The sequence below is a fragment of the Schistocerca americana genome, chromosome X (assembly GCF_021461395.2).
Source record: "Schistocerca americana isolate TAMUIC-IGC-003095 chromosome X, iqSchAmer2.1, whole genome shotgun sequence".
NCBI lineage: Eukaryota > Metazoa > Arthropoda > Insecta > Orthoptera > Acrididae > Schistocerca > Schistocerca americana.
In genome coordinates this window covers 583,964,451-584,036,539 of record NC_060130.1, presented here as the reverse complement: position 1 = coordinate 584,036,539, position 72,089 = coordinate 583,964,451, and the positions used below count along the sequence as shown (strand labels likewise).

At 41.4% G+C, this 72,089-nt stretch overlaps 1 protein-coding gene across 1 annotated transcript; it reads left to right on the top strand.

The window, feature by feature from the left end:
* The first annotated feature begins 15,440 nt into the window (after positions 1-15,440).
* LOC124555247 (putative glutathione-specific gamma-glutamylcyclotransferase 2) lies at positions 15,441-40,924 on the top strand. Its single transcript, XM_047129110.1, has 3 exons — positions 15,441-15,747; positions 15,830-15,871; positions 38,923-40,924. Exons 1-3 carry the CDS (start codon positions 15,583-15,585, stop codon positions 39,325-39,327), a joined length of 612 nt encoding a protein of 203 aa, XP_046985066.1. The 5' UTR covers positions 15,441-15,582; the 3' UTR covers positions 39,328-40,924.
* Positions 40,925-72,089: the final 31,165 nt, after the last annotated feature.

Below are 72,089 nucleotides of genomic sequence, written 5' to 3'. Positions count from 1 at the left end.
AAGGAAATCGCAAGAAAATACTTTTGGCTCATAGTGCAATGGTGAAAAACTTCCAATGCTGCACAACAGGTAACGCCTCTTTCCGCTGCTGACAAGATAATTTTAGGTTTCTAGGAATACATAACTTTGTTTATGAAATGCCACATTTGCATACCTCTTGAGTACGACACAGCAGGCCAATTAAACACAGACGCAGTCGAAATCTAAGTGAGTAGTATTTTACTAATTCGTGCCGATAGAGGCAACCTTGTGTACAGATACTGAGTTTTATTAAATTTAATTTTCGTCGTAAGGTTATCTTGTGTAGTTTTATTTCATTTCTTATAATACACTGCACAATTTTTGTAAGGTTTCTTTCAGTGTTGTTAAAACAATAGGAAACATGAGAGAGAAATTAATCATCAACGATATATGTGAATTCCCTGTTGTTATCTGTAACAGTCTGACAATGCACATGCAGTTTATTGATTACATGGAGGTAGAAAACGTGTTATGAGTTAAAGCTGAAACGTCCCCTTTTCTTTCACTGCACACGTTTCTGTTGGTCATAGTATATGGACAATATGTGAGAAGTAGGGATTGTTAGTGTTTGCACGTGTGTTAATAATTCTGCAAGGGATTGGATAACAGCATTGTTGGTTCTAAGGACAATTTCAAAAACTTTGTGAGTGCACAAGTGGTGGTTTATGGACTTGCTATATTCTCCGCAAGACTCTTCGATGGTGAATGTGCACCTGCACAATCGCAACAGATGGCTGCTGGCCATCTCTACAAGGACTACAGTGGGTCTGCACCTCTGGTGGCCCACCAATACCATACTCTCTACCAGGACTACAGTGGGTCTGCTCTGTGATGACCTACCCACCAATATTCTTCAAAACTTCGACTGACTCTGCTGTGGGTTTGCTCTGTTGTGGCGCATTACCTGTCTGCATGTCGAGAGTCAGCACTGTCTTTCCGTTGGAAGGACAACACTACTTCTTCAAGACTGCATGGAAATCCACTACTTCTGTGTGCATTTTCTTTTACTGCTCAGACTTTGAGAAAAACACTGCAATTTTACTGTGACGAATGATGATGAAACGTCCCCTTTGAACAATTATACATGACTGTGCTTAAACTGACGCACAATATTTTGTTAGCGCAACGCAATCTGACTTTCAAAATTCCCTACAAAAGAATGGCCCTGACTAACATTAAACTATACCTTTCACAAATCATTTACCTCACAAAAATCTTCGCTGCTCAAGCTACTGCAATACAGCGAGCGCCACTACTGCCAGCTAAATAAAAGATTCAAACTATGGAAGGTACTAACTACTGATAGGGATAGTTAGCAAATCAAAGATATTAATAGAGAACAAACAATGTATTTACCTTGATATCATCATATATAAATATAGCAGTTCATGACAAATTTCAAAACTCCGCCATCTCTCTCCCCACATCCACCACTGCTGGCGGCTCACCTTCAACTGCGCAACGCTACGCGCTGTTCACAGCCAGCTGCCTAACACTACAATGGCGAGTATTACAACAATGCAAAGCAGCCACAGACTGCACACAGCACAGTCAGTGATTTTCATACAGAGGTGGCGTTACCAATAAAAAAACCTAAACAGCCTACTTACATAGATAAAAAAACCTAAACAGCCTACTTACAAAGCTGTCAAACAAGGTTTGGAGAAGAATGAAATGCCACTACCACACTACAGCTAATGGAGAAAATACTCTTCTGACGTATTTTGGCACGATGCGATCTCCCCATACACAATACAAAAGTTTCGAGATGCATCTGTTGCCTGGCCGTCTATTAAACCTGAAAAGAACAAAATGTCGCAGAAGTTAGCCCTTCTCCACATGCTACTATTCTGGGTTGAGAAGTGAAGGGAATTACATTCAAAGTTCCATTAGATTGATATCTTCTGCAGACACTAGAATTGCTTTTTAAAAAAATGTAGCTGTGAATGTACTGGAACACACGACGTCTTATCTACAGTCCGCGTCGCTTACCATTACACTACTAGATAACATGTAACTACAGAAGCTCCAGAAGTCAACTACAATTCCTCCAGAAGTTCCGCAGTCCACAGTGCTGTGAGATAATGCATATCGCTCGATCTAGTCTTCTGAGAGACAGACAGTTACAGCTTTTCTTTTGCACTGCACGACGTTTTCAACATCCAGATAGCACAATAAAGTAGCTCAAGTGGAAAGGAACACTTCCTTTTTAAATTTCTGCATCCTACACTGTTGGCAGTTCTGTGTAGGTGGCAGTTACGTGATTTTATTTCGGTGACTACAAAATAGTATCAAATGTATGCACTGGGTAGCCGAGGCAGCTAGTTCATGACGATTCGGTCAACCAAGTAAATGAATGCACTGAACATGCTGCAAACCACTACAGGGATCCTGTGTTTCAGAAGTCTCATCCAGTGTGGCGCATCGGTCTTATGATAGAAAAATGAGTCAAAGAGAAAGTGCTTTGGTGGTCTGTTGGATTAATAACATTTTCATATAATTATGGTCTTGGTTCGATTCCAACTTCTGCCTATGATTTTTAATAGGTAGAGATAGACTCTATTCTCTTCTGTTACGCCAAGTGAAGAAGGTATAATGGCATTGTGGTCTGAAATTCACATAAACATGATATACCTTCTCTACCAAGTAGACGCCTACGTTGAACCACAATAAAGTCAGGAGTGGCGACATGTAGAAACTCTCTCACCAGTAACCTTTATTAAACTAGTTATTTATTTCTAGTGACGAAACAAACCCTACGTACTGTCACATTACGCTTATTCCATCTTTTATTTGAGCTTCTGTATGTCGATAAAATTGGTTCTGAACTGCAAATGGAACTCAGACCGCCCTTAACGCGGAATTTGATCCCTTCGTGAAAATACAGCTCGACTACAATTTGTCGTTTGTTCAAAACTCCAGATTCCTCAACATCTCCACATATTGCGCGTGAATGGGTTCGAATCCAGACCCTGCACTAGAGTTTTCGTTATGTATTATCAAGCTCTAGCATGAGAACACCTATCTGCTGGTGGATAACAATTTTGATTTTTAATGTATTTTCATTCTTTGTCAACACTAACGATATCTGACGTTTTTGACTCCCAGTGAGACACAGAACTATTTGCGAGATCACTGTAAGTTCAAGGATGTTATTCCGAGTTGCTGGTGGAGAAAAATTCGGTAGCTGACGTCTCTTTGTTTGTAGTCAACAACGATATGTGCGGGGTTCGATTACCAGTCAGCACTGAACTCTTCGTCGTATTATTTCTAGTTCAAACATGCTCACATATCGCTTCTGGTGTATTAAACCCATATTTAAAGTTCGATTTCTCTATAATATATCAGCGATAGGTGCCGGGTTGGAGTCCGGGGAAGGAAAATATTAATGTTTCGTCTCGTCATTTCAGTTAAAACATCTAGCTACTGCCGAGAAAATCCGATATGTCACAGTTGATTGTGCTTCGATAACAATCCGATTAGTTCTGGGTTCGAGTCCCTGTCCAACACAAAGCTTTAACTCACGGCATTTCAAGTCAGTTAGTCTGCATGACCTAGGTTTGAATCCATATGCAGCACTAGACGGTTTGTCGTGTCATTTGAAGTTCATACATATTCTCAACTAGCTGCTCGCGAATAATTTAAATTTTTAATGTCATTTTGTGTTAAATAATAAGTACGGTATGTTACTTTGGAGAGGAAATCATGAATACGACGAACTTACTACGTTTATTACCTATCTGACGTAATAATGAGAGTATTCATGTATGTCATTTATTGTAATAAATGTGAGCTTACAAGCCTTAAGGACAGTCTTATCTGTGACAAGGTGTTCCCTGATATTTGTAGTATCGTAGTATTAGTTTACATCTTGAGTTATTGCGATACAGAGCAGTGTTTTCTAGTGGTGACTTGTTGGAACCACTTTCAATAGTCAAATGACTGTACCGAGGAGCGATTAGAGGACCTGCTAGACAGCTGCGTTATGCGGGTTGCCTGCGAATCAGACCGAATGCAATTCTACATCTACATCTACATCTAGATTTATACTCCGCAAGCCACCCAAAGGTGTGTGGCGGAGGGCATTTTACGTGCCACTGTCATTACCTCCCTTTCTTGTTCGAGTCGCGTATGGTTCGCGGGAAGAACGACTGTCTGAAAGCCTCCGTGCGCGCTCTAATCTCTCTAATTTTACATTCGTGATCTCCTCGGGAGGTATAAGTAGGGGGAAGCAATATATTCGATACCTCATCCAGAAACGCACCCTCCCGAAACCTGGCGAGCAATCTACACCGCGATGCAGAGCGCCTCTCTTGCAGAGTCTGCCACTTGAGTTTATTAAACATCTCCGTAACGCTATCACGGTTCCCAAATAACCCTGTGACGAAACGCGCCGCTCTTCTTTGGATCTTCTCTATCTCCTCCGTCAAACCGATCTGGTACGGATCCCACACTGATGAGCAATACTCAAGTACAGGTCGAACGAGTGTTTTGTAAGCCACCTCCTTTGTTGATGGACTACATTTTCTAAGGACTCTCCCAATGAATCTCAACCTGGTACCCGCCTTACCAACAATTAATTTTATATGATCATTCCACTTCAAATCGTTCCGCACGCATACTCCCAGATATTTTACAGAAGTAACTGCTACCAGTGTTTGTTCCGCTATCATATAATCATACAATAAAGGATCCTTCTTTCTATGTATTCGCAATACATTACATTTGTCTATGTTAAGGGACAGTTGCCACTCCCTGCACCAAGTGCCTATCCGCTGCAGATCTTCCTGCATTTCGCTACAATTTTCTAATGCTGCAACTTCTCCGTATACTACAGCATCATCCGCGAAAAGCCGCATGGAAATTCTGACACTATCTACTAGGTCATTTATATATATTGTGAAAAGCAATGGTCCCATAACACTCCCCTGTGGCACGCCAGAGGTTACTTTAACGTCTGTAGATGTCTCTCCATTAATAACAACATGCTGTGTTCTGTTTGCTAAAAACTCTTCAATCCAGCCACACAGCTGGTCTGATATTCCGTAGGCTCTTACTTTGTTTATCAGGCGACAGTGCGGAACTGTATCGAACGCCTTCCGGAAGTCAAGAAAAATAGCATCTACCTGGGAGCCTGTATCTAATATTTTCTGGGTCTCATTAACAAATAAAGCGAGTTGGGTCTCACACGATCGCTGTTTCCGGAATCCATGTTGATTCCTACATAGTAGATTCTGGGTTTCCAAAAACGACATGATACTCGAGCAAAAAACATGTTCTAAAATTCTACAACAGATCGACGTCAGAGATATAGGTCTATAGTTTTGCGCAACTGCTCGACGACCCTTCTTGAAGACTGGGACTACCTGTGCTCTTTTCCAATCATTTGGAACCCTCCGTTCCTCTAGAGACTTGCCGTACACGGCTGTTAGAAGGGGGGCAAGTTCTTTCGCGTACTCTGTGTAGAATCGAATTGGTATCCCGTCAGGTCCAGTGGACTTTCCTCTATTGAGTGATTCCAGTTGCTTTTCTATTCCTTGGACACTTATTTCGATGTCAGCCATTTTTTCGTTTGTGCGAGGATTTAGAGAAGGAATTGCAGTGCGGTCTTCCTCTGTGAAACAGCTTTGGAAAAAGGTGTTTAGTATTTCAGCTTTCCGCGTGTCATCCTCTGTTTCAATGCCATCATCATCCCGGAGTGTCTGGATATGCTGTTTCGAGCCACTTACTGATTTAACGTAAGACCAGAACTTCCTAGGATTTTCTGTCAAGTCGGTACATAGAATTTTACTTTCGAATTCAATGAACGCTTCACGCATAGCCCTCCTTACGCTAACTTTGACATCGTTTAGCTTCTGTTTGTCTGAGAGGTTTTGGCTGCGTTTAAACTTGGAGTGAAGCTCTCTTTGCTTTCGCAGTAGTTTCCTAACTTTGTTGTTGTACCACGGTGGGTTTTTCCCGTCCCTCACAATTTTACTCGGCACGTACCTGTCTGAAACGCATTTTACGATTGCCTTGAACTTTTTCCATAAACACTCAACATTGTCATTGTCGGAACAGAAATTTTCGTTTTGATCTGTTAGGTAGTCTGAAATCTGCCTTCTATTACTCTTGCTAAACAGAAAAACCTTCCTCCCTTTTTTCATATTCCTATTAACTTCCATATTCAGGGATGCTGCAACGGCCTTATGATCACTGATTCCCTGTTCTGTACATACAGAGTCAAAAAGTTCGGGTCTGTTTGTTATCAGTAGGTCCAAGATGTTATCTCCACGAGTCGGTTCTCTGTTTAATTGCTCGAGGTAATTTTCGGATAGTGCACTCAGTATAATGTCACTCGATGCTCTGTCCCTACCACCCGTCCTAAACATCTGAGTGTCCCAGTCTATATCTGGTAAATTGAAATCTCCACCTAAGACTATAACATGCTGAGAAAATTTATGTGAAATGTATTCCAAATTTTCTCTCAGTTGTTCTGCCACTAATGCTGCTGAGTCGGGAGGTCGGTAAAAGGAGCCAATTATTAACCTAGCTCGGTTGTTGAGTGTAGCCTCCACCCATAATAATTCACAGGAACTATCCACTTCTACTTCACTACAGGATAAACTACTACTAACAGCGACGAACACTCCACCACCGGTTGCATGCAATCTATCCTTTCTAAACACCGTCTGTACCTTTGTAAAAATTTCGGCAGAATTTATCTCTGGCTTAAGCCAGCTTTCTGTACCTATAACGATTTCAGCTTCGGTGCTTTCTATCAGCGCTTGAAGTTCTGGTACTTTACCAACGCAGCTTCGACAGTTGACAATTACAATTCCGATTGCTGCGTGGTCCCCGCATGTCCTGACTTTGTCCCGCACCCGTTGAGGCTGTTGCCCTTTCTGTACTTGCCCAAGGCCATCAAACCTAAAAAAAGCCCAGCCCACCCCACACAACCCCTGCTACCCGTGTAGCCGCTTGTTGCGTGTAGTGGACTCCTGACCTATCCAGCGGAACCCGAAACCCCACCACCCTATGGCGCAAGTCGAGGAATATGCAGCCCACACGGTCGCAGAACCGTCTCAGCCTCTGATTCAGACCCTCCACTCGGCTCTGTACCAAAGATCCGCAGTCAGTCTTGTCGACGATGCTGCAGATGGTGAGCTCTGCTTTCATCCCGCTAGCGAGACTGGCAGTCTTCACCAAATCAGATAGCCGCCGGAAACCAGAGAGGATTTCCTCCGATCCATAGCGATACACATCATTGGTGCCGACATGAGCGACCACCAGGTCGTTCGGATAATTTTGAATGTAACTGTACATCTCACTGTGCCTGTTAGTAAGGCTTTTTACTGTTCCATTCTCGTACTGAGCGCAGGTAACATAATTGCTTAAATACGTCTGTGCTTGCTGTGTTTAGTCAAATCTTATCCTCGCGATCCCTGTGGGGGCGACTGAAACTGGTTCGTGAAATTTTGTTTGTAGACTTTGTAACTTTACACGTATTTAAGTGATCTAATCGGCCGCCCAGTATTGGCGCGATGTAAGACGAATTTGTTGCACTGCTGAACCAACAAGACCCATAGAAAAATAAAGTTAGCGCTGTAAGCGTTCAGTGTTGCCATTAGCTGACCGAGGCCCAGAGTGCCAGCAGCCGTCTCCAGCGGGTAGCAAGTAACTATAATTCTGGACTGCGTGTTTAAATGCATGCACGACAAAATTAAAGACCTTTAGTGGGTACCTTCTCAATTAAATATTGACTTCTCGTGGGGTCCTACACGGTGCCGAGCGTTCGAGAACTGTCGTGGGCAATCTCACTAGTGTGACGTCACAAGTTCGTTGCAGGGCCCTTATATCTCGTTCGCCACGTTGGCTGACGCTGTGACGTCACTAAGGAATAGTCTCCGCCTCTGGAATACGCTATAACTTCTCCATATTTTAATCCCACTGCTCTCTTAAAGAAAAATTCAAACCTCTGCAGAATCGAAACATCGACAAAAAGAGCTTAACAAAGTTTTCTGTCGAAGTAAATGCAATTTCTACGTTGTCACAGAGAAAAATTGTAACAAAAAAAACAAGATCTACATAACTAACGCTCGTTTTCATTTTGTATGCACCGCAAGTTTTAAAACAACTTCAACTAATAGGTAGACACTATGGTTTTCACTCAAAAAATTATGTAAGTGCCTGATTTGTAGAAAGCATTCAAATTAGCTAATCTAACTGCTGCAAACACGGTTATAATTTTAGTCACACCACTACCCTCAGCATTTGTTAACCAAGTGGGAAGAGAACGTTGATCCCAGTGGTTCAAATTAACCCATATAAAGGTACATTAATCGAGAACTTTTTAACAGCGCTGCAAAATGCGATTTGCAGGAAACGTAAGCGAGTCAACTCACTATTCCTCCTATTCAGCAAAGCTGGGATGTAGTGTAGCAGGCAAGAAGTCAAACTTAGGCGCCAGCTGTCTTGGGAATTTTGCTAGGTAGACATCAAACACTGTCAGATGACCTTCACTTCTGTCGCTACTTTGGGTTCCTACGTAATTTAATTTCCGCAAATACTGTTCATTTGGCCGTCCGGAGTGGCCGTGCGGTTCTGGGCGCTACAGTCTGGAGCCTAGCGACCGCTACGGTCGCAGGTTCGAATCCTGCCTCGGGCATGGATGTGTGTGATGTCCTTAGGTTAGTTAGGTTTAATTAGTTCTAAGTTCTAGGCGACTGATGACCTCAGAAGTTAAGTCGCATAGTGCTCAGAGCCATTTGAACTGTTCATTTGTACTAAAAAGCGATAAGAAGTGCCACTTCCTTGCTTTGTGATGGTCAGCTGTCTATGCCTTCTTTGCCTTATCTTTTGATGACAGCCAGCGTAATCGAATAAATGTTCTCGTTCTGACATAAGTTTTCATTATTTCTGAGTGAACAGTGATAAAATGCTCGGTATGATGCCAGTTTCCCTGGATGAATTGTCTTCTCAATAGATCTTGGCAAAAATTAATTCAAATTTGCTAGCTGTTTCAAGCCACTTTTCTGCGAGAAATCATGCCCAGCCATCCACTTGATGTAGGGGAAGTTGGTGTTAACTTGACCTATTTTGTTTTTCTTTCCTTGAAATCTTACGTAAAGAATGTGTCTTTTAAAAATTTTTAGTCATAAATCTATAGGTAAACATGTACAAAATCTACAGGCGCTTTCGTTTGCGAATTATCTTACACAGATTTTAGAGGACTGGAAAGGAATTTTGACCGCAGTGGCTGGGTTAATTGAACCTCTAAATTAAATAAATGAATTACAGGACCATAAATACAAAAAAATTATTGCAACAATATTAGTAACAATGCTAAACACACCTTTAGAAGTACATTAATGAAAAAATCTTGGAAATAACAAAAATAGCGCACAATGAATTTAACAACATCAGTCGAGAACCAAATCCTGTTTTCATAGTCAGCACTAATGCCGTGTAGTGGATTGGGCAGTTTGGCCTCTTCGGCTTGTAGAACAGGCGTACGGTCGATAAGGCCCTTGCCACTTCTACAAAAAATTAAAAAAAAACAGTGGATTGCAAACATGTTCTACCAAAGCAATTTGAAGCAACAAAGTTTTCTTCTTCTGCAGCTTCAAATTTAAAGCAACACTAGTTAAACATTTTACTTCTCAGCCATCATCGTACATTTTAAAGACTTGAGCAACATAATAGTGAGCACTCCTCGCAGTTTTCCCTTCTACTTTGACTACAATGAAGTCCTCTTATTCACTGTTTTAACATTTTCATTACCACTTGTGTACAAGTCAGTATCAGCGGAATCAATGGAGTGGACATAAACAGAATCTTCCGAGTTTCTGCTGCTGTCTTCCAATATTTGGCGTTTTACTAAAGGCTTCACGTCGTTGAATGTATGCTTTTTTGGCAACTGCTTTGATCTTCTTTTCTTTTGCTGCTGCATCTATTGTTTAACAGGTTTGCTGGTGAGGACAGTTGATTTTCTTTTCTTCCCACCTGTTGTTGTTTTCCTAGCACCAATCTTAGAATATCCCCAAACTTGCACAGGATGCGTAATTTCTGTTTTGTGGTCTTGTCTGATGTCCAATATTCTCCACGTTATCATCTGCAAATTTGCTAGCATCTTCTGTCAGTGAGTCATCAGCTGTTTGTTGCTGAATTGGTAGAGATCTGTCCGTTGCATGTGATGAGCAAAAAATCTTGGTCGGTAAATGTTTGAATTTAAAGGTTCAGTACCACCGGTAATTCTGGGGGCACCAGCAGGTGTTCCTGTGAAGTTACTCATTATTTTCATGCATAGCCGGCCGGAGTGGCCGTGCGGTTCTAGGCGTTACAGTCTGGAGCCGAGCGACCGCTACGGTCGCAGGTTCGAATCCTGCCTCGGGCATGGATGTGTGTGATGTCCTTAGGTTAGTTAGGTTTAAATAGTTCTCAGTTCTAGGGGACTGATGACCTCAGAAGTTAAGTCCCATAGTGCTCAGAGCCATTTGAACCATTTTTGAACCCATCCATAGGAAACTTTCTGTGGTTAAATGAACCGGTCCAACTAACTTCAAACTTTAATGATCCAGCTAATCGCACCTTTACTTTATCAAAAATCTTCAAAGTTGTGGAAAAATGGCTCCATGCGCAGCTTATATTTCATGGAACGTCATAAAGCAATAAACATAGAATTTAACTCAAAGAAACAAAATTGTGTGCAATTGGTAACTAAAATTTTAGGAGCATTTGTTAGATCCACGAAAAAATTACTCTTACCGCTCGATTTCACATTAAACACTGATCAGCTAGAGCATTATACCAGCGACGTAATATTGATATAAACCCGTCCAGGATATAGCAGTGTCACCGGGCGAGGAATGACTGCTAGTCAGACACACGCACAGTGCATGTAGTATTAGTGAGTGTGCTGTCCCTGTGTAGAATGGCGAAGACGCACGATCTGTCTGAGACTGACCGAGGGCAGATTGCGATGACCCAGTCTCGGCACGAGCATTTCGGAAACTGCAAGACTAGTCGGAGTTCGAGGAGTGCTATGGTGAGTGTCTTCAACATCTGGCGAAACCAAGATGAAACCACATGCACACGTTGTGGGGTTGGGCGGCCACCCCTCATTACAGATGACGGACGTCGTAGGCTGGGCAGACTGGTAAAACAAGACAGGCGGCGAGCTGTAGCGGAACTAACAACAGGCTGTAATGCTGGACAGAGTGTAAATGTGCCTGAACACACAGAGCACTGAACACTCCGCATGAAGGGCCTCTGCAGCTGCCGATCCATGCATAAGCCAATGTTAACACCACGACATTGGCAACTAAGACTGAAATGAGCGTGTGGCCATGGGCACTGGACGTAGGCGCAGTGGCAGAGCATTGCGTGGTCTAATGAATTCCGATACCTTCATGCCGATCATGCCGATGGGTGGGCGCGAACCTGTCTTCCTCCAGGCCAACTGCTCCTTGACACCTTCTACTGTGGGATGGAGACACGCTGGTGGCGGCTCCATTACGATCTGGTGAACATTCAAGTGGGCTTCCATGGGCCAAGTGCAGCTCATGCAGGGCACTATGACGGCGAAGGAGTATCGTACACTGCTTGCACACCACGTACACTCCTTCATGACGATCATGTTTCCTGATGGCACTGGCATTTATCAGCAAGATAATGCGCCATATCACAAGACCAGGAGTGTGATGGAGTGGTTCGAGGAACACACTGGCGAGTTCCAGTTGATGTGCTGGCCCTCCAACTCGACAGATCTGTATCCGATCGAACAAATCTCGGATGTGACTGAATGTGGCGTCGGAGGTCATCACCCATCTCCCCGGAATTTCTGGGGATTAGGTGACTTGGGTGTGCAGATGTGGTGCCGACTCGCTCCAGCGACCTATCAAGGCCTCATTGCTTCCAGGCCATGATGCGTCTCTGCTGTTAGCCGTGCCAGAGGTGGACATACTGGTTATCATGCAGGTGGACATAATGTTGTGGGTGGTCAGTGTATATCTGCGAAATTAGGAAATATACAGCAGCCATATAATTTCAAATGGTACTTACAACAACTACTTCATGGTACGAAAAAATAATTTTCCTTCTTGAATTGTTAATTAATGTGATGGTCCGATCAACGCTAAGGTTCAGTTAACCCCAGCCTCCCTATCTTCTGACACTGTCAGTAAATCACCAGTGGTTGTGGTCAGTGATCTTACAGACTGTCTGCACCGGTATGCTACATATCCAGCAAGATATCTGAATTCTTCAACGCTGCAGTCAGTATCCAATGACACTGATGAAATATCGGAATGTGATATTGTGAGATCTAAGTCTTCGATCTTCTCCTCTTCTTCAACCATTGCCAACGGCTCAGACTTATGCTGCCAAACAATCTTGCTGTTACAAATCTTCCTTATATATCTGGCTCAATAACCGAAGCATTTTAAAGAGGAATATTTGGGGACGTTTGCTCTCAACAAGAGTCTTATCCAGATCTTTACCTCAACTGGCAATGGATGATCAGAAAAATGTACAAGACCTCTTGCAAGAGAAAAAAAGTTCTCTAAACTGCCTTGATTTAGCTTTACACTGAGAATGTATTCAATATTAGAAGCTGCTAAGTCACTGAACAGGCTGAAAAGTGACTGAATAGATTTCAAAAATCCTTTTTGAAATGGCAGAAGATGCCTTAAGGAGCCAATGCGCATGTTCTTGCAGCATTTACAAAATTTACGTAGGCATTGCTCTTGGGCTTGGAAATGAATACCGAATGCACAGGTTAATGGTTTATTACTTTAACAAGTCTTTGAATTGAGCACATGGAAGGTATCCCACCCTCCATATGAAATCACTGGCGTGCACTTTTTCAGACATAAATCGCGAATCGCCTTCGCAGTTGCGTGAGATAGTAATTGAACTGCTGGGTGTACTTGCTCTCCTTCTCTGCCCTTCATTGTAATGTGTTGCTGAGATACCTTAGGGCATATTTTCATGTGTTACTGGCCAAAATTAATAGTTTCTCGAACACGCCTTTTGTAACAGCCTTGTTTTTCCAGCTTATGCGTTCATAGAGTAAATGGTTCCTGAAAAGTTTTAGCAAATGTGGGACGTCAACGAGCACCCACACACGTTCTGAGGATGATTTGGATGTGGAAAGCAAGTGTTTTTGTGAGTACCGCCAAGATCTTTCCAGACAGAAGTGTTCTTTGCAACCATGTATGCTACTGCAGCCATGACAAGCAAATACTGGCCAAGGAAACAACTATTTTGGTCAACCGTGCCGCTGTCATTTGAATATAAAAAAAGGTAGGAGTCTGCTTCCAAGTTGCAAGCAACCCTCGTACCATAACAGTAATAGGGAGATGGTGTTGCGAGGACACTTTTGATATCAAATTGATATGCAAATTAATTAAACTGATCAATTCATCACCCCCACCCACGGCCTCCCCCATCCAATCCGCCCCCGACCACGCCCACATCCACCCGCGAACGATGTCACGTGTTTTTCTCAGCTGCACGTGTGCCCCAACCCCTCCTCTTCCCCTCTTTCATCCTCCTCCAACCTACCCTATTGGCGGAAAATTCGATTGTTTGTGGGAATTTCGAATTTTGGCGGGAATTTCTTTGACCCAGGGCTGTGCTGACACCCCACCTCCGGGTTGGAGTCCTGGGAACGAAAAAATTTATGTTTCGTCTCGTCATTTCAGTTAAAACATCCAGCTACTTCCGAGAAAATCCTATATGTCACAGTTGATTTTGCTTCGAAAACAATCCGATTAGCTTCTGGGTTCGAGTCCCAGTCCAACACAAAGCTTTACCTCACGGCATTTCAAGTAAGTTACTTGTGAAGAAGCAGTATTTAACATCTCTCACAGTTCGTTAACAGGGACAATAGATGCTGGGTAGGAATTCGCGTCCGTTAAAAATGTTTACGTTATGTAATTGAAAGTTTATATTTGCTAACTGATACTGTCTAAAATCGAGGTATATCCCTCTCTGTATGCCTAGTCAGGAATGACTGTTAGTTTCTGTCAGTGACTAAATCTTTGCTTAGTCTGCGTGACCTAGGTTTGAATCCATATCCAGACCAAGACTGTTCGTCGTGTCATTTGAAGTTCATACATATTCTCAACTAGCTGCTCGTGAATAACTCAAATTTTTAATGTCATTTTGTGTTAAACAATAAGTACGGTATGTTACTTTGAAAAGGAAATCTTGAATACGACGAACCTACTGCGTTTATTACCCATCTGACGTAATAATGAGAGTATTGGCTCTGAGCACTATGGGACTTAACATCTTAGGTCATCAGTCCCGTAGAACTTAGAGCTACTTAAACCTAACTAACCTAAGGACATCACACACATCCATGCTTCCTGCGACCGTAGCGCTTGCCCGGTTCCAGACTGAAGCGCCTAGAACCGCTCGGCCACCACGGCCGGCAACTGAGAGTATTCATGTATGTCATTTATTGTAATAAATTTGAGCTTACAAGCCTTAAGGACAGTCTTATCTGTGATAAGGTGTTCCCTGATATTTTTAGTATCGTGGTATTAGTTTACATCACGAGTTATTGCGATACAGAGCAGTGTTTTCTAGTGGTGACTTGTTGGAACCACTTTCAATAGTCAAACGACTGTACCAAGGAGCGATTAGAAGACCTGCTAGACAGCTGCGTTATGAGAGTTGCATGCATATCAGGCGAAATGCAATTCAGATCGTTCGGATACTTTTGAGCACGCCTGTACCTTCTGCCACGCTCTTCACAGTGGTTCGCAGAGTATATATGTATCTACATGTCCTTAGAAATATTGCAAAAAAGTGGCTTCAACAAAAAAAGCCTTCTATACTGTGTAAGAATTTAAAATATGCAATAAAAATGATCTAATTTACTATACTAAAATTGTTGCATGATCTGACTAACGCACTATATTATTTGAGGTTTTTTTAAAAAAGTGTTTATTGTGTCAGACTGTTTTGCGTTATTTTCATAAGGCATTTATACTTAATGATTAACACGTATCAAGCATATCTCATTTATATTTGTTAAAATGTTTTTCTCAGCGTGTGTATTGTGTCACGCACTGTTTCTCCTTTTTTTCATTCTGCATGACACATTTATATTTAATGATTTGTACCGTACATATCTTTAGTATAAACCATATACATTCCTTTACATCTATACAATGTATGTAAAATGACGACATGAATTGCATCTAAAATGCTTAAAGATGGATCAATAAATCAACCTATTCGTTTCTTCGTGTACATCGTGGCAACACAGCATTTCTCCTCACTTTGCGAATGGTAGTTGCTACAGCAACGATAGACGTCAATTGCATCAAAAATGCCGGTAGGTGGATCAATAAATCAACGTATTCGCTTGCTCTTGCACGTTGTGGCAACACAGCATTTCGCCACACTGCGATTGGTAGTTGCCACAGCAACCAGAGCCCTGGCAGGGCGCATGCTCGTTGTCACTGTCAGTACTAAGTCACTGCCAGGTGCGAATAGAGTGTGGCGTCAGGACTCGGGAAGCGAGAGGTGTTGTTGCTACTGAGGCGTCGAATTATTGTTGATTGTATGAGTTCGCCTGAAAGTGAAACTCCAACCATGTGGGTCTTTGCATATGGAGCTATGCTTTGGAAGGAAGATTTACCTTTCCTGCAAAAAATTACCGGCTGTATAACCGGGTATGTAAGGCGTTTTTGGGTGGCAACTGACGATTATCAGTGCTTCCCCAACAAGGTATGATACGGATCGTTGTACAAAATAAATTCACAATTTTCTTGATGTATGGGAGTGATAAATTTATTCAAAAATGTTTCAGCGTGGTCGTGTGGTTGCGTTAGTTCGGACGGGGTGCCCCAGGGTAAGTGTACTCTAATAGTGGTAACAATAAACAGTAGCCAAATAAAGCGCATTGTGTTGAAACAAAATGAAAGAACTTCTAGCAATGAGAGCTCATTCCATCATTTACTACTTTGTTTGCTCGAGCAGCTGGCATTGCCTGGGACTTGTTGATAGTTTTGTTTCAATACAGACGCACGCCTAGCAACACGAAGAATTTTGCTTAAAGTGGTATGCCAATGATGTGTCAAGGAAGAAGCTGATAATGCCAAGGTCCCATAAATACAGAAATGTTCCCTTTTGTTCCCCAGATTTCTTCGAATGGCTATATTTACTTGAACCCTTAGGCTTACCTTTACATATGACATTTACACAAAACCCAAATCATGAGAAAAGCATACTTTGAACGTGTGCATGTGTGTAGGAGTTGTGGGAAACTAATTCTGTGACGAAAATTCATTTTTCCAAGTATGACTTGGATTTTCCTCTAAATTGTGATGAGTATTGCCCATAGTTTACAGTTCCTTGGAAATCAACTCAAACTTTGGTGTTATTTTTTATGTCTCACGTTATCATCATTTCAAAAATTGACCAGCAGTAGGCATACTTGAGGAAGTATTTTTTTCTGAGTAAACAGCCTATTTACAACTGCTTTCATTTCTTTTATTATAGATACACTGACATTGAGTGTGTGTCAGTATGTTAATTTTGGTGGCTTGAAATCTGTCTATGGCTTGACTTTCACCTTTATGTATTACTGTTACAATTAAAAAAAATAGTAGAATATATTTGATGCTTTATTAAGCAGTACTGGTTTGAGTGGACATACTTATCCAGTATGACCATACATTGAGCATGTGTAGTATATGAAATGTGTATGGGAAAACTTTAAATCACACCGTCTTTGTCTCGTGAGCAGTAGTGGTTCATCACCAGATGAAGTAAAACTATGACAACAGTATTGTGCACACAGTGGTGCTGCTATGTTTCTCATTTGAATGCTCAGTGCTCACCTTGTGAGTGACAAACTTAGCTACGTATTCGATAATGACAGAGAAGTATGGTCTTATGCATGAAGCATTTTTTTTTGGCCTGTTCACTATTAAATATTGTGTTGGAAGAAAAATCACTTATATGATACAAGGACTTATGTACTAGTCAGATACTGAAAAAGTTCTCTCCCAGTTAAAACAGGGAAACTTTGTTTAGGAGGAACCAGTTGCTAATTCTAGTCTTTCAATGCTGTTAGTTAGTTTGTTTACTTTTACATGGATCATTTGCACGATAAATTGTAATGCTGTGGAAGAGTTCGTTTTACATTCACATTGCAAGTTAATTTGTAAGTGTAGCCACATGCTGAAAATTTACATTTTTAAAAAAAAATTCTGCAACAGAATAGGAGTAGTTGTCAAGGAAGAACTTCCTCAGTTTGTTTTCAAATTTTACTTTGCTGCCTGTCAGACATTTTATATCACTGGGCACTGGTAAATTATCACAAATTTTAGTTCCACTGTTGTGCATCTCTTTCTGTGCTAAAGACTACATTGATATGGAGTAATGAATGTTTTTTTCCTTCTGGTATTGTAATTATGTACATTGTTGTTCCTTTTGCACTGCAGTGTATTATTTTTTAAAAAACCTAACTCATTAAACAGATGTTTGCAAGACGATTGCGGGTGAGCACCACATATTATTCTTTCAGCAAATTTTTGAGTAATGAAGACTTTCTTTCTTAAAGATGAGTTACCCCAGAACATTATTCCATATGACATTGTTAAATGAAAATATGCAAAATATGTCAACTACCGGTTTATCTCTCCCAAAGATATGCAGTGATTTGGAAAGCAGATGTGGCTGAACTAAGTTGTTTTAAGAGTTCCAAAATGTCCTTTTTCCAACTTAAATTCTCATCAGTATGGACACCTAAGAATTTTGAAGCTTCCATCCTATTTATTATTTCCTCACAATGTTTTACAATTACCACTGGTGTAGTACCCATAGATGTCCAGAAATAAATGTCTTTTCAAAACTAAATGTGAGACCATTTACAGAAAACCAGTCAATGATACTTTTAAGAACATTGTTCACTAATCTGCTGTTGCTGTATATATGCTAGGATTGAGTACAGTACTAGTGTAATTTGCAAAAAGAACTAATTCTGACTGTTGTGTATTAGGCAGAAGGGCTACGTTACATATCGATCCCCCCCCCCCCCCCCCCCCCCCCCCCCTCCCACATACACACACAAGAAATCTTGGTTGTGGTGACAGACTGATTTGCAGCACAGCCGGAGGTTGGGCAGTGACAATTTGGTTGAGAATTGAAGCAAATGAATGTCAAAGCAGAATGTCTGGTTGTGGTAACAAATTGTCCAGTAGTGAAGCCCAATGTTTGTCAGTGCCATATTGAAAACTGCAAGGGGGCTCCAATATGTAACTTTTACCAAGGGAAGATAATTTTCATATATGAGGGACAATAGATTGAGCCTGGGGAACCCAATCAGAATAATGTCCCTGGACTGCATTGGTTGAATTATTATGTACAGCTTTCTGCATTCTTTTGGTTAGGAATAACATTATCCATTGCTTGGCTATACAATCAACCTCATAAAATTTTTGCAGAAAATACCAACTGTGGTGCTATTTTGTTATTTAATGCTTGTAAACTTTGGTGAGTGAACGTATAAATGGCATTCTCCATATGTCGGCTCTTTTGAAATCAAAACTGTCATTTGCAGAGGGTATTATTGTTGCTCAGGTAAGATACTGTTCTATAATACATCACATTCTCAGATATTTTGTAAATGATTTCAACAGTGAAATGGGTCGGTAGTTATTGACATCTCTCCTGCCACCTCTCTTAGAGAGGCCCTTGACAACAGCATATTTAAATCTCTCTGGAACGATGCCCCGAGTTAGTGATGCATTTTATATTTAGGATAAGATAAGGCTTGTTATATGGGAACAAATCCTTATTACTCTATTGGAAACAGCATCAAAACCAAATGAGCTTTTATTTTTGAGAGAATATATAATTTTCTTAATTTCAGAAGGGGAAATTGGTGATACATTCATATGATTGACTTTTATGCTTTTTCATCATACTGCTCTGACTTTTCTCTTGAGCTGTTAGTCCTTATACTTTCTACTATGTTTAAGAAATGATTATTGAATATATTTGCTACATGTGACTCATCATTTGTAGCCCTTCCATTCAGTTCAGTAGTGATGCTGTACTATTCTGTGGCTGGTTGACCTCTCTCTCATTTTGCTTTCCATATCGCCTTAAGTGTTGCCAGAATAACTGATTTCTGGCATTATGTGCATGTTCCTTGATTTTTGACTAACTTTTTGTAGTAATTTTGAGTAATTTTTGTAGTGTGAAAGTACTGCAGGATCTCTACTTATTCTTGCCAACAGGTACATTTCTCTTTTCATGTACCAAGATACCTTAATCCCTGTAGTGATACATGGTTTGTTACATGACTGTTTAATGTCCTCACAGAATAGTTTGAGGAAATCTATTTCCAAATAATATGAATTTATTGTGGGATAAATTAAACTTTACGTTAGCATTTGGTTCATTATAAATTTCAATGCAAGTCACCTCTTGTAAAACATGCTTAAGCAAAATTGTCATGGAGTTATTAAATGTTCTGATTTCCACTGAGGAGTAGCCATGCTCTAAGACACTGTTATTTATCCTAACTGTGCATTTTTATCACAGAGAGCATTTGTTTCTGAGTAACAGTAATTGTCTTGCCTGATTTGTGTGTTGACAGTTTTCCTGAAACACTTGGGGTGAATGACAGAATGGTACCTTCAGAGTGTATAACTGTTTTGCTCTCCATATGTACCCAGTTCAGTTTGTATGTCATTTCTAATGACATTGTTTTCCTAAGAAGTGCAGTACACAGAAAAATAGATGTAATTTTTGGCTGTGGACACAGTGTGCACAGACACTCAGAACTGTAACACACTTCACTGGTGCAGGACACTAGTACAGACGTAGTATTATTTATTTGTAGGATGGCATTAGCAGGGTGGTGATTCTTTCAGAATACCTGGAAAACCTGAAATTCTCAAAGAATTAAATTTTACCTGGAAAAACCAAGAAAATTCAGAAATTTCATAAAACCCAAGGGAATTCTGTGTTTCAACTTAGCATTGGAATTTAATGTTATGGAGGTTTATAAATCACACTTTTAAAATACTTAATATTTTGAAATGTGGTAGGCCTATATGAATATTATCCATTATAAATTATCACTGCTTAAAAACACAGGACATAATCTTGCTCCTATACCTGAATTCTCAAGTAGCCACCCTGATTAGGTGAAGATAGGACAGGAAGTCAGCCATGACATCAACAAAGAAACCATACCAGCATTCACCTTAGTAAATTAGGGAACTCATGGAACACCCAAGACAGAATGGCCGGATGGGGACTTAACCACCCTTCTCTTGAATGAGAGTCTGGTGCATTAAGATTGGCATGGCCATCTTGCTTAGTATGTATTTGGGAAAGGAATCACAATTACATAAACTACACTGTAACATGCACAAAAAGCAAATCAGTGACAGAACAAGAAAATGAAATCTTGACAATAAAAACACTACCGAGAAAGTGGAAACACATGAACATATTACATTATACTGCTGAAAAGTACAATGACCAAAATGGCTTGTATGTCTTTGGGTTGTTCTAACATGTTCTCTTTGGGGTGGACCCATAGTTGTGAGTAATCAGTTGGTTTACAGTTCATAAAGTCAAGTTCTTGGCATCAACACACATGTGTATATTTACAAGGAGAGTACAGTAGTTAACATCAACTTTTTAAATAGGGGCTTGCAGTAAGCCCTAACAGAGCTGTATGACAAGATTTGAGTTGCCCTGTTCTATAATGTAAAATTTCATTTGATTGACTATTAATTTTGCCCCAGAAAACTATTCCATAAAGTACAAGGGATTGGAAATAAGCAAAATGAGTCATTCTAGCACCACCTTAGGGGCAAGCTTTAGAAATAATTCTCAGAGCAAAAGATGCAGAGCTGAGTCTTGGGGAGATTTTAGGTACAGGATCTTTCCAGTTTGGCTTGATCAACACGCATTCCTAAAAGTTTTTTACAGTGTACCCTTTCTAAGTCAATTGGTTTTGACTCATCTTTCCAAACTGTATATAATTTGTAGTCTTCACATTAAGGGTCAGCCTACTGGCACTGAACCATGAATGCAAAGACTTCAGGACTTGATTGGTTGTTGTGGACAGATGCTCCTTAACATCACTTACTATGACACTAGTTTCATCTGCAAACATGATCGTGGCTGCAGTTTCTGAGGTGTGTATGTCATCTGTATAAATAAGGAACTGTAGGGGCCTAACGCACTACCGTGGACTACAAATTTTTTGACTTTCCTTGCATCAGATATTAATCTGATTTTGTGATTAGGATGAGCTGATGTGAGCTTGTACTAACCACAAAATCAGATTAGTATCTGATGCAAAGAAAGTTGAAGTAAGTGTTCCCTAGGGTAGTGAGTTAGCCTCCTCTTCCCTCCCCCACCCCCCTCTGCCTGCTGTCCTTACTTGCACCATTTGCCAATAGAAATGGATCATTCATTCCTACATTACTTACACAATATTATATTAAAAAGTGTCTACCCAGCTTGGGAAAGGAATTCCATACTGAAAGGTAGCAAAGTAAAATTCTGTACCTTTTGTGTGTGTATCTGTCGAAAACGCAGCGCTTCTGCCTTTAGGTGAGTTGTCTCCTTTGTTCCGAAATAATTCCTAATTGATTACTAAAAAAGCTATGTAAATACACAATGTTCCAAAATTATTAACTTTCATTTTGAATCTGCAAATGTACATCTTAAAGCTGCATAGGGATATCAGTTATCAAAAGAAACCTTTTTCTGTATGCTTCATTTAGAGACCTGTCTAGGAGATAATTGACAAAAGCTGCTGTTCTAGGCCCTGAAGGCTCCAAGAGATGTTGACCAGCTGCCATGTCATTGTCTTACATTTTGCATCATGCGGATGCAGTATGGAGGGGCATGTGGTCAGCACATCGCTCTTCAAGTTGTTTTGCCAATTTTCCAAACCTTTTAGCCACTAATTCTCATTCAAATACCTCTTCAGTTGGCAGTGAAGGTAGCAGAAGTATAACTAGACAAAAAGGCAATGCCAATGCAGAAAGTCTCTTCTGGAAGTGTATGTGTATATATGGAAGTGAAACATTGAAGGAAAACAGTACAGGCAATGGAAGAAGAGTAGCTCATGAAATGTCCTGCTGCAGAAGAATGCTGAAGATCAGATAGGTAGTTTGGGTGACCAATGAAGACTACTGAATTGAGAAAAGATCTTTATTGTGCAGCTTGACTAAAAGAAGGGACAATCTAACAGAGCAGGTGTTGAGGCAACAAATAGTTAAATGTAATTGTTTCAACTGTGGGTTCTTGGTCAAACAGTGTATATTGTATTAACTAAATGAAACATTTTTTAGCCCAGTTTCACAAACTTTACTATGACTGTTAGGTAAGCCCCTTTTGTAGAACGTAACTGATCCCAAAGGTGAGAACCAAGCAAAAATGCAAAGATAAACATGTAAATTTTTAAATCTATCGATTCTTGACTTAAACCATAAATGTTATCTCTGTTGACCACTTTGACAAATTACCTAGGGATTTTAAAAAATCATTAGCACAGCATTCACAAAATTCATTAGTGCAGCATTTGCAGTAACTATTACTAAACATATATTGGAGTAGAGCTATGCACAGAAATAGAATTTTTTGTTATGTAAATGAAGACACCAAGGTTTTTCTTCTATGGAGAAATTGCAATATTGTCTAAGAGGGGTGAATGATTGAATTGAGTTTGTTCATTCAATAATATATGTGGGGTTACATATGTGTGTCGTAATATCTAAAATTTGTTAATGACTAATGTCTTTACACTTTTCTTCTATGTGTAGGTCTTCGGTTCCTATTATGTATTTATGGTTTTCATGTATGCAATGTTTGGCAAAAGATGAATCTGGCCTATCTATGCTGATCACTGGGTACAGCAGGGACCTGGCTTGTTTTATTCAATTTTTTATTGGCAATATTTTCAGTAATGTTGGAATCAAATTCACTGTTTGTGCCCCCATTCTGTGTCCCAGGAAGAGTAGTACAAGGAACTCAATACAATAAAAACAGTAGCCACTGAAAACATAAGCAGATTGAAAAGCAAGTGGTGCAGTTTAAATTTTATAGGTAAAACTTCAAATAGGATAACAGTATTTTAAAAGCCAAAGGTTTCTCTGTGCTGTTCGATGTCCCACAGACAGCAAGTAGATGTCTCTTCAATTTAAAAGGTAAACAATCAGACATCATGGAAACCCCCCACCCCAGGGGGCTCGCCACTCTTTGGCGGGTTCATGCTTGGCTACCACAGGGCCCCAGCCTTTGCAGCATTTTTTTCACTTCTGTGCTGCATGTCTATGCTCTTACTATTCTTTTACCTCTCCCTTGGGGAACGTGTCTGGGGTGTTATTGGCAATGTTCTTCATTCTGTTGCTTATGTAAGAACAGTCTCACCTTTGTTTTTTGCTCCCTTTTTCTTTCTTTGTTTCCCATCTCCTCTCGTTCCTCCGCTTCAGTGTTTGAGGTTCCTCTTTTTCTTCTTCTTCCTCCATGTGCACTCCTGAAGGGCCAGCCCACATATGTGATGTGTAACAGGTGACTGGGTAACACACAATTTCCAGCCCTGGGTCAACAGGTAGGGTTCACACGTACCCCCTGGTACAGGCCAGGCCCAGGGACGGGTGATTTTCTGTGCTGCTACCTTTCCAAATTGTCAATTGGTCCCTCTGTCAGGTGTTGGATAGGTGTGAACAATCGCCTAAGGTGGGTCCGCCCTCTTGTGAAGGGGGCCCCCAGGTGGAAGGAGTGCACCATCGGAGATGCTGGCAATCATGGGGGATTTCCTCGCGATTGGTCCATCATCTTCCCACTCAACATCTACAAAACGTAATGAGGCTACTGATTCAAAGACCCTACCCACTGCACCACAGTTCCTCGTGGTCTTACATACTGCAGACGGTCAGTCCTTCACCACAGTAAAACCATTTATTATTCAGGGAGGTGTTGCTGCAATTGTTGGCCCTGTGAAATCCTGCTCTCATTTACGGAATGGCACTTTGCTTTGGGAGACCACTTCTGATTTTCTCAAGCACAACTGTTTGCTCCCTTGCTTCTCCATGGTTACCCTGTTCTTGTCGAGGCCCATAGATCTTTGAATTCTTCCCATGGTGTAATTTACACCAGACTGCTCGACAGTCTAACTGAGGCCGAAATCCAATCTTACCTCTCTGATCAGGGTGTCATTGCCATCCATCGTGTAATGAGAAAGATAGATTCCTCCTTAGTGCCCACCCGCACTTTCTTTCTCACCTTTGATAGAGTGATGCTTCCCTCCAAGATCAAAGCAGGCTATGAAATTATCACAGTCCGGCCGTACATTCTGAACCTGATGCTCTGCTACCAGCATCATCATTCCAACCACTCTAGAACATCTTGTCGACACCCAGCCGAATGTATCTCCTATGGTAGGGATGCACACGAGGGCAATTGTCCACCTCCTTCTCCTTGCTGTATAAACTGCAATGGTAGCCATGCTGCCACCTCTTGGCATTATCCCGTGTCTCTTGATGAGCGGGCTGTCCAAGAGATCCGGGTAAAGGAAAAAGTGCCTCACCCACACACTCACAAGTTACTGGCTAGTTGCAACCCCTGCATTCTCCCGTCTGGTACCTATACTTCTGTCCTTGTTACCCCTTGCTCCATGAAAGACATGGCCACGCAGGCATGCGACCTCCAATTCAGCTCTGAGGTTGTGAAATTGCCCAGTGTCAAAGAAGCGTCACCATCCCCCCATCCAGCTGTGCAACCAGCTGTCGTGCCTCAAGAGGTGAAGCCACCAGCTACAAAACCAGTAGGCGGGAAAGGACAGAAGGGGTATTCCCATGAAGATTTCCTCTGTCCCTCCAGCCAAACAACACCCAAGTCTTCCTCTAACCGGAAAGGCTCAAGAAAATCCACCAAAGGCAAACGATCTTATCCTTTGCCAACTCGAAGATCCTCTACAGTGGTGTCGTCACGTGACACCTTAGCCCCGCCAGCCTCCGTGTCACTGGTGCGCACCAGCAACCATTTTTCAGCATTGGACTCCACAGACCAGTGGCATGGGCAAGCTGATGCCTATGTGGACCCCATGTAGCAGTATCCTCCTGCTTCTGTGCCCCGTAGTAGCAACTCTTCCCCGGCTGTCACTTGGCAGCCACCGAGATGCCACCCCTACATCTCTTCTTCATCATGACTCTCCTCCAATGGAATGTGCATCAGCATGCATGCCCAATTGGCAGCTTCCGTAGGTTAACTGGCAATTTTACTCCTCCTTGGCGACCTCTGAAGAACAAGATTTCCCCATTTGTGATGACCAGGTGGAATATCTCATGAACGTTATCCTTACTGCTGCAGAATGTTCCATTCCCCACACTTCCTCTATACCACACTGTGTCCCAGTCCCTTGGTGGACTGAGGCATGCCGTGATGCAGTTTGCGCATGGAGACGTGCTCTCCGCATTTTTAACTGCCATCCTACGATGGCAAACTACATTCATTATAAGTAGATGTGTGCAAAGTGTCATCACAATCTTCTAGATAGCAAAAGAGCTAGCTGGATCTCATTCACTAGTTCTTTTAACAGCTCCATCCCTTCCTCTGTCATGTGGACCAACCTCGAACACCTCTCTGGGACCAAGGTGCATTCCCCAATTTTGAGCATGACAGTAGCTGACAATGACATCGTGGACCCTATTGCTATCTCCAACATGTTGGGCCGCCATTTTGCTCAAGTTTCGAGCTCTTTCAACTATCACCCTGCCTTCCTCATCGGAAATCAGCGGAGGAGGCTCGGGCAATGCCCTTCTCTTCTCCGAATCTCGAGTGCTACAATGCTGCCTTTACTATGAGGGAGCTAGATCATTCTCTCAGTTCACCGCAATCCCCCACCCCGGGGCCACATGCCGTCCACATTCAGATGTTGCAGCACCTTTCTCTTGCGAGCAAGCACTTTCTGCCTAACACACACAGCCACATCTGAACAGATGGCACATTTCCCAGACTTTTGTGTGAAGCCACTGTCATACCCATACCTAAGCCCGGTAAGGACAAAAACTTTCCTTCTAGCTACTGTCCCGTCTCTCTTACTAGCTGTGTTTGCAAGGTGATGGAACATACGATTCTTGCCCAGCTGGTATGGTGGCTGAAGTCTCGCAATTTACTGATGAATGCACAGTGTGGATTTCAAACACAGTGTTCTGCAGTTGACCATCTCGTTACTTTGTCCACCCATGTCATGAATGGTTTTCTGTAGAAATCCCAGACTGTGGCCATGTTTTTTGATTTGGAGAAGACTTACAACACCTGCTAGAGAACTGGTATCATCCATACTCTTTATATGTGGGGCTTCTGTGGGCACCTACCCTGTTCCCTTCAAGCTTTTTTAAAAGACCAAGTTTTCAAGGTGCGTGTGGGTTGTGCCTTGTTGGACACCTTTATCCAGGAAAATGGTATGCCTCAGGGTTGTGTCATGAGCGGTGTCCTCTTTGCTATCACCATTAACCATATAATGGCCCGTCTTCCACCGGGCCTCTCCAGCTCCCTTTTTGTTGACAATTTTGCCATCTACTGCAGTTCTCCACGGACCTGTATCACTAAGCAGCACCTTCAGCAATGTCTTGATCATCTCTACCACTGAAGCATCGACAATGGCTTTCGTTCTTGCACTGATAAAATGGTCTGTATGAATTTCTGGTGACGCAAATGATTTCTCCCACCATCTTTACATCTTGGGCCTGTTGCCCTTCCGTTCATTGAAACTACGAAATTCCTGGAGCTCCTGGTTAATGGGAAACTCTCTTGGTCCTCCCATGTGTCTTACCTGGCAATCCACTGTACTCAGTTCCTCAGTGTCCTACATGTCCTCAATGGTACTTCCTGGGGTGCTGATCGAACCACCCTCCTCCATTTGTACTGGTCCTTTGTCCATTCAAAACTCGACTACGGGTGCTTTGTTTATGTGTCTGCATGTCCATCCCTCTCATGTCGTCTGAACACTGTCCACCATTGTGGCATCCGTTTGGCCCCAGGTGCCTTTTACACTAGCCTGGTTGAGAGTCTGTATGCTGAAGCTGCTGAACTACCACTGTCCTACCACCGTGACTTTCTCCTCAGCAGGTATGCATGCCATTTGTCTGCCATGCATGGCTTCCCATCCTATGCCTCCTTCGAACATTTCTTTGATCGCCAATATGGGGTGCATCCCTCTTCTCTGTTACCTTCTGGAATCCGTTTTTGCCACTTGCTATAGCAGCTTAACTTTACACTACTTGCAACTTTCTCGCTGGCTGTGAACCCTTCACCACCTTGGCTTCATTAAGCAGTCTGTGTTAACTTTGGCCTTCATTCGCTTCCTAAGGACACTACTCCAGCCCTGGTCTATCGCTTTCAGTTTCACAACCTTCACATGGAACTTCGTACCTTTGTATACACTGATGGCTCTCGGACTGACCATGGGGTTGGGTGTGCCATCGTCATTGGCACCCATCTTTTGATATTGGCTTCTGGAAAACTGCTCAGTATTTACAGCTGAGCTCTTGGCCCTGTGTCCAGGCCACGGAGTACATCTGGCAACACAGCCTTCACAATTCTGTCCTCTGCTCAGACTCACTCCTCACTCAGCCCCCTTCAAAGTTTATGTGCGCTTACACCGCCCATCCATTAGTGCAGCGGGTCCAGGAAAACTGTCGCTTGCTCACTCTTGGTGAAGCCAGTGTGATGCTTGTATGGGTTCCTGGTCATGTCGGTCTGCCAGGAAACGAGACTGCTGAAGGCTGCAGTCCTTGTACCCCAGCCCACGAGTTCCTATGTTCCCTCTGATGATCTCTGTACTGCCATCTGTCAGGAGTTGGTGTCCCTTAGGCATCACCAATGGTCCTCCCTTCACGGGAATAAGCTCAGGATTATTAAGCCTCTCCCAGCGGCTTGGACAACCTCCTCTCGGTCCTCCCGCCGGGACTAGGTCATTTTAACTAGGCTGCTTGTTGGGCACTGCCTTTTTAGCCATCGTCATTTGTGCCACTACCCCACCACTTTGTACTCATTGCGCCCAAGTTTTAACTGTCTACCACTTCCTGATGGAATGCCCGTTTTTTAACCATTTATGTTCCCACTTGGGTTTGCCGTCTGAGTTTGGCCATTTTAGCAAATGACACACAGGCTGTCAACCAAGTTTTACTTTTTATCCGCCAAAGCAGTAGAGCAAAGGCCATTTAATTTTTAGTTTTGGACCTCTGTTTCAGTATGGTATCATTTTTTTAGCCTTTTTTCCACGTGCCTGTTTTTAGCTGTCTTCTATTGTGTCAATAGGGACTGACGTATAATCATTTTTTAACGCCTCTCTGTTTTCGTGTTCTATAGTTTTGACTTGGGTGCATATGACCCCAGTTGTTTTTTTTTTGCCCTAAAGCAAAACAAAACCAAACCATGAAAAGTGAGGTTTATAAGATCATCAGCTGAGTGTGTCAAGAGTTGCTATATTCGACAGACTGGAAGGTTAATCTGCCGTAGGCTCAGAGAACACAGTAGAAATTGCAAATTAAAGAACCCAGGTTAATCCTGTGTCAAACATTATGTAAATGAAAACCACAAATAATAGATATAGAAGTCCAGCACATAAAAGGAAAGGGTGCAAAGCTCACACAGGTAGAAATCTTAGATATTAAGGAACAAGCATTTGTACCTCCACATTTATTACTGAGTGAGCAAACTGAGTTCAAGTATTCGCTCCTTTTAGATACTACTGCAAACCCTGCATAGAAGAAAAACCTTGGTACCATCATACACATAACAAAAAAATTTCATTCCTCAGCATAGCTCTAATTCATGTATGTTTACTCAGAGTTATTGTAAATGGTGTACTAATGAATTTTGTGATTGCTGTGCTGTTTAATTGTGTAAATCCGTTTGTAATTTCTCAAGGTTGTAAACAGATATAACTTCTATGGTTTAAGTCAAAAACTGATAGATTTAAGAGTTTACATGTTTATATTTCCTCGGTTCTCATCTTTGGGATCAGTTATGTACTATAAAATGGACTTCTAACCTCACACCTAGGTCATGCAGCAATAATAAAGAATGTGACAAAGGCTAAAACGTATAGTTGCTACTCACCGTATAATGGAGATACTGAGTTGCAGATAGGCACAACAAAAAGACTATCAAACAAAGCTTCAAACAGCCCCCCCCCCCCACACACACACACACACACACACACACACACACAGAGAGAGAGAGAGAGAGAGAGAGAGAGAGAGAGAGAGAGAGAGAATCACATTTATCTTGTTAATATTGTATAAAAGTTCATTACTGAATGCCATCTGATGCATAATAGCAAAAGAGTAGTAAATTTCTTTATTTGGCACGTGAAAGACTATGGGACCAGAATTGAGACAAATTTAAAGATACGGTATCATTAGGACTTTCAATCAGATTGAGTAAATGAACATTAGTAATTGTTGAAGAAATACAGTCTTTTGTTTTGACATTGTATCACATACCCTTTTGTTAGATGTGAAACAGTATTTATACTTTGTTTGTAGCAATATTTATAGCAGTATTACTTTACTTTCTTGTGAAGCTCAATTTGCCAAAGGGTAAGCCTTTCATCTAGATACCTTTTCTTCAGCTCACATGCCCATCATGTGTGGACTGTGCCTGTCATATATCTGATGGTGATGGTGGTTTTGGTAGTGGTGGTGGAGAGGGCAAAGGCAGTACATAGCTAACTCCACTTAGTAACTGACAAAAGATTTTGTAGCTTAATGCCTCCATCCAGTGTACAGTTACTATCAATTGTACCATATGCACTCATTCCAAAATACAACTTCCTCTTCCCAATAATGACTGGCAATGAAAATTTCTGTCAGTCATATAATTTAACCTGATTAGCTCAAATGCCACAGTACAACCTTGACTACAGCGATAGGTATTGGCATAGATGCCCTAAGACAAGCGTGAGAAATTAATTATTTGCACTGAGTCATTACAGTTGCATCCATAATGATTAAATCTCATTGTAGTCACTAAAAGCCATCAGTATTTTGTGTAAAGCTCTATCATTGAGTTATGCTAGTTTTTAGAATTTTGGTAAAAAAAATTTTGCTTTTCATTAAAAAAATATAGTTTAATTTGGTTTTCTTTACTATGAGTCCCAGATAATTAGGAAGACACTGTTAAGATTAAACTGTGCATTGTGAACATTCCCCCCCCTGCAGGTCCGGGGGTTAGAATAGGCCCGAGGTATTTCTGCCTGTCGTATGAAGTGACTAGAAGGAGTTTCACATGCTTCGGCCTCTATGCGATGGTCCCCTGTAGGGTTTGACCTCCATTCTTCAAAATTTTCCTGGAGAGCGAGCCAATTGGGGAAGGGTGCCTTACAAGGTGCATTGTGTCCATCGTGCATTGAGATCTTTAGCCCACTTTCTCGTCGTCGCATTGCAGTCGTCCTGCTCATTCTCCATCTCTTGGGTGAGAACACCTTCCTGGGTGCTTTTTCCACCATGCACTATGCAGTGTGGATTTCTGCATTGATGATGACCATGGACTTCTTTGCACCTGATATCCAGCATGGTAGCCAGTCCATTGTGGTGGGACCGCCATGTACCCTGTTGGTTGCAGCCCCCTGACCACACAGGGCTCACTCTGCTGATACTCGCACCGTTAACTCCCCACATATGCCAATGGGTAGATGCCCAACCCCCTGGGGCATCGGGACTCCCGGAAATGGCCATCCTGCCAGGTGGCCTTTGCTGCGGCTGGGTGGCGCCCGTGGGGAGGGCCCCTGGTCGGAGTGAGTGGCAACAGGGCGGACGACACGTGATGAAGCATCACATCATCTCTCATGTTCATCATCTCTTGCTGGTAGCGAAACACCAGCAGTGTCTAAGCGATCATGAGCTCAATTCAACGCACAGAAGTAAGATTGCAGATCGTTCCCCTCCCTGGGCACACCATGGGAGGAACGTCAGGCTAAGAATGGCAGCGGGTCTTATTCGCCCTGGTACCTTGTATGTTCGAGAGCTGATGGGGAATCTTTCATGATGATGAAGTCTCAGTTTTTTGTTGAGCATTTAGAGGACAAGTTTGGGGAGGTGGGGGGCTTGTCCAAAATGGGATATGGGTCAGTCTTGATCGAAACAGCCCAGTCACGGGACTTACTCGCTTGTATGAGCCGGGGGATGTTTCTGTAACCATCATGCCCCATAAGAGCTTAAATATGGTCCAGAGTACAATATTTCACAGAGACCTTCTTTTGCAGTCTGACGATGAGCTTCACACCAATTTAGAGTGGTGAGGTGTACATTTCATCTGGCGTGTCCACTCGGATCCGAAGGATAATCAGGTTGGCACCGGTGCCTTGATCTTGGCCTTCGAGGGTGATACATTGCCTGAGAAGGTCAAGGTGATGGTCTACTGGTGTGATGTAAAGCCCTATATCGCTCCCTCGATGCTGTGCTTTAAGTGCTGGAAGTTCAGCCATATGTCTTCCCACTGTACTTCCAGTGTCGCATGCCGAGATTGTGGACACCCATCACATCTCAATACTCCATATGCCCAGCCTGCCATCTGTGTCAACTGTGGAGAGCACCATTCGCCTTGCTCGCCTGACTGCAGGATTCTCCAGAAAGAAAGGAAAATCGTGGAGTACAAGATCCTGGACTGACTAACCTACACTGGGGCTAAGAGAAAATTTGAACGCCTGCATCCTGTGCCTATGATATCGTCTTATGCCGCCGCTACAACAGTTCTGGCACCATCAGCTCCGCCAACCCAGGTCACCTCTCAGAGCCGGAAAACTACATCTGCCCCCTTGATGGTGGGGGGCATTTCCCTCCCTGTTGCTCCTGCACCACCTACTTCAGGAGCAACCCCTCCCCCCCCCCCCCCCCCCCCCCCCGCAACCATCGTGGACGTCCGTCCCCACTTCTAAGCCGGAGAAGCATAAGTCTTCTTTGGCTTCTTTCGCTAGGAAGGGTCCCTTGTGCCTTGTGTCACTCCCTTCCCAGGTTTCTTCTACATCTACATCTACATCTACATCTATACTCCGCAAGCCACCTGATGGTGTGTGGCGGAGTGTATGAGTACCTCTATCAGTTCTCCCTTCTGTTCCAGTCTCGTATTGTTCATGGAAAGAAAGATTGTCGGTATGCCTTTGTGTGGGCTCTAATTTTATCCTCATGGCCTCTTCACAAAATATACATAGGAGGGAGCAAAAGCCCGTACTGAGCTACTGAGCATCTCTCTTGCAGAGTCTTCCACTGAAGTTTGTCTATCAGCTCTGTAACACTTTAGCGATTACTAAATGATCCTGTAACAAGGTGTGCTGCTCTCTTTTGGATCTTCTCTATCTCTTCTATCAACCCTACCTGGTACGGGTCCCACTCCGGTGAGCAGTATTCAAACAGTGGGTGAACAAGTGTACTGTAACCTACTTTTCCTTAGGATTCTTCCAATGAATCTGTCAGGCATCTGCTTTACCGACGATTAATTTTATATGGTCATTCCATTTTAGATCATTCCTAATGCCTACTCCCAGATAATTTATGGAATTAACTGCTTCCAGATGCTGACCTGCTGTATTATAGCTAAATGATAAAGGATCTTCCTTTCTATGTATTCGCAGCACGTTACACTTGTCTACATTGAGATTCAATAGCCATTCCCTGCACCATTCGTCAATTCGTTGCAGATCCTCCTGCATTTCACTACAATTTTCCATTGTTACAGCCTCTTGATATACTACGGCATCATCCGCAAAAAGCCTCAGTGAACTTCTGATGCTATCTACATAGTCATTTATACATATTGTGAACAGCAATGGTCCCATGACACTCTCCTGTGGCACACCTGAAATCACTCTTACTTTGGAAGACTTCTCTCCATTGTGAATGACATGCTGCATTCTGTTACCTAGGAACTCTTCAATCCAATCACACTATTGGTCTGATAGTCCATAAGCTCTTACTTTGTTCATTAAATGTCTGTGGGGAACTGCATCAAATGCCTTGCGGAAGTCAGGAAACACATCCACGGAACACATGTCTATGGCCCTCTGAGTCTTGTGAACGAATAGTGCAAGCTGGGTTTCACACGATCATATTTTTCGAAACCCATGCTGATTCCTACAGAGTAGATTTCTTGTCTCCAGAGAAGTCATTGTACTCGAACACGTGTTCCAAAATTCTACAACTTATCAACATTAGAGATATAGGTCTACAGTTCTGCACATCTGATCAACGTCCCTTCTTGAAAATGGGGATGACCTGTGCCCTTTTCCTATCTTTTGGAACGCTACGCTCTTCTAGAGACCTACGGCACACCACTGCAAGAAGAGGGGGCAAGTTCCTTTGCGTACTCTGTGTAAAATCGAACTGGTATCCCATCAGGTCCAGCGGCCTTTCCTCTTTTGAGCGATTTTAGTTGTTTTTCTATACCTTTGTAATCTGTTTCTATAGCTACCATTCTGTCATCTGTGCGAAAATCTAGAGAAGGAACTACAGTGCAGTCTTCCTCTGTGAAACAGCTATGGAAAAAGACATTTAATATTTCAGCCTTCAGTCTGTCATCCTCTGTTTCAGTACCATTTCAGTCACCGAGTGTCTGGACATTTTGTTTTGATCCACCTACTGCTTTGACATAAGACCAAAATTTCTTAGGATTTTCTGTGAAGTCAGTACATAGAACTTTATTTTCGAATTCATTGAACTCCTCTTGCATAGCCCTCCTCACACTACATATTGCTTCGTGTAATTTTTGTTTGTCTGCAAGGCTTTGGCTATGTTTATCTTTGCTGTGAAGTTCCCTTTGCTTCTGTAGCAGTTTTCTAACTCAGTTGTTGTACAACAGTGGCTCTTTTCCATCTCTTATGGTCTTGCTTGGCACATACTCATCTAATGTAGATTGTACGATGGTTTTGAGCTTTGTCCACTGATCCTCAACACTGTCTGTACTTGAGATAAAACTTTTGTGTTGAGCTGTCAAGTACTCTGAAATCTGCTTTTTGTCACTTTTGCTAAACAGAAAAATCCTCCTACCTTTTTTAGTATTTCTATTTACGGCTGAAATCAATGCTGTAACCACTTCATGATCGCAGATTCCCTGTTCTGCGTTAACTGTTTCAAACTGTTCGGGTCTATTTGTCACCAGAAGGTCTAATATGTTATTGCCTCGAGTTGGTTCTCTGTTTAACTGCTCAAGGTAGTTTTCAGATAATGCACCCACTTCTAGTGGGAAAGACGACACCCGCCAGTGGCTGAAGAGCCCAAAAGCAGCTGGTCGTAGGGCTTCAGGCTCATCCTCATTCCCGGAGACTGAGCCAGTGAAGTCCTCCCAGCCAGGGAAACCCAAGGAGCAGCGAGAGAAATCAAAAATAAAACCCCTAAGACCAAGGAAATTGCAGTGGCACTCAAACCACCACTACCTATAAGCTCTGCATCTGAGGATGGGGTGGAGATTTTGGCATCTGCTGAGGACCTAGATCTCACCATACCCTCAGACACAATGGGTATAGACTGCTCAGGGAATAAATCGGTGGCAGCAGGTGACTCTGAGGCATAAACTGCCTCATTGAATGTTCCATGCCTTCCCAGTCTCACGATGTCATCCTCCAGAGGAATTGCGGTGGTTTTTTCCACCGCCTGGCTGAGCTACAGCAACTTTTAAGCTTTTCACCTGCTATCTGCATTGCCCTCCAGGTAACATGGTTCCTAGCAATGCGGACCCCTGCCCTCTGTGGCCATAAGGGATATTACAGGAACCGTAGCGACTATAATTGAGTGTCAGGTGGAGTTTGTGTTTGTCCTAAACTCGGTCTGTAGTGAACATATGCCCCTTCAGACCCCTCTTGAAGCTGTGGTTGTCAGAATAACGACAACACAGGAAATAACTGTCTGCAATGTATATCTTCCTCCAGATGGTGCAGTACCCCTGAACGCATTGGCTGCACTGATTGATCAACTCCCCAAACCTTTCCTACTTCTGGGAGATTTTAATGCTCATAACCCCTTGTGGCGTGGTACCATGCTTACTGGCTGAGGCAGAGATGTCGAAACTATACTGTCACAATTCGACCTCTGCCTCTTAAATACTGGGGCTGCCACACATTTCATGGTGGCTCATGGTAGTTACTCGGCCATTGATTTATCAATTTTCAGCCCAGGACTTCTCCCATCTATCCACTGGAGAGCACTTGACGACCTATGTGGTAGTGACCACTTCCTCATCTTCCTGTCACTGCCCCAGAATCAGCCACATGGATGCCTGCCCAGATGGGCTTTGAACAAGGCAGACTGGGGAACTTTCACCTCTGCTGTCACCGCTGAATGTCCCCCACACGGTAACATCAGTGTGATGGTTGAGCAGGTGACTAGCACAATTGTTTCTGTGGCAGAAAACGCGATCACTCGGTCTTTATGGTGCCTGAGGCATAAGGCAGTCCCTTGGTGGTCGCCAGAAGTTACTGAAGCAATTAAGGAGCGTTGGCGAGCTCTACAGTGGCATAAGCCGTACCCTTCCCTGGAGCACCTCATAGCCTTTAAACATCTGTGTGCCCGTGTTCACTACCTTATCAAACAACGGAAGAAGGAGCGTTGGGAGAGATATGTCTCCACCATTGGGTGCCACACGTCCCCTTCCCAAGTCTGGGCCAAGATCAAACGTCTTTTCGAGTACCAGGCCCTAACAGCTGTCCCCAGTGTTACCATAAATGGCAAGTTATGTACTGATGCTAACGCGATTGCCGAGCACTTTGCCGAGCACTTTGCCGAGCACTTTGCCGAGCACTTTGCCGAGCACTTTGCCGAGCACTTTGCCGAGCACTTTGCCGAGCACTTTGCCGAGCACTTTGCCGAGCACTTTGCCGAGCACTTTGCTAGATCCTCTGCATCAGAGAATTACCCCCCAGCCTTTCACACACTCAAACAGCAGCTGGAAGGGAATGTCCTCTCATTCACTACACGATGCAGTGAATCCTATGACTCCCCATTTACAGAGTGGGAGCTCCTCAGTGCCCTTGTACATTGCCCCGACATAGCTCCTGGGCCTGATCGCATCCACAGCCAGATGATTAAACATCTCTCATCTGACTACAAGTGATATCTTCTCATCATCTTCAACCGGCTCTGGTCCGAGGCCATCTTTCCATCGCAATGGCGGGAGAGTACCACCATTCCAGTGCTAAAACCTGGTAAAAACCTGCTTGATGTGGATAGCTATCAGCTCATCAGCCTCACCAACATTCTTTGTAAGCTGCTGGAACATATGGTATGTCAGCGGTTGGGTTGGGTCCTGGAGTCGTGTGGCTTGCTGGCTCCATGTCAGGGCAGCTTCCGCTAGGGTCGTTCTACCATTGATAATCCTGTGTCCATTGAATCTGCCATCCGAATAGCCTTTTCCAGAGAGCAAAACTTGATTTCAGTCTTTTTTGACCTATGTAAATACAACATGACTTGGCGACATCATATCCTTGCCACATTGTATGAGTGGGGTCTCTGGGAACCACTCCCGATTTTTATCCAAAACTTCCTGTCGCTCCGTACTTTCCGTGTCCAAGTTGGTGACTCCCATAGTTCCATCCATATCCAGGAGAATGGAGTCCCACAGGGCTCTGTATTGAGTCTCTCTCTGTTTTTAGTGGCCATTAATGATCTAGCAGCAGCTATCGGGCCCTCTGTCTCACCTTCTCTGTATGCAGACAACTTCTGCATTTCGTACTGCTGCTCCAGTACTGTTGTTGCTGAGCGGCGCCTCCGGGGAGCCATCCACAAGGCACAGTCATGGGCTGTAGCCCACGGCTTCCAGTTTTCAGCCGCAAAGTCGTGTGTCATGCACTTCTGTCTGTGTCGTACCATTCATCCAGAACCCACACTTTACCTTAATGATGATCCACTCACTGTAGTGGAGACGTATCAATTCCTAGGACTGGTTTTTGACACTTGATTGACTTGGCTCCCTCATCTTTGTCAGCTTAAGCAGAAATGCTGGCAGTACCTCAATGCCCTCCGTTGCCTCAGCAACACCAATTGGGGTGCAGATCGCTGTACGCTGCTGCAGCTCTACAGAGCCCTTGTCCAATCCTGAGTTGACTATGGGAGTGTGGTTTATGGTTCAGCAGCGCCTTCAGCATTGCATTTACTCGACCATGTGCACCATTGTAGGGTCCAATTAGTGACAGGAGGTTTTAGGACGAGTCTGGTGACCAGCGTACTGGTGGAGGCTGGTGTCCCTCCACTGCAGATCAGACGTGCGCAACTGCTTGCCAGTTACGCAGCACACATTCATAGTTCCCCTGAGCATCTGAATTACAGTCTCCTTTTCTCTCCTGCTGCAGTCTATCTCCCGCATCGGCGGCCCAGATAGGGGCTAACAATTGTGGTTCGCGTGCGGTCCCTTCTCTCCGAACTGGAGTCCTTCCCTTTACCACCAGTACTTGCGGTCCGTTCATGAACGCCTCCATGGTGTACGCCTCGGCCACAGCTTCATCTGGACCTTTTGCATGGCCCTAAGGACTCCGTTAACCATGCCGCTCTCCGCTGTCGCTTCCTCTAGATACTTGACGTGTTCCGGGGCTCTGAAGTGGTTTACACCAACGGCTCAATGGCTGATGGTCCTGTAGGCTTCCCATATGTTCATGGAGGACATATTGTGCAGCACTCCTTGCCAGTTGGCTGCAGTGTTTCCACTGCAGAGCTGGTGGCCATATCTCGTGCTCATGAGTACGTCCACTCATGCCCTGGCGAGTCGTTTCTCCTGTGTACTGACTCATTGAGCAGCCTACAAGCTATCGACCAGTTCTACCCTCGCCACCCTCTGGTAGCATCCATTCAGGAGTTCATCTATGCCGTGGAACAGTCCTGCCATTCCGTGGTGTTTGTGTGGACCCCAGGACACGTTGGAATCCCCGGCAATGAACTTGCCGACAGGCTGGCCGAACAGGCGACACAGAAACCGCTTCTGGAGATAGGCATCTCCGAAGCTGACCTGCGGTCTGTCTCACACTGCAGGGTTTTCTGGCTTTGGGAGGCGGAATGGCATAACAGCACGCACAACAAACTGTGTGTCATTAACAAGACTATGAATGTGTGGAAGTCTTCCATGCAGGCCTCTCGCAGGGAATTAGTTGTCCTCTGGCGGCTCTGCATTGGCCATACGTGGCTAATGCATGATTACCTACTCCATCGCGAGGACCCACCTCAGTGTCGCTGTGGCTCCCAAATGACAGTCGTCCACCTCTTGATGGACTGCCCACTTTTAGCCGCTCTGCGGCAGACTTTTAACTTTCCTAGCACCCTGCCTTCGGTGTTGGGCGACAATGCTTTCACAGCAGCTTTAGTTTAACGTTTTATCTGTGAGAGTGGGTTTTATACTTCCATGTAGGTTTTAGCGCACGTCCTTTGTCCCTCTGTGTCCTCCACCCTAGTGCCTTTAGGGTGGAGGTTTTAATGTGTTGCAGAGTGGCTGGCTTTCCCTTTTTGTTCTCGTGGTTGGCCAGCCACTGTAATCTGCTTTCATGTTTTACTCTCTTCTATTTCTAGTGTCTCTCTGTTGTTTTCTTGTCGTCCTTTGTTCCTTTTAGTGTTCGTTGCCTTCCCTTCATTCTTGTTGCTTTTGCTATCTTCCCGTTTTGTGTTATATATTTTGTCCATTTTATTCTCACACTTGTGGCATTGTTTTATTAAGGATACAGGACCGATGACCTCGTAGTTTGGTCCCTTCTTCTGCCTTTAAACCAACTGACCAACCATGGTGAACATTTCTTGCTATAATTACATACAGAAATATGTCTGAAGACCTTCAGTTTGAAAGAGATGTCACAACAATTTGGAACCAGTTAGATAAATTAAAATATGGATTTGTAATTCTAAGCAAAAAATAATGCTGATCACTCATGCAGTGTTATTGTTTCAGGATATGGTGTGGGGTGCAACATATGAAATTGACAAAAAAAATGAAGCAAGTGTTGCCTCAGAACCAGAATTTTTTGGAAGGGCTGGCTTTGTTAAACAGACTGCAACATTCTATCCTGTGCTGACAAAAAGAGCACAGTTCACTTCTCATGTCAAACCTTTCGACATAACACTGTATGTGGCAACAGATAACAATTCGTGTTTCAAGAGGAATGAGCCGCTTAATGAGACTGCTTCATGCATAGCAAATGCTCATGGTCCCAATGGCAGCAATGCTGAATATCTGTATAATCTTGTTGCAGAAATGAGGCTGATAGCACCAAATTATAAGGACCATCATCTATATCCTCTTGAAAGTGCCGTGAAAAAAATCATAGCTGAAAGGGAAGCATCTGTAGATCTCTGAACTACAAACTGTCATCTTGATCGTCAGAGCTGTGAGTCAGATCGGAACTCGAATGAGGCTTTGAGTCATGTCGTGTTGTGCTCGAATAGCTCAGTCGGTAATTGCATTGCCTGCAAAAGGTGAACGTTTGAGTTCAAGTCTGACCCACAGCATACGATGTTTCATTGCAGTATACTCCTATGTTAGCAACCATAAGACTACTCGGAACTGAACTCTGGTTCAGTGCTTCAATACTCTTATCAATTGTACATCTCCTCATTAGCTTTGTTTTAATTCAGAAGAGGTGACATCCCAGAGAGTGCCATTCTTTCAAGGATAATTGTTGTATCTGTGTAATATGTGTATGATAGAGGTAGAAAAAAATACTCAAAAATAACATTCCAAAATGAATGAGAGTAATTTTAAAATTTAAACAGATGTTTCTCTGCTCATTATGTATCCAGTCATGACAATTTGTACTGGTTTCCAGTGGTGAGAAATTGATCTGAACATGGCTTACATGAAATTAACTGTTGTAGCCTCAGAAAACTGTGTACTTGTTCCACACTTTGTTTTGTTCATGGTTTTCAATCTTCAACAGTTCATTTTTTAAAAATGTTTCTAGTCGGTCTAAGTTGAATCTTTATAAACTATGTATAAAAAGGTGGAGAGAGAACACAACTGGCTCATTATTTTTGTGCCAGATATTTTACTGTCCTTATACATCTGCAGAATGCAAGGAAAGATAAGCGATTCTTTCGTATCACATGAACATCTTGAAGACCAAATTTCTTCTTTGCTTGTAAGTCTTAGTAAGGATTCTTTAGGTGGCTTTTCGTTTTCAGAGGAATTGTACAAAAGTCTCTGCAGTGTACTCTAGCACAATTTTATTCTCTCGTACTTCTTTTCTGAGAAGTCTGTAGGATTGTAAGTTCACATAAATTCTGAAGATCAGAGGTCAGACCCAGTTAGTAAGAATGTGAAATGGTACCAAATAAAATAAAGTATTTGTGGCAGCCAAGTAGCATATTATTATTGTTACTGCTTGAAAATAATAATACAGACAAAACTCGGAGGTGCTTCAGTATTCTTCCACATAGCTCTGTTTGTACTTTATAACTTAACTTACTCAGCTTACATTTAATTGACCATCTTTCTCTCCCCTATTTTTATTAGGTTTCCTCCTGTGATATTGAATGTAATTAAACTACCAAATGTAATATATAAGAATACTGTAATTGATGTGAACTAAATTTTCTTTATGTATTGTATGTATGTATGTGTGTATATGTGTATGCATTAATGTTGTATGAAAGTTCGTGTAGGATGTAAGTACTTTAGAATTAAAGTTGAATTGTCAGTAGGCACACAGAAAAGAAAGGAAACTATCTTTTGGAGCCATACTTTGAGCTAGAGTAATATTTTACTCTAGCAAATCAAAGAATAACTCTAAAAGCTAGCAAGTTCCCTTTCTTTTCTGTGTGCCTATCAACTCATCACTTCTGATTTTCAGTGAGTGGTCTCCTTTAATCCAAAATTATGTGTGTAATAAATGGACTTGTTCATTATATTTATGTATTGTACCAACCACTGCATCAATAAAAATGTTTATCTACCAGCTGACACCATTATTGTCTGCCTAGAAATTGTCCTTTTTTGTATACAATAGTAGTTTTGGTGGCAGATAATGCTATCGCATTATTTCTTATCTCTCTGCGAAGTGTGAGATGACTGAGTGTAAATAAATGATGTTTGTAGCATTATGTGTCTCATAAATAAATTCTGAAGCATTTGTGCTTGACAGTTCACCAGATATGACACTAAGTACTCGCCTAGCAAACTGTCAAAGTTGGTCAAGTGACAATGTTTTTTATTGGTTGTTGGAGCCAGTAGTACTACCACTGTTACTTCAGGTATTCAATACCTGAAGCAACAAACAGAAATGTGCAGTAAAGCACAAAGGAACATAGATTTGAGGAAAAAAGTTTCATTGTATAATAAAGTCAATGACTACAAGGTAATACTAACTAAGGAGTGAGATTTAATTTTTGGCTTAGTAATGTTGCTATATTTCCTTTGATAGAGGTAATGGAATAAGCAACTGTTACTAATGTGTGTTCTGTTGTTTAATAAGCGTATTAAGACTAAATAATAATGTATATAGACATCAGTGTAAAAAGTGAAACAAACACAACTCAGTAATCGCAATAACAGATAGCAGCGCAGCAATCTAGAGTTTCATCCATTTGCGAATAAAATGGTACTGTACTCAGTAATTGTTTATATGTGTAGACTGTAATATTTGGTAATAGCAAAACTTTCCATAGTGTGCACCCAGTATCACCTTTATTTTTACTTATTAGTTCCTGACTTCCACACAGTTTATTAGTTTATTCTAGTCCTCATCTCCCTTGCACACCTCGTATTGCTGTGTGAGATTTGAGTTTTGCCAGGTGATATTCCTACCAAAATGCCAATTATATTGGTGAAACCATTGTTAAAACTGCTTGAAACTCAAAATTTGAAGATTTCTTACAGATGAAATGAAATAAAATAAAATGAAATGTCAGTGTTAGTAAATTGGTGTTAAAGAAACTGTTGGAGACTCCACTTGAAACTTTCTGACAGGTTTAAACAATGTGCTGGATTGAGAATTGAGCTCATTTCACAAGTTCTGCACACTGTAAGACAAAATTGAAGAAGATAATTTATTTTACAAAATACCTTTACAGGCCTTCAATATAATCTTCATTTTTGCTTATGACAGCTTCCCAGCGTTTTGACAACTTCTGTATTCAGGACAGAGTACCTTCATTGTTGAGCTGTCTGATTACTCATCCCACCTCACTGGAAGCTTATTGAAATATATAAAAAGGTTTTCCATGAAGGTGTTCCTTCAATTTTGGAAACAAATCAAAGTGCGTTGGGCCCATGTAAGGATTGTGTGGTGATTGGGGAAGTGTATTTGTCGAGCATTTCTCTCACTGTTTGGGCAGTATGTGGTCTTGTATTATCATACCAAATGAGGACACCAGCTACAAGCATGTCAGACCTTCTTTGGCAAATTTTTGAGCATAAAATATTTTGCAGAAACAGCTTTTAGTATGGGCCTGTTAGAAGTCCCTTGGGGCACTGTATTTGTAGCAATGATGCCATTCATGCCACGTGCAAAGATCATAATCAATTTCACCTCTGATTGTTGGTGACAGAATTTTTTTCAAGTGTGAAGAGTTGGTATGTTTACATTACTGAGACTTCAGTTCTTTCTCAAAATTTCATATTCAGGTCTCATCAAGTGCAAAAATCCTTTTCAGAAACTGTTCTTCTGTTAAATATCATTGAAGGGATTATTCTGTGGTTCTTTTGGGACCTGCTACCTGATATTCATTTAGATCGTACAGGGACTCCACATGGCAGCAACTTTTCTCGTCTTTAGCTTTTCAGTAATGGTTGTGTAAACTGAAGCGACAAGTATTCTGGCTACATATGCAATTTCCTCACATGCGTTTCAGTGATCCTGTCTCAAAATGTCATTACCAGTAACCTTCCACTTCTTGGGTTGTCTCCGCTGCTTACTCAACCTTCACAGAAATGAGCAGACCACCATGATACTGATACTGTCCTACAATCCACCATAATATTTCCACATACCTATCTCAGTGTTGTAAATTCTCATTAGGTTCTTTCCATGCAGGGATTAGATTTTGATGTAGGAATGCTGGTCACTATGTGTAATCCAGCCTTACTTGATTTCAGCTTCCATTTTAAAACTAAGTTACTCTTGACAAAATCATGCAAACTAGTAAACACATATAAGACTGTCATGCCGAAAGTCTTGCTCACAAGTGATATGAATTCCAACACAATCATGCAACCATAACAGTCGCACATGCGCAGTGTGCAGGACTTTCAAAATTACCCTCCTAGTTGTGTCTGGAGTAAGCTGTCCATCCAGATAATTTCATTAGACATTTTTTTATTATGCAGTGCAACTGCCATAGTTTTGTACTAAGAAACTGATATGCTGTATTCTGCATTCATCCTAGTGGATGAAACCAGCATTTCCATAATTTAATCTCTGTAAACTTGTATACACTAATGAAACGAGAAGTCCAATTGCCGCAAAACTGCGATGAACAAGGACTCTCACATTTCTGAAGTATTTTCACTGGGAGTGAATGAAGATAAAACAATGCATTTTCCAAATTTAAGTGTCCTTCTAAAAATTAATACATATATATTCTGCAGTGCCACTTGAATTTCATTGGCTGTAGAACATGCTTCTGTTAACCAGCCAGTCTCTTTGTCTATCAGCATGTTAAATTGGGCAGTAGTTTGTGAGCAAATTCTACAGTAATTTTTTGTTGTTGTTGTTGTTGTTGTTGTTGTTGTGGTTGTCAGTCCTGAGACTGGTTTGATGCAGCTCTCCATGCTACTCTATCCTGTGCAAGCTTCTTCACCTCCCAATTCGTACTGCAGTCTACAGCCTTCTGAATCTGTTTAGTGTATTCATTTCTTGGTCTCCCTCTACGAATTTTACCCTCCACGCTGCCCTCCAATACTAAATTGGTGATCCCTTGATGCCTCAGAACATGTCCTACCAACCGATCCCTTCTTCTTGTCCAGTTGTGTCACAAACTCATCTTCTCCCCAATCCTATTCAATACTTCCTCATTAGTTACGTGTTATTGTAATTTGTTAGCAGTGAGATATTTGAGTATTTATTTGAGCTAAACAATGTACGTAGATAATTCCTGTGGCAGTCTTTAAGGAAATAGATCTTTAAACTATACACTCCATCACAGAATATTTTGTAACCCAACCATTAATTTTTTGCTTCATATGGCAAGGCTAATGGAAAGCAGAACACTGTGGTATATGTTGCTTCTTTAAAATGGCCTTTGGAAGGAATTGAGCATGAGATGATGTTATTCACAATCCAGAATTATATTCATCTCTCAAGGTGGTGTACCACACTAAACTGTGTGATTGATTGGATTTATTTGTCTGACATGGTGTATTTGCTGCTTTAGTCTTCGATTAAAAGTTATTGTTGATCTAACCATTTCTGATGTCCCATACTCTAATGCTGAAACAAACATGAAAAGAGTATAGGTAATATTATGGAAAATATATGGATTATGAGATTTGAGCAACTGCCCTACAGACATGTAAATAATTTTGTGGTATCTTGAGATGATCGATTGACTGAAACTGGTGTTTAAAAAGGTTTATTTCTTCAACATGTCTTTGTGGCTCTTTTCAAATATTGTGAAGAAAATTAATCTCATAAATGTTTACTCATAAAAGATTTTTATTGTCAAATAGGTGAAAATCTGACATTTACATGTGCATTTTATGCATAAAGGTTGCTGTTTGCCCTTGCTTCAGTCAATGGGAAAGTCTTTTGCTTTTTTGTGAGTGAATGACACCTATTTTTCTGTTATATGGTCAGCTTCTTTGCTGAGAGTGAGTGGTAGTTCCATTAGCTACTTGCCTCACTGTTTTCTGGGGGTGTTTCTGATCCGTTCACCACCAGCCAGGCATGTGTGACTATAACTTGTGCTTGTTGAATGAGTACATTATGTATAAGGATATTACTCTTGTGAGAAACTCGGGTAGGGAATTTTATGACTGATACCTAATGATAATTGGTTAAAAGCACCTCTAGATCACTTTTTCCGCAGATTCCTTTAAGAAATTTACATGAAAGTTGCCACAGATTAATAATCCCATCCTTGTGTCTGATACAGAGGACAATAATCCATCAAAATTTGTCATGAAAGTTTCTCAGTTACCCAGTTACCCAGTGGAGACCTGTATGCTATAAAAACAACAAATAATACATTTTCCTTCAGTAACTCAAAAGCACATGTTTCTCTATCTTGATCTATACTGAATTTACTTATTTTTGTTCTAGTGTTATTTTTCCTCCACTTTCCAGTGTGATTATATCTATATGTATATAAGCAACTTCAATGAAGTCTGACATAGTAAAAGAGTGTACATATGCAGGTAAATAATGCACTTGTGACTGCTGTTCTGTGTAATGTGCTGTGTTCTATCAGTTAAATATTCCTCAAGCCATCAAATATTTGGTAAGATGCAGTGTGTGATTGTGTCTTAGATGTTGATGATGTGGGGCAATGCCGAACGCCTTATGGAAAACTAGAGAGAAAGAATCTATCTGTTCGTCTCCAGCTATTGTTTACTAGATGTTGTGCATAATGGGTGAATTACTTATCCAAATGCTTCCATCCAGGTTAATTAATTAAGACTGTTGAATAGATAAGTGCTGAATTACTGTATCCTGTACCTGTTGAGTTTGTGACAGTGAAAAATGTGCAAATGAGGAAAGCAGCTCTAGTTGTGGTGCTACAAAGACTTTAAGGTCTTATTTGTCTTATGATTAGGTGTTTAATCAAGACAGCAAACTAGTGTACAGCGGTACAGTTGACAGACAATCCATGATGATAACATTTCTCTTACCATTTTGTTTGTTCACTTTATTGATTCTAAGTGCATACAGGCACAAAATACCAGTAATAATTTCAGCAATGTCTGCTGCAACTGAAATGTTGACAGTAGTTCATATTATAACATGGAACAATGCTTTGGAAATAATCTGGAAATCCACATGCTATTTTCTGTAGATGTGTTTACATTGCCTGAAGTATCAGTATTAAATACGTATTCAGATATGTATCATTGAGTATTGTATTGACTGTTTTGCAGATTTGATTGTGATTATCACTAACAACCTCAGGTACTATGAATTATGTCATCCTCAAGGCCAACTTATACCCCCAGTAAATATTTTGTTTATAAAGCTATACATTCCACCACTTGCTCATCTGTTTACCAAGCATGTCAGTGCGGTTCATGGCATATGGTCACTTAGCAACTGGCCCATTGCAGTCCCCCAGAAGGAGTCGACATTGAGACAACTAGGTCTGTAATACTTAATGAACATATTCAATGTTATCTCGATTTGTCATGATGATTATTTCTTAATACAGTTATTGGTGACTGAATGAAACAATAATGTTTCTACATTACTAGGTTACAATAAAGTGAAACATAATAATTTGCAAGTGCAACTATTACTTACGCGGAATGACCTCACCATGCTTGTAGAGCTCATTATGCTACACATGCCCCGTGGATTGTTCCTACTGCCTTGTATGTGAAAGAAGCAAATTAACATTGCCTAATTTAAAGTTTGGTGAATACAACTCCTGGCAATCCTCTGTTACCTTAAATTCTCTGTGTGGTTTACTGTTGACCAGCAGACATGACAGCAGAACTCCACACATTGCAGTGAATGGGAGTTTTAACATTGCTGCTTCAGATCATAAAGATGGTGGTAAACCATTTAAAAGAAATGCTGGGAATGCTCCATAGTGACAGTAATTCATCATCATAATCGTAATCATCATTGCTACTACTACTACTACTACTATTATTACTACTGCATGAAGTAGGCTGCACAGTCTGTTATGAAAACCACCTTGTCCTTGGACATCCCACACCTCACTTGTAGTTCATGGTGATTCTAGGCAGATGATCTTGTTGCATTCTTTGTAAATGGTTACACCATTTGAGTTTAAATTTTTAAATTTTGATTTCCAGATTGAAATTCTGTAGCAGATTTCTTATTTCTGTGTTTCATATTTTGTGCGCAGCCTTTGACTGTCCAGAAAAGTTTCATGTCAGCTGACATAATTTTACTTTTGTCTTTCTTCGAAAGTACCCACATCTCACTTCCATATAATATTTCTTGTGCTGCCATTGTTTTCTAAACCTTAAGTTAAGTTTCTCTTCTGTTTTTATATTTAAGAGTTGTATGAATTTTTCCACATATATATGTTTAAACTTGTGAAGTTTTCTCTCTACGTCATGATCTGTCGTTGAGGATATTTCACATTGAAGATATGAGATGGATACTGACCAAATGAGAAAAAAATATTTGCCCAGTTTTATCCTGCTTTTGAATTTTGCCATGGTTTGCTCCAGAAATGCCATTACTTTTGATTGATCTGGAGGTATGAGTCAATTTTCTTCTGCTATATTTCTTAAGATACATAGGCCCCTAAGTAAATTATCTTCTGTCCATTGCACAATAACATCGTCTGCATATAAAATACTGCCTAATCTTTTCTGCGGCGAGAGCATTATATCAGACCTAAAATCCCTTTGGGAAGTCAGTAGAGGTGATGTAAGTTTCAAAATGGAATTCCCTACTTGTCTCAGTCATTTGTTTCACTATGAAAACTGAGTGAGGTTGCGCAGCGATTATCACACTGTACTTGCATTTAGGAGGGCAATAGTCTAAATCCCCGTCCAGCCATTGGTTTTCAACAGTTTTCCTAAATTACTCTAGGCAAATGCCAGGATGATTATATTGAAGGGCATGGCAGATTTCCTTCCCCATCCCTCTGTAATCTGAGCTTCTCCTCCATATCTAATGACCTTGCCGTTAAATTTTAATCTGATCTAAATCGCTATGAAAATAGTATACCATGCACAGTGTCCCTGCCTAAACCCCACTTGTTCTTTGCTAATGATAGTGTCTGCTATGCCATTAACTATACTACTGATCATTTTGAAGTATACTTTATGAGCACTGTCCAGTAAACTGATGCCCCTATAATTTCCACATACACTCCCATCACCTTTCTTGTAAAAAAGTATCATCTTCACTTTTAGCTAATCCTGAAGTATTCTTCCTTGTCTCAGTACACATTCAGCAGATACATGAATCTAACATGTAATAATAATAATAATAATTTTATTGTCATTTGGCCATTACAGCAATAGACAACGTCATATACATACTAAAATACAATTAATAGTTTGGAAGAAACAACAGGTTTGTTGTTAACATTATAGTATTATATTACAGTTCTTATATCATAGAATGGGTGGAGGACTAGCCAGTCATGAATTGTTTGTTTGAATAATTATTCAGCTAATTCTTGAACAGATTGAGGAAGATTATTAAATAATTTGTACCCCATGATTTCGTAGCTGTTGAGTGACTTTGACAATCTGTGGTAAGGAATATAGAGGCACCTATTCCTTCTTGTATTGTGGCTATGTACATTTTCTCTGGTTTTTGTTTCTGGTAATTTTCTTCTTCGTATAAATTAGAACATAGTATATGTACAAGTTTATAACAGTCATGATTTTCTGTTCACAGAACAATGATTTACAGTGTGCCTTATATGCAGAACCAGTAATTATTCTAATAGCTTTTTTTGCAGTATTAATATGTCATGTACACAGCTAGAGTTTCCCCACAAAATAATTCCATATGTTGTTATACTTTGAAAGAATGAAAAATAGGATGTTCTAACATATTTTTCAGGAACACAATCCATAAGTCGCCTTAACAGGTAAATAACTCTTGACAATTTACCACTAATATATCGTACATGTTGACCCCAAGATAATTTATCATCAATGTATACCCCCAAAAATTTGACACAACTCATCACTAGCATGTAAATTACACATTCTAGTATTTTAGAAAAAGCTGGGACTATGGAGGTTGATCTGTAACTGGAAGGTGAGTCTATATCTCCCTTTTTATATATTGGAACTACCCTAGCCACTTTGAGTTCTTCGGGAAAATATCCATCAGATATGCATTTATTTATACAGAATGTTAAGGGGTACACAATATAGTCTATTACTTTCTTTAGTAAATTACAGGATATGTCATATATATCTACACTGTCTGAAGATTTCATCCGTTTTACAATGCTTAGGACATGACTAGGTGAGACCTCGGAGAACATAAACATACCTGTGTCTGTTGGTGTTCTGCAAACATTTTTGGAAAGTAACTCTGATGAACTGATATCAGGTTTGATTATAGTATTTCCTACATCTTCAACAGATTTAATAAAGAAATCATTGAATTTTTGGGACTTATATTAATTTTTTTGCTTCTTACATCTTTAGCAACAACATTTATTAATTTCCATGCAGCTTTGCACTTATTAGTGGAATTATCAATGGTACTGAAATTATGTGCTTTTTTGGTTTCCACAATGGCTTTTTTATACGTATTCCTACATTTTATATAGGCTAATCTGGCATGTTCTGTTTTCTGATTGCTACATATATTGTGCAACACCATAACTTGGTTTTTCATATTTCATAATTGTTTAGTGAACCATGAATTTTGTCTGTCTGTAGCCCTGTTTGTAAAGCCTTTGTCAGTTAATTTGCATTTCTTTATGGAGCATTTCTTTAAGGAGCTTCCACCATATTTCCAGCATTCAGCATCAATGCCATTCATTCTTGCTACCTGTGTGATTTTTAACATCCTGGAAAGAGATGATTTCTAATCCACGATGTCCATGTTGCTTGGAATTCTTATCTTCTTACCAAAGATTTCCATTCTATAAGTGCCAGGATTCCTTGTTCAATCACGTTTGGTTTCACAGTATCTTTCTGTTGTTTGTATAAAACTTTCAGTGCCTTGGAAGAGAGAGACTGTCAACTATATACATCATTTTCAATGTTTTAAATGAATTTATCACATGAATCATGGATGCTCTTCTTTTCTAGATTCTGTGCTATATTTGTCCTTATCCTATAGAATTCCTGTTTATTTGCTGTAGGGCTGCATAAAAGTATTTTGTATGTTCTATGCTTTTCCCCTACAACCTCTTGTATTTCTTCAGTCCAGATCATCATTTCTCCTAAATTTTCTTGTTTTCCCCTAAAACTTCTGTGGCTGCTTTGTTTACAAAATCCTCACTGCTCTTCTTCCATTCCTCCTCTGTCGTCTCTTGTTTCTCTTTGCCACAGTTCTAGATTTAGTCACTGCTGAAAAGGTAGTTTAATGTTCTCATGTTGTAACCCATCAAGTTCTAAATGTGTTAATTTTTGCTAGCAATTATAGTGTTTCCATTTTTCTAACAAGAAACTCGCATTTGAATGTCTGTATCAGGGAATAATAAAATTTATATGACAAAAATGGCTTTGAGGAATAGTCCAAATACAGCTACAAGTAAAGAAGAAGCAGTAACCATTAATAGGACAATAATTTTTTGTGTACGATTCCCTCCCTCCCTGCACCCACCGAACTGTCTAAAGAGGACATGGAAGACAAACTGAAGGGCTTTAGAGTACTGGTACTGCATCACTAGTCAGTTAAATGATCAAGAAATGAGATGGTTTCAACAGGAGCGTCTACATTCCATCAAACAATACTCTCTCGTCATGATGAAGCTTCAGAATACATTGACTTTTAGCAAGATTGGAAGATGAGTCAGTTTAATGCTCCAATTTGATTAACACAAATAATCAGGAATTAAAGAAATATTGGTAAAATATTGAATTAATCCACCTTAGGGTAGATTGACAGCCCAGTGAGGTTATTCGAATGTCAATACTGTGGACATAATACCATACAATGTTGTGAAAGTGAGATGCAGCTTGCATTAATTTCATCAAAGCTACACACTAGGGAAACTTAATCCTAATTGACTCTAGTGCACGTGCACTGTTCTGGCATCCGTTGGCCTGGAGCCACTATCATGAAGTATTTACTAAACATAATATTACCAAGGAGTAACAGTGATGAATTAAAGTGAGGGGGCAAAAAGTCTCCAACTTGTTGAAGTTGTTAATCAGTTGGAGCGATGTGCTGTGTTTTCCACATAGATGTGTAATGGATCATTTAAACATCTGACAAGAGATGAATAATAGGTAATGATATGATCCAAGTATCACTTTATTAACTTTACCAGTAGTCCCTCATCCTACACAGGTGTGAAAATCCACACCCAGTATTCCGGGCTATACCTCACTGGCCGATGCTTGGCATTATGGCACTCTTGACCTTTCTCCATGGCATCTAGCATCTCAGTGTGAGCCGTTTTGTTTCTTTGAATCTAGTGATGAGAGTTATCTTGAGTGTCAGACACTTGAAATGGGAACAGTGTATACACTGTCATTTTTACCTCGAGACCATGGAGCAGGAAGAATGGTGTGAAGCTTGTAGTGACTTGCTTTATGCGAATGGATGGTTTGGTACGCCAGACTTTCTTTTTGACATCAACTTTCATCAAGAGCATATCTGCCAACGTCATTAACCCATGGACCACCACTGGGATGTGTGTGTCTCATGATAGGTTATCAGCAATCCAATTGGAATTTGTCGCATGTTAGTGCTATGTATCAATGTTCCACTGGTAAAGGGGAGCCTACTAGTGGTTAGCAGAATTGTTATAATTACAGATAGTACCTGTAGGCTGTGCTGTCTATAAGTTTCATTGTTAACCCTCGTCTCCATATTATCACATCAAATTAGTTCATATCTGCATCTAGGCAACCCAATGACCAGATTTGCAAAGCGGGCTGCCTTTTCCGGACATATGATGTCAGTGACTTGCAGCTATGAACTGACCCTTGGCACATCACAAATGAAGCCCATATTGAGCACTTACAGTGAAAGTTACAAACTTGGAGAGGTGCTCTATCTACTGATATGTGTCTGTTTTCAGTTATGTCATCTGTTTTCAGTATGTCATAGTTGTTGTACAGTCATCTTCTGAAACCCTGAAGGTACTTACAAATAATTCTGTATGTCCTACGCCCCCCCCCCCTCCCCCCCTCGTACTCCCTTGGAAACCAAATGGCGGGAAAGATTCTTTTTTTTTTGTAGTGTTTCTTCTGACTAAGATATAATTAAAATAACCATACATTAATGTTTTTGAAATAAAATGTTCTGAAAGCTAATCCTGTGGGTGATGCTACAACCAGAAATTACCCCTGATACTAGTCTTGATGGGAAAACTTTTCCACAATCTGAAATCATCATATGGGCTACTCTGTTCTTCAAAATGATATCTGCTATAAGAAATGTTGCAATCTCTAGAGATTCGGCAGTCAGCACAACTTTGGTGACAGAAAATCGGGTGAGATAGCCAGTGAAGAATATGATCCATGTTTGCCAACTTCAGGAACCTCTCCAAGAGGTTGACTCCAATTTGGTGGAATGGTGTTCCTACAGGCAGAACTGGTACCAGATGCCTCATAGGTAACTACAGTATGTGCTTCTGTTGTTAGTATTTCTTACAGTGGCTCACACAGTGTCTAACAGATCAGTAAAGATATGGCCCATGATACCTGCTTCTGATTTGGTGTAGAGTCTTCACAAATCCCAAGTGACCAGACGTAGCATCGTGGAAAACTACAGGATAGCTGTGATGACCTAGGATAATGAGCAACTATTTCCACTCCATCACAGCATAGCTCCTCTTATAAAATGTTCCATTTATTAATTGAAATCTTCCTATGGCCAGTTCTTTATTCTTTAAGGCTTCAATGGTTTTCTGCAATTCTGAATCTTCCCTCTACTGAGCAGCAGTGTCATTTAATGCAATGATGACTCGGATACCGAAGCTTCATCAGTTGACAATGCTAAAGAATCGTATGTTTTGTGCAAGCAAGAACTAGTGGCTGGTGAAACAGTTCCACCAGCGGAAATAGCTTTGGGAACCTGACCAGATATTACGAATGATAATTTTAGGATAACAGCACGTAGGGAAAGTTCACAGGACATTAGTGAAGAAATGTAAAGTTTCCTGTGGATAGCTAGACAAGAAGGTGTTTTACTGTTTTCAATTGCTTCCATCATCTTTCAAATGACGAAAAAGCTAAGCGAACGTGGTAGTGTATTATCGAACAAAGGTGCAGTGTATTGCTTTTTCCTGCAAGTTTTTTTAAATTCTAGTGCTGACTCTCTCACAAGAAATGGTTTAAGAGGCTGGCAAAGCTTGTCAGAATTACTCTCTAATCACAAATTGTCCCACAACCATATTACTGAAATGAGCAAGTGAAAATAGTTCTTGTAGAGAATTAAAATTCAAAATTAGTGAATAAGGCAATGCAAGATCAAAATGATCAGGATTAAAACAGGTGGAGATTGTTTCTGTTAAGGTTATTTTCCACAGTAGGCCTATGTTTCCATGCCGAAGGAAATCTTCCATCAAGAGATAACCATTAAACGGGAAACTTTTTAGTGCAAGGAGAATAAGTTGATGGCCAAATTTGATCCCATATAAAATGATAATATTAATTGTGTGGTTAAACCTGAAAGATTGGTTACTTACATAAGAAAATACAGAATGAAATCATTACTATAATTACTGATGAGATTGTATCTATCCAGAATAATGCCATACTCAAAAATAAATATTATTAAATAATATTGGATTTACCTCAGATTTAAGTCATGAGGAGCAGTTAAACAGGGCTTTTAGAGTGGTAGATACATTTTCCAAGCTAGATGCAACTGAAGATTCTTTTTTTATATATATATATATATATATATATATATATATATATATATATATATATATAAGTGAGTTACACTACTGGGAAAGGTCCTACAGAACTGTTGCTTCAATGCTACATAACCACATGCAGACTGTCAAGGACAATCGTATGACAATGGAATTAACATGGAGAGAAAGAAGAGTGGTACTCAAGCTTGTATCATCGAAAAAAATCTAATAGCTCATTATATCCTTTACTGTGCTCACGGCTTGAATTTGGTTGTTAGTGATGCAGTCAATTATCTGTAATTGTGCTATATTTTTTGGGTATAGTTCAAAGATGGTTCACATTATTTTCTAGTTCCCTGTGAAGTGCTAGGAAGCACTCAAGGATCACGTAGACGTGGCTCTGTGTTGATAATATCTTCCGCTCGCATTCACTGTGCATGTAAGTTGATTAAAGTATACAATACTTGATAATTAAATTACAGATCTAACTGGCATTTTATTGGTGAATTAAAAGTTGAAAATCAGACTAATAATTTAATTCAGGAAGACTCTATTTATGTTAGGATGACATATGTTAAGAATACTAATAACAGTAATTTATCCTTATAACCCCAATACACTAGCATGACAGCCCTTTCCAGCCAGTCATTGTCACAAAGACCTTTTTGTGGGCGAACACCTGGTCGGTCAGTCAGTCCGTCACTCTGGTCTCACAATTGACCCTGCCCCTTTCAGACTGAGATAATGAGTCAAACTCGGAAATGTGTGGCCTGTGGCTGCATCCAAGTACACTTGGAACCAAGTTCTGATCCACTTCTCTTGCGTTTAAGTCAGCTCTGTTACTGAATGAGCTAGGGCAGCCCCAACTGATCTTTACAAGTATATTTTACTTTAACATAGCACAACCCTTTATGACAGATAGTGTTCATAAAAGATTATAAGTAAAAGGTAATCATTTAAAAAAATATGAAGACTCCCCTGAAAAAATATACTACCTTCTGCCATTGGTATGCACCCACAGAAATTTTGGAATATTGGCACCTGTGATACTATATGCTTCACTGAAACAAATACGGTCTTTTTTGGCGAATGTTCTGTAACTCTGCTAATGTAAGCCTTGTTTTATTAAGCTCAGATCTCTCAATCCGAACACTTTCAATCATTGCATCCCATCTTTTATAAGGGGTGTTCAATAAGTAATGCAATACAGTTCTTTTCTCAGACAGTTTCCCTTGAAAAGATGAATTTGTTACGGGGCATCGTGGATATTCCCGCTTAAGCCCAGTTTCTTCAAGTCTTGATTGGTGGTGGCGACATACATAGCTTTCAAAACGGTGTCCTTAACGGAGGTGCCTTCCAAGCAGAGAGCCATCATTGAGTTTATTTTGATGGGAAACCAGAGCATTGAAAATATTAATAGGTGCTGGTAGAATGCCTATGGAGAATTGTTAGTGGACAAAAGCGTGGTGAGTCATGGGCGCGGTGCATGTTATCATCACAACAAGGTGACACACACCTGTCCAATCTTCTGCATGCCTACTGGCTGCCCGCATCTGTGACTCTTGCAGTGTTGGAACATATGGACACACTCATTTGAGGCGATCAATGGATCACCATCAGACACCTCACTGCACAACTGGACATCTTTGTTAGTAGTGCTGACACAAGCATCCACCAGTTGGGGTACTCAAACAAATGTGCCCACTGGGTTCCGCATCACCTTACAGTAGACCATAAAGAGCAACCGAAGAACCATCTGTGTGACCTGCCTGTGGGGTACAAGGCTGCTCATTACAATTTTTTGTCGAATATCGTCACAGGCGATAAAAGATGGAAACAAAGTGGCAGTCCATGGGCTGACACCACACCACCTCTCTTCTGAAGAAAAAGTTCAAAGACACACCCTCAGCTTATAAAGTCAACAACGGTCTTCAGGGACTCTGAAGGCGTTATCCTGCTTGATGTCCTACCTCGTGGGCAATGATCAACTCTGAAGTGTACTGTGCTACCGTCAGAAAATTAAAGGAATTAATTCAGCGAGTTCATCACCACAAAAATGCAAATGAACTTCTCTATCTCCATGACAATGCAACGCCTCACACAAGTCCGCACATCCAAGAGGAACTCACAAAACTCTATTTGACTATTCTTCCTCAACCACTCTACAGCCCAGATCTCGCACCTTCCAACTTCATGCAGTTTGGTGCAATGACAGATGCTTTCTGCAGGAAGCAGTACGTGGATGGTGGGAAGAAGCACGTAATTGGCTCCACAGACGCCGACTCCATGGGGCCTGAGGGGGCCCGAGCCCCCTTAAAAATTCGAAAAGAAAATTATTAATTATATTATGCTTTGTAAAATCACAAAATTATGTTGGAATTTTTATTCTCCTTGTTTGACGATAGTTACCCTTCACAATACATTCAGTAATGACTTAAAACAAATAATTATTACGGTATTAAGAAGGTTAACTGCAAACGAGTGGTGTGAATCACGATAGTGTTACGGTGCTGCAGGCACACTTAGAATTTGTCTCGGTGCGCAAACCATCGGGTAAAGTCTGGCGCCGGCGGGTCAGTGCTGCGGCTTCTAGTGTCTAGTCGACTGTTTTATATGACTATACTTTATTCATTTACTTTAGTCTCTTAGTGTATTGTGAATTAAGTTTGCAGTGGATAAATTTGTTGCCAAACAGGCACGCTTGGAAGCTGATGACACTGCAATTCAACCTCCAACAGTTATCGAGTCGTCAATTGCTTTGTCGTCTTCAGGTAAGAACCGTTCACAGCCGAAACCTGGACCATCCAGTAAGGGAAGATCATTTCAGAAGTCTTGGTTGATCAAATAAACATGGCTAGAATATGAAGCATTTACCGAAAAAGTTTCTTGCAAAATCTGCAAAGAGGCAGATGCTAAAAGTCTCTTACAATTAAATTCTATCACTAGCCGAAGTGTGGCCTCCCAATTGAATGAACAAACAGTTAGATAGTGATATGAAGAAGGGCCCTTTAGCTCTTGAGACAATTTTTACTACTGTACAATTTATACGCCGACAAGGACTACCAATTAGAGGGCACGAAGATGTAAATTCAATTTTTTTTCAGTTGTTGGGATTCCGAAAGAATGACGTACATGAGTTTAAAGATTGGTTAGGGCGGTCGGGGTATAAGTGGACGTCTCACGATATTCAAAACGAGATCACCGATCTACTAGGAAAGTCTGTGTTGACAAAAGGTATTGGCTTCAATCAAGAATACTGAACATTTTTCTATTATGGTTGGCAAAACAAGTGATTCTTCAATTCACGAACAAGTGTCATTTTGTACTCGTACTGTCGATAATTTCTTAACCATCAACGAAGACTTTATTGGATTATATGAGAACCCCCCCCCCCTCCAACTCTGAATGACAAACTCTGTTTAGTATTTTAAAAGACATTTTTGCTACTACTGATTTGTCAATGGATAACTTAAGAGGACAGTGCTATGATGGTGCCTCAAATATGACAGTTTAGACTTGGCAGTTGTAGACAGTCTCCGCCATCTTACGCCTATGAGGGATATAATGGCTTTAGCCAAGGACTTAATAAACACCGTAAGGGAATCCAACAAAAGGATGGGACTTTTCAGAAGCATCCGCTGTGAGAGCGCCAACGACCAAGTTGGTCTACAACCCCTTTGCCTGACTCGATGGACTATGCGAGCTTCTAGTATCTTGAGAATATTGTAAACAATTGAAAAACTTCTAGAGGTTTTTGAAACATTTTCTGCAGAGGACAAAACAGAGGCAGGTTACAATTCAAGACTTATTTCTTTTTACGTTTTTATTGATATGCAATGAACCCAGTAGAGGATGTCAATGAAAAAATTCAATGCCCTCATCTAAGTGTTGCCGATCCGGAAAAAAATATGTGAGGACTTGATTTGTATGTTGAATGAAAAGCGTGATAGTTTTGAACACTTACTTTTGGGAATTGTGTTTAAAAGAAAAACCTTCACAAATTATTGATCCTTCCCTTCCTCGGAATTGAAGTGTACTAAAGAAGTATGAAAACAATGAAGCCAACTCACCACACACTTTTAAAACCCCAAAAGAATACTACAAAGCTATTTACATTGAAGTTTGTAAAACGGTGCAATCTTGCATTACTGAGCGGTTTGCTTCAACTGGACTCGCACAGGTCATTGCAGTTGAAAAAGACTGCTTGCTTTTAGTAAACTGAGGTGAAACACATTTGGAAAAATCAACTGAGTTTTTCAAAAATGACCTGGACATTGAGAGACTGCGCTTACACTTGAATATGTTAACCAATATCGCTAATAAAAAACAACTGGTCTTAGAAAACATTCGTGATGTAAGAAAGTATATTACACAAGAGCCTGCAGTTGGAGAAATGTTATGTGAAGTAGTTAAGTGCAGTAAGCTTCTCCAAGTAGTTCCAGTCACGATAGCAACAGCAGAATGGTCATTTAGCGCCCTTAGACGTCTGAGGTCATATCTCCGATCAACAATGGGACAGAAGCAATTGAAAAACTTGGTTGTTCTTCATGCCCACGGATTTGTTTTGGATGAGTTGGGTATACAGCCAGTCAACGATTTCGTATTCAGTAATCCAGTCAGACGATCGGCATTTGCACCTTTCTAAAGACACTCTAGCCCTAATAATGTCATTTAGAGCAATGTTAAAAAATCTTTATAAAACAGGGAATTAAATACATAAATATTGTTAAATTTTCGGTTTTGAAATATTAGTACTAGTTTAGTACTGTATTAGATATTTTCAAATACTTAAATATTTTTGGGATGTAAGACCCAATTAAAACCCGCTTTTTACATATTTTTTACTGAAAGTATTAGGCATACTGTATAACTTTATTAACTGTATTAAAGCATTGACTTTGAGATATTGTTTTTGTTTAATGAGCTCTGAACCTGATTCAAAGTAAGCTTAAATTAGCTATTTCACTTATTAATCAAAGTGCTATTACTGTGCGACAGCAATATTTTATGTTTTATTCTTTTAATGATTGTTTAGGATTTATTTAAATGTAATTTCAGTCTTTCAGATGTAATAGTCTATTTGCATGATTATTACTGTAAATTAAATTAGCTTTTTACGAAAATACCGTGCGTGTTTATGTTTTGTTTCTCTTTTCAAAGCCAAAAATTTTGTCGAGTTTCCTAGAGTGTCGACTTATCGAGAGTCCAGTTTTCGGGGTTCTAATGTTGATCATATGACCCTAAAATGCTTAGAAAACTTTAAAAATTACTTTTTTTATCTAAAATTTAGAAAATTTCCAGGGGCAAGACTGCCACTATGGGCCCCCAAAATTCTTTACAAGTCGGCGCCTATGATTGGCTCCTACATCGACCAGTAGAGTGGTATTGTGTGGTCATACAGGCCCTCATCATAAAGTGGCGTGAGGATTTTGTAGCCAAAAGCGTGGGTTGCGATATGATATACTGGAGTCCTGAATGAATCCAACCCGTTCCCAGAAAAAGTAATTATTTGTCAAACGCCCCTCACATACTCGTTTGTAAAGGTAAACTTGCAGACATAGTTGCCAGAAAAGTTTTTATTTCTTGGTATGACAACGATTTCTTTGGAAAAGAAGAATGAAGTGGTTCAATAACGCTGAATGGTGAAGTTAACATTTTCAGAAACATAAGAAATCTGAAGTGACGTAGGTTTGAAAAATATCCTCTAGCCTTCAAACAGACTTCACTTTTTTCTCCTGACATATCTCCCAAAAATTTCAGGACAACGTCATAATTACTTTCCAACGATTTCTGTGGTTGTACCATCACACATCATGTTGTAGGACAGAATGCTCGCAAAATCAGTCTGGCAAGCTTTTAACACCACTGTCTTTATTGTCTTCTTGTATTGGCTCAAACACTGCTAGCCTCTTTGGTGAGTATAGACCGAAGCGCCAAAGAAACTGCTATAGACATGAATATTCAAATACAGAGATATGTAAACAGGCAGAATATGGCGCTGCGGTCGGCAACGCTTATATAAGACAACAAGTGTCTAGAGCAGTTGTTGGATCAGTTACTGCTGCTACAATAGCAGGTTATCAGGATTTAAGTGAGTCTGAACGTGATGTTATAGTCGGTGTACGAGCGATGGGTCACAGCATCTCCGACGTAACGATGAAGTAGTGATTTTTCCGTACGACCATTTCACGAATGTACTGTGAATATCAGAAATCCAGTAAAACATGACACATCTGACATCGCTGCAGCCGGAGAAAGATCCTGCAAGAACGGGACCAACGACTACGGAAGAGACTCGTTCAACATGACCCGTCTGCAAATTGCTGCAGATTTCAATGCTGGGCCATCAGCAAGTGTCAGCGTGGAACCATTCAACGAAACATCATCAACATGGAGCTGAAGGCACACTAGTTTAACCTTGATGACTGCACAACACAAAACCTTACGCCTCAACTGGGCCCATGAACACTGACATTGGACTGTTGATGACTGGAAACATGTTGCCTGGCCGGACGAGTCTCGTTTAAAATTGTATTGAGTGGATGGACTTGTACAAGTGTGGAGACAACCTCAGGAATCTGTGGACCCCAAATGTCAGCAGTGGACTGTTCAAGCTGGTGGGGGCTCTCTAATGGTGTGGAGCGTGTGCAGCTGGAGTGACAGGGGACCCATGATACATCTAGACACGACTCTGACATGTGACACATACGTAAGCATCCTGTCTGATCACCTGCATCCATTCATGTCCATTGTGCATTCCGATAGACTTAAGAAGTTCCAGCAGGACAATGGACACCCTACACGACCAGAACTCCTACAGAGTGGCTCCAGGAACACTCTTCTGAGTTTAAACCCTTCTGCTGGCCACCTTACTGCCCAGACGTGAACATTATTGAGCATATCTGGGATGTCTTGCAATGTGCTGTTCAGAAGAAATCACCCACTCATAGTCTTACGGATTTATCTACAGTCCTGCAGGATTCACGGTGTCAGTTCCCTCCAGCACTACTTCAGACATTAGTCGACACCATGCCATGTCGTGTTGCAGCACTTCTGTGTGCTCACCGGGACCCTACATGATATTAGGCAGGTGTACTAGGTGGGTCTTCAGTGTATTAGAAATGATATTAATTCAAAAAGAATCACCAGAAAGTCTTGAACACAACTAATACCTTGCACCGCATCTTGTATTACCAAACCCTAATTATATGCCACACAATGAACAAATATAGCTCTCGGCTCCAGCTGAGCAACCCTACTTTGTAATCGTTTTAAATGTCCACAGACATTACTCGCGCCGTCGTAATAGTGACTGCGACCCAAGGTCCTTCGAAAAGGCCTGAAGGAAGCTTCTTTTTCATATCTGTTTCCGCTGTCTGGTGGCAGGGGTTCTAACTTACGCGACTAGAGGCTACTCGCCGATTGTTTTCGACTCCTTCCCCAGTAGCACGGTTTCGGCCTCCTATTTTGGAAACCTATGTTTAAATAAATATCCACCGTTACAATATGCAACTTGCAGTATGCATAGTACATTATTCTTTAGTTTAATAACAAAATATGAAGCCAGATGAACTGTCCGGTACTAGATAATGCAACTGGTACTAGATAATGCAACTGAATATCGCAGGAAATACATGATGGGTGCTTTTGGTCGCTAATTTCGGAGGTGAGTAAATAAATAAATATCCGCCATCGTAATATGTCATTTTCTGCATATACAGTAAACTCCTTATTTAGAGAAGATGGGCAAGTTTTTCCTAATGTTCGACAAGTATTGGTATTACACTGAAGAGCCGAAGAAACTGGTACACCTGCCTAATATCGTGGAGAACCCCCGCGAGCACGCAGAAGTGCCATAAAACGACGTGGCATGGACTTGACTAATGTCTGAAGTAGTGCTGGAAGGAACTGACATCATGAATCCTGCAGGCTGCCCATAAATCCATAAGAGTACGGGGGGTGGAGATCTCTTCTGAACAGCACGTTGCAAGACATCCCAGATATGCTCAATAATGTTCATGTCTGGGCAGTTAGGTGGCCAGCGGAAGTGTTTCGACTCAGAAGAGTGTTCCTGGAGCCACTCTGTGGCAATGCTGGTCGTGTAGCGTGTCTCATTGTCCTGCTGGAATTTCCCAAGTCCATCGGAGCGCACAATGGACATGAATGGATGCAGGTGATCAGGCAGAATGCTTACATATGTGTCACCTGTCAGAGTCGTATCTAGACGTATCAGGGGTCCCACATCACTCCAACTACACACGCCCCACGCCATTAGAGAGCCTCGACCAGCTTGAACAGTCCCCTGCTGACATGAAGGGTCCATGGATCCATGAGGTTATCTCCATACCCGTACATATCCATCCGCTCAATACACTCAATACAATTTGAAACGAGACTCGTCCGACCAGGCAACATGTTTCCAGTCATGAACAGTCCAATGTCAGTGTTGACGGGCCCAGGCGAAGCGTAAAGCATTGTGTCGTGCAGTCATCAAGCGTACACGAGTGGGCCTTCGACTCCAAAAGCCCATATCGGTGATGTTTCATTGAATGGTTCCACGCAAACACTTGTTGATAGCCCAGTATTGAATTCTGCAGCAATTTGCAGAAACGTTGCACTTTTGTCACGTTGAACAATTCTGTTCCATCGTTGTTGGTCCCGGTCTTGCAGGCTCTTTCTGCGGTCGCAGCGATGTCGCAGATTTGATGTTTTACCAGATTCCTGATATTCACAGTACACATGTGAAATGGTCGTACGGGAAAATCCCCACTTCATCGCTACCTCGGACACGCTGCGTCCCATCACACGTACGTCAACTATGACTCCACGTTCAAAATCACTTAAATCTTGATAACCTGCCACTGTAGCAGCAGTAATAGATCTAACAACAGCGCCATACATTTGTTGTCTTGTATAGCCGTTACCGACCACAGCGCCGTAATGCACCTGTTTACATATCTCTGTATTTGAATATGCATGCCTATACCAGTTTCTTTGGTGCTTCAATGTACAATACCTTCGTAGTAGTTTACTTCCGAGCCGTCTGCAGATGGTACTTGGCAACGTTGAACCTGCTTGTGGGAGATGACACTGATCCACATTTCCGGGAATCGGTGTAACTCAGGCAAGACCAGAATGTGACGCGTCCCACCGTCGGTGAAGAAGAGATTGCAGAGATACGGGGATCTAAAATGAATATTAGATATTAGGAGGTAATTATGGACGCATTAGTAACGTGTATGAATCATTCAACTCTTTCTGTAACAGCGACAGCAACGAAATGTAATGTACTAAATGCTACCAGTAGAACGTACAGTTCAGAGTGCAAACAAGGAGAGGGATTATTTGCAGTGTCTATTAATAATGTTTCCACACGAAGCTGCGACTCATTTTGAAATTATTACAATGACACCGTCTGTAGGTTTTGAGTATGTTATTAAGAACAGAGATAATCAAGTAGTAGTTTTTGTAACGTATTCGACTACAACAACTAGTAATACATCAAAATAAAAATCGTTGGATGTGTTGATAGTTACCAAAATTAAGACATGACAGTAGTTAAGGGTAATGTAAGAATAGTAGAAGGCATAAATACAAAAATAATTACAGAATTGTTACATATGCTAAGTAATGTCCAGGGATTAAACTATGTTACACTAGTTTGGTACCAAAACAAACACAAACAGTTGAGTTTACAGTTTTGCTCGTCTTGCTTTATTAAATATTATTCAATCCTTTCCCACTGCAGTGACGGTTTCTTTTATTATTATTGTGCTTGGACCGCTCATTCTGAAGGCTGATATAAGGTATGGCCTCACTGAAAGTATTTAGCCGTTAGCATATCACATCGTGTCATATTGTTCAACCAGTTTTTGCTAATTTCTTTAGATCTCCGCCTTTATTCGATATGAAACGAAATTTTTATCTATTTCTTCTGCCCCCCCCTCCCCACCCCCCACTCTGATAATTTATCTGCTGAACAGTTCAAAGAAAACTTAAGTCTCATCACAAATACGTACTCCCCTTATACAGTTGTAGTTGGTGGCGACTTCAATCTATCCTCGATATGTTGTGATGTTGTGAAAACCGATGGTAGATATAAAACATCGTCAGAAATTGTACAAAAATTATTATGAACAGTTACTCCAGGAGCCCACTCGAAGTGTAAATGGTTGTGAAAACTCACTTGATCTCTTAGCAACAAATAATATTGAGCAGATAGGGAGCATAATATCTGATACAGGGATCAGTGACCACAGGGTCCTTGTATCAAGACTGACCACTGCAACATCCAAATCCACCAAAAGTAAACCTGCCATTGTAGCAGCAGTAACTGATCTAACAACTGCTCCGGACACCTGTTGTCTTATATAGAGAGACAGTCTCCACTCCTTCCCAATGAACTATGTAAGTGTAGACCAGATGTGGCTTAGATTCAAAGAAACAGTATCTGAGGCAATTGAGAGATTTACACGCCTAATTTGAAAGAACACAAACTCCCCAAGATATGAAGGAAGTAAGATAGGATTTAATGTCCCGTCAACATCGAGGTCATTAGAGACAAACCACAAGCTTGCATCGAGTCAAGGACAGAGAAGGAAATCGGCCGTGCCCCTTCAAAGGAACCATCCCCGCATTTGTCTTGAGCGATTTAGGGAAATCACGGACAACCCAGAACTGGATGGCCGGACAGAGATTTGAACCGTCGTCCTCCCGAATGCGAGTCCAGTGTGCTAACCACTGTGCACCTCGCTCGGTCCTAGGATTGGCGATATATTACTGAAGCACGACACTTAGCATGGACTTCGATGCGAGACAAAGAGAATGAAGTAAATATTCCAGAATTTGAATGGAGAACTGCCAACATGAGTAGATATGAATAGATGTCTTCGGTGTGGCGAAGCTACTTATGAATAGATGTCTTCGGTGTGGCGAAGCTACTTAAAGCACTTATTAAAGGTAAGTCTTGCGGTCTAGATGGCATACCAACAAGGTTTCTTTCAGAGTATACTGATACAATAGCCTCCATACTTGGCTTTAATATACAACAGTTTGCTCGACGAAAGCTCCTTACTAAAAGCCTGGAAAGTTGCACAGGTCACATCAATACTCAATGTCGTTCTTGTGAAACACAACTAGCTCTTTATTTGCAAGTAGTAATGAGTACTATCGACAAGGGATCTCAAATTGATTCCAAATTTCCAGATTTCCGGAAGGCTTTTGAACCCATTCCTCACAAGAGACTTGTAATCAAATTCCGTGCCTATGAAGTATTGTCTCAGTTGCGAGACTTAATTCGTGATTTCCTGTCAGAAATGTCACAGTACGTAGTAATCGATGGCAAATCAGCGAGTAAATCAGAAGTGACACCCGGCTCCCCCAAGAGCATTTTAGAGGCCCATAGATTGTTTCCAAAAGATGCTGTTATTTACCGAGTAGTAGTCTTCATAAGACGAAAATGAGTTGCAAAACAACTTAGACACGATATCTGTATGGTGTGAAAAGTGCCAATTGTCTCTCAGTAAGGAAAAGTGTGAGGTCATCCACATGAACACAGAAGAAACCCTTTAAATTTCGGTTACACGATAAATCACACAAAATTAAAGGCTATCAATTCGACTAAATAACTAGGAATTATAATTATTCACAATTTAAATTAGAATAATAGTTCGTCGTTGTATTCCACCTCATTTTCTGCTGTATAAGAAAGAGGTAGACAATTTTGACTTTGATAATGTTCTAGTTCGACTGTGTAAATAGACAGTTTTTATTCCTCAAGCTTGTTTTAATTTCATATCAAAGGCCTTTTAAATCACACACTTTTGCAGATTGTTTTCAATGATTTCTCGAATTCTGACTACGACTGCTATCCTTACCACATCCTCGGCAGTGCACTCAACCAGGTCGAAGGTGTCGTAGTGGAGTGCGCCAATCCCCAGAGCGGAAATCGCCATACCTGAAACAGAACAGAGGGCTCACCATCCACCTAGGATATTTGTTTGTGCTCCGCTGCTGCCTGCGCTGTTTTCTTGCTTCCGCTTTGACGTTTTTCCAGGATAGGTTAATGGTGTTAAACTGTGCTACTACAAAGTAATGTCTTCAAAAGATTTTCGGACGTTGGCTATGCCGCATTTCATATCGCGAAGGTGGTTGAGAGACGAGACATGAGCTATGAAGACTTTGACTTTGATGATCCTGAAGCCCTCTCTGCCTTCGAGGAAGTCACCAGCATTGTGAGGCATTCTGCTAGAAATGTAAGTGTGCGTCGACTTCATAAATGGTGGCAGAAAGGTACAGGTGGAGTACAACAAAAGCTCACTTACAAGGAGAGGACGCAATGTGACTAATCGGAATAATCAGTCAGCGTCATTTAATAATGAATTAGAGGTAGTTGACTTAGAATTTGTTACCTACGGTCTTCAAAGTATGCAAAACATAGATAAAGAGAAGTTCTTAATGGCCCTTAGACTCAAGCTTACTGAGATGAAGTTACCTTGTATCATATTTTTAAAAGGACTACACAAACGCCGGCCGAAGTGGCCGTGCGGTTAAAGGCGCTGCAGTCTGGAACCGCGAGACCGCTACGGTCGCAGGTTCGAATCCTGCCTCGGGCATGGATGTTTGTGATGTCTTTAGGTTAGTTAGGTTTAACTAGTTCTAGGTTCTAGGGGACTAATGACCTCAGCAGTTGAGTCCCATAGTGCTCAGAGCCATTTGAATTTTGACTACACAAACGGAAGACAAAATACAAATCTTATTTCAATTATGTTTGCTATGGAAAGTGCAAATATAGCAACTGTATGACTTTCAAGTTCGACTGTGTTCTCAAAAACTGAATTGTCCGTGTTTTTGTGGCCACAACTGATGTAATCAAATGGTTCAAATGGCTCCGAGCACTATGGGACTCAACTGCTGTGGTCATAAGTCCCCTAGAACTTAGAACTACTTAAACCTAACTAACCTAAGGACATCACACACATCCATGCCCGAGGCAGGATTCGAACCTGCGACCGTAGCGGTCGTGCGGTTCCAGACTGTAGCGCCTTTAACCGCTCGGCCACTCCGGCCGGCCAACTGATGTAATCGGAAATCATACAAATCAGGGTAAAAAATTCTATGCCCTTAGAGGTGCCGAGAGAGAGAGGGTAAAAAGTATTCTTAGAGACGTCGCTCCAAGATAGTTCTGCACTGAACAGCCACATAAACTGGGACATATGCCTAATATCGTGTAGAGCCCCCGCGAGCACACAGAAGTGCCGCAACACGACGTGCCATGACTTGGCTAATGTCTGAAGTAGTGCTGGAGGGAACTGACGCCATGAATCCTGCAGGGCTGTGTATAAATCCGTGAGAATAGAGGGGGAGGAGATCTCTTCTGAACAGCATGTTGCAAAGCGTCCCAGATATGCTCAATAATGTTCATGTCTGGGGAGTTAGGTGGCCAGCGGAAGTGGTTAAACTCAGAAGTGTGTTCCTTTAGCCACTCTCTAGCAATTTTGGACATGTGAGGTTTCGCATTGCCCTGCTATTTGTTTAAGTGCGTCGGAATGCACCATGTACATGAACGGATGCAGGTGATCAGACTGGATGCTTACGTAAGAGTCACCTGCCAAAGTCGTACCTAGACCAATCAGTGGTCCCATATCACTACAACTGCACACGCCCCACACCATTAAGAGCCTCCACCAGCTTGAACAGTCCCCTGCTGACATGCAGGGTCCGTGGATTCATGACGTTGTTTCCATACCCGTACACGTCCATCCACTCGATACAATTTGAAACGAGACTCATCCGACCAGGCAACATGTTCCAGTCATCATCAGTACGATGTCAGTGTTGATGGGCCCAGGCGAGGCGTAAGGTTTTGTGTCAGACAGTCATCAAGAATACACAAGTGGGCCTTCGGCTCTGAAAGCCCGTGTTGATGATGTTTCGTTGAATGGTTCCACGCTTACACTTGCTGATGGCCCAGTACTGAAATCTGAAGCAATTTGCAGAAGGGTTGGACTTCTGTGACGTTGAACGATTGTCTTTCGTCGTTGGTCCCGTTCTTGGGGGATCTTTCTCTGGCTGCAGCAATGTCAGATGCTTCATGTTTTACTGGATGCAGTACACTAGTGAAATGGTCATATGGGAAGATCCCTAGTAACCACTTATACAGGGTGTGACAATAAAGTAATGAGACTGATGTGAAAAAAAAAATGTTGCTTACCGTTTTAGTCAAGTTTAGTCTTGTCTCCTTCAAAGTAGTTCCCTTCTGATTGCACGCACTTTTTCCAGCGCTTCTGCCATTGGTGGTAACATTTCTGGAACTCATCTTCTGTAATGTCCTCCAAGACCCTCGTCACAGCTTTTTGGACATCTTGTGTTGTTTGAAAATGGTGTCCTTTGACCGCCGGTTTGATTATTGGAAATAGAAAAAAGTCGCAGGGAGCGATATCTGGTGAATATGGTGGCTGTGGTAGTACTGAAATTTGTTTTGAGGTTAAAAATTGCTGTACTGACAGAACAGTATGCGATCGCACATTATCGTGATGCAGAATCCAATTATCAGCATAATATTGGTTAACTGTTTGTCCAGGAGGCACCCACTCTTTATGAACAATTCCCTTGGAATCAAAGAAGCACACAAGCATGCATTTCACTTTTGACTTTGACATGCGCTCTGCCTTCACTAAACATTTTATGCCGACCAAAAACTTGAGCTCTTGACATAACCTCCTCTCCAAAAGACTTCTGAGGCTTACCGTTAGTTGCAGTCGCGTTTTCACCCAATTTAACGCAAAAAGAAATGGCATACCGTTACGTAATATTATGCAGTTCCATTTCCGTGACGAGAGACACAAACAAATGTTAACTTATTACAGCACAACTCACGACTGAGCAGTTGCATCGATGTGCTGCTTGGACTAGAAGCAGCTTATAGACCAAGGTCAAAGATACTGTGCCTAAGCAAGCCTGCAGGGTTGCTACATATTGCAAAGAAAATCAGTCTCATTACTTTATTGTCACACCTCGTATACACATTGCCGACCGCAGCGCCGTATTCTGCCTGTTTGCATATCTCTGCATTTGAATATGCATGCCCGTACTAGTTTCTTTGGCGATTCACTATATATTAAATTAAATTACCTTTGCAACAAAAATTTTGCAGTGCAAATACGCAAGATGTAGGGAAATTATTTGTTTTGCAGAAAGCCACGTCGGAAGCTTCTTGTGATCGTGATTTGGATGAGAACGATTATCTGGATATGCAACGGGATGCGCAGTTCACGGGAAACAGTGTGAAGGGAAACAGAATGTATTGCTACCCTGGAGAAATAAATAGTGTCAAAATAATTCTGCTTGTGCTCAAAGTAATAAGAGCTACGCATAACGCCAGGTCAGTTGCATCTTTGTATGGCTGTTTTAAACAACATTGGTTAAAGGAGGCGTCAAATGGCCAACCGTGCCTAGGATCGTAGTCAACTGGAGTTGGGCTAACATCGTTTCAGAAAAATTTTGTTGTGTGAATTTGGAGGTATTCTTAGACTACCCGTAAACAGACATTGTGTCCAGCGCCTCCTCTTTTAAGGTCAAGTGTTCAGCTAAACTCCGTTTGCTGTGCTCGTTTCATGAAGATTTTATCTGTGTATCTCAAGAAACGAAGGCTTCCAAAGCGCTGCAAGATGTCTGTTATGGTGGATACGGCTGCAATCGTTTCCGCAAAGAAGTTGCAAGAACTACTCAGCATTTTTCAACATTTCGTCGTTGTTTTCACGAAAAGCGCAATGACACCACGTATGCAGGAATCGTTGAATTTGCTAAATCAGTTTCACACGAACGACCATTCGCTGTAATCTACAGATAGCTCTGAATGCGAATCTGAGGACCATATGCGAGCGTCTACATTATTCGAATGGAACAGATTTTACTGGCTTTTCAACACGAAAACGAAGGTAGAAGAAATAAGAGAACAGATATTGCTTAAAACTGATACTGCCCAGAAACCTTTGCATGACGAAGATTTTGTTACACATATTGTAATGAGAGATTTGACATTTCTGCCTTTGTGGTCTGGAATTGCCATAGATCTCCTGGTCGGCGGAGAAGACATTAAAGGGTGCAGCAATGCAGTAGAGGACAACTGGTTCCGGAAGATCAATATAGGACAACTCATTAAATTCAGGAAACAGAAAGTTGGGCGGTTCTTGGAAATCATGGAGACCAAGTACGAACTATTTTCAGAAAATCAATGCTTCCCATTCAGTGGGAGAAGTTGCAGGAGAGTCAAAAGGGAAGTGAAGGCAGAAGCAATAAGAAAACAATGATGAGCGAACTGCAGAGGAATTCTGGCAAAGAAAAACGAAGACAAAATTTTCTTATTTCGCACCGAATTTTTATGTCGCAGCCATTCAGAATTCTGTGCGTGGTTACAAACAAATTTAGTGCACAGGAAGTAATAACGTTTCTGAATCTGTAACAGTATGTTTAAAGAACGGCTTGCTCAAGTATCCAGCCCACTATGGAAGAAATTGCGATGTGGATTTTGTTGGTGTTATTTTCCGTGACACGGTCGAGCCACAAAAAGAACAGTTCTGCGAAGTCAGGATTATAAATCTCTCTTCGATAAGAACTGGCTGAAAAAAGTTATAGACTGTTGTGCAGGAATTATTTTTCAGGGACATGAGAAAGATTTCTACATTAGCTCTCAGACAGCATTTGGAAAGAAAGAAGTTGTAGAAATGATCTCATATATCGCAAGAATTTCAACGATTTTTAAAGGATTTTCATTCCAGTACATGTAAATAGCAGTCACTGGTGCTTGTTTGCAGTCAACATGATGCTAAATGAAGCACTGTATTGGGATTCCGTGCGACAGCAAAATGGGAAAGATAAAGGTTGCATGCGAGTGTTCAAAAACTTTTGTAAATTGTGTAATTATTTGTCTATCTTCGATAAAGTGATCTGCAGAGACTTTAAGTTGGTTGAGGTGGAACATTCAAGGCAAAGAGATAGTTGCAGCTGTGGATCATTTGTCATTACTTATTTGAATAACATGGCTACAGGAAAGTCACTCAGCGAAGGCGTAAACCAATCTGATGCAGGAAAGTATTGGACGTTGAGCTGTTAGAGACGTCTGCGGGTGATTAATATACACTACTGGCCATTAAAACTGCTACACCACGAAGATGACGTAGTACAGACGCGAAATTTTACCGACAGGAAGAAGGTGCTGTGATATGCAAATTATTAGCTTTTCAGAGCATTCACACAACGTTGGTGCCGGTGGCGACACTTACAACGTTCTGACATGAGGAAAGTTTCCAACCGATTTCTCATACACAAACAGCAGTTGCCCGGCGTTGCTTGGTGAAACGTTGTTGTGATGTCTCGTGTAAGGAGGAGAAATGCGTACCATCACGTTTTCGACTTCGATAAAGGTCGGATTGTCGCCTATCGCGATTGCGGTTTATCGTATCGCGACATTGCTGCTCGCGTTGGTCGAGATCCAGTGACTGTTAGCAGAATATGGAGCAGATGGGTTCAGGAGTGTAATACGGAACGCCGTGCTGGATCCCAACGGCCTCGTATTACTAGCAGTCGAGATGACAGGCATCTTGACCCGTATGGCTGTAACGGATCGTGCAACCACGTCTCGATCCCTGAGTCAACAGATGGGGACGTTTGCAAGACAAGAACCATCTGCACGAACAGTTCGACGACATTTGCAGCAGCATGGACTATCAGCTCGGAGACCATGGCTGCGGTTACCCTTGACGCTGCATCACAGATGGTGTACTCAACGACGAACCTGGGTGCACGAATGGCAAAACGTCATTTTTTCGGATGAATCCAGGTTCTGTTTACAGCATCATGATGGTCGCATCCGTGTTTGGCGACATCGCGGTGAACGCACATTGGAAGCGTGTATTCGTCATCGCCAAACTGGCGTATCACCCGGCGTGATGGTATGGGGTGCCATTGGTTACACGTCTCGGTCACCTCTTGTTCGCATTGGCGGCACTTTGAACAGTCGACGTTACATTTCAGATGTGTTACGACTGTGGCTCTACTCTTCATTCGATCCCTGTGAAACCCTACATTTCCGCAGGATAATGCACGACCGCATGTTGCAGGTCCTGTACGGGCCTTTCTGGATACAGGAAATGTTTGACTGCTGCACTGGCCAGCACATTCTCCAGATCTCTCACCAATTGAAAACGTCTGGTCAATGGTGGCCGAGCAACTGGCTGGTCACAATACGCCAGTCGCTACTCTTGATGAACTGTGGTATCGTGTTGAAGCTGCATGGGCAGCTGTACCTATACACGCCATCCAAGCTCTGTTTGACTCAATGCCCAGGCGTATCAAGGCCGTTATTACGGCCAGAGGTGGTTGTTCTGGGTACTGATTTCTCAGGATCTATGCACCCAAATTGCGTGAAAATGTAATCAAATTGGTTCAAATGGCTCTGAGAACTATGCGACATAA

Excerpts from the sequence above, each read along its gene's own strand:
- LOC124555247 (XM_047129110.1), top strand. The coding sequence starts at position 15,583 with ATGAGTTCGCCTGAAAGTGAAACTCCAACCATGTGGGTCTTTGCATAT. Across the intron at positions 15,748-15,829 it reads ATCAGTGCTTCCCCAACAAG|CGTGGTCGTGTGGTTGCGTT; the intron begins GTATGATACGGA and ends AAAATGTTTCAG. Across the intron at positions 15,872-38,922 it reads TTCGGACGGGGTGCCCCAGG|GATATGGTGTGGGGTGCAAC; the intron begins GTAAGTGTACTC and ends TTATTGTTTCAG.